The sequence below is a fragment of the Lissotriton helveticus genome, chromosome 2_1 (assembly GCF_964261635.1).
Source record: "Lissotriton helveticus chromosome 2_1, aLisHel1.1, whole genome shotgun sequence".
Classification (NCBI taxonomy): domain Eukaryota; kingdom Metazoa; phylum Chordata; class Amphibia; order Caudata; family Salamandridae; genus Lissotriton; species Lissotriton helveticus.
In genome coordinates this window covers 2,033,894,426-2,033,966,514 of record NC_136059.1, presented here as the reverse complement: position 1 = coordinate 2,033,966,514, position 72,089 = coordinate 2,033,894,426, and positions in this window count along the sequence as shown.

Genomic DNA, 72,089 nt, shown 5'->3' with positions numbered 1-72,089 from the left:
TGCCCCATGTAAAAGGCCACATTGCTGGAGTTGCGTCACTTTTGTGACACACTCCAGCAATGTGTCACTTTTGCGCCATACAGATACGTCAGAAATTCTGACGTATCTGTAACTACTTGCGCCCTGATGCGTCATACTGTAAATATGAAGCATCATTGGTATCGCAAGGAGGGCGCAGTGAAAAGTGACGCATTGCTGTTTTCAGGAAGCGATGCGTCATTTTTCATAAATGACGCCCTATGTTTTATTAATCGACCTAATAATACATAGGCCTGTTTGCAAAAATCTTTTACATTTGCTGAAAGCTGGTGAACAATTTGCACATTTTGTGAATTGAAATTTAGTATATCAGTCCCTTAGAGCTCAGATGGAGGGTGATCCTTAGTAGTTGTGCATTCAAATGTATAATAATTACACAGTGCTTTCATGTAGTGCAGATTTAAAAAAAGATACCAAAGCAAAAAAGTCTCAATAGTTATTAACTGTTAGAGTAACACCACAATATAAACAATTTAAAGGAAAAAGCACTTTTTCACATCCAAAACAAACCTACAGTTCTACAGTTTTTCTTAATTTACTGTTAGAGCATGGGTACTCGCAAACTTTCTCTCGGGGGCCAAATTTACAGTGTGGTTTGTGTCCTAGGGCCGCACCGGTGGGGGCGGGTCAGTGGGGGAGGGGGCGGGGCTAGAGCAACAAAAAAACTGTGACCGTGAGGTTGAACACAGGTCCCTGCAGCGGACGCCTTCGTCCACTGAGCCACCAGACCCAGCATACACATATCTCTCTCTCTCTATCTCTCTCTCTCTCCCTCTCTCTGTCTCCCTCCCTCTATCTCTCTCTCTCTCTCTGCCTCCCTCGCTCCTTCCCTCTATCTCCCTCTCTCTCCCTCTCTCCCTCCCTGTCTCCCTCTGTCTCACTCACTCTGACTGTCTCACTCCCTCTCACTCCCTCTCTCTCCCTATCTCTCCCTCACTCTGACTGTCTCACTCCCTCTCACTCCCTCTCCCTCTCTCTCCCTATCTCTCCCTCACTCTGACTGTCTCACTCCCTCTCCCTATCTCCTTCTCTCTCCATCCCTCTCCTTCCCTCAGCCTCCCTCTCCTACCTTCCCCCTCCCTCTACCTTCCCTCTCCTTTCATCTCCTTCCCTCCCTCACCCTCACTCCCCTTCCCCCTCACTCCCCTTCCCCCTCATCCCCCTCTCCCTTCCTCACTTCCCTTCCCTCACTCCCTCCCTCACTCCCCTTCCCTCACTCCCTCACGCCCCTTCCCTCACTCCTCTTCCCTCACTCCCTGCCTCCCCTTCCCTCACTCCCCTTCCCTCACTCCCCTTCCCTCATTCCCTCCCTCCTTCACTCCCCTTCCCTCACTCCCCTTCCCTCACTCCCTCCCTCACTCCCCTTCCCTCACTCCCATTCCCTCACTCCCCTTCCCTCACTCCCTCCCTCACTCCCCTTCCCTCACTCCCCTTCCCTCACTCCCCTTCCCTCACTCCCTCACTCCCCTTCCATCACTCTCCTTCCCGGCACGGAGCCGGATGCTTTTTCACATCTCCCCACCTTCAGATGCCTTCACTCTCCTGCGAAATGTCTCTTGCTGTCGAGAATCCCTCCCCATCCAGGACATAGTTCTTTCTCACTGTTGCCCTTCCTGTGAGGGTCTTCGGAAGATGAAACCACCCCTCCAAGGAAAAGTTTCTCCCGGGAGCTTTTCTAAGGAGGGGTTCAGCAGACCACCCCCTCTCCCCCCCACTTGTATTCACCATTAAGGTTGTGACGAGAACCCCGCTCCCTCCACGGGGGTGGTCTCTCCGGCTCACCTCGGGTGGCTGTCTTCACCTCAGATCCCTCTCCCTCTTGAAATGTTTTTGGCGCAGTTCATCATGTGAGGGTCTCGGGCTCCTCCAGTGAAAGAGCTCTCTATCATTCAAGTGCCTCACATGATTTTGGGCCTCACGAGGAGACTGCTGCTGCTTTTTCATGTTTATTTAAATCTAGATGTATGTCTTCCTTAGCTGCTCCCGACACATTTCAAACACCCCACTTCACGAGCTACTTATAATTCCTGCTTCTGTGTGACAGTTTTGTGGCCACGCTTCCAGGACGTTGCACAAACACAGACTTCACTGTTACTTAATAGGCTGCTTCCTCCATTCTAACCCTGCCTTCTGGACACAATCAGTAATTAAAAGGCGTAGAAGTGGAGCCCCGAGTTAGAAAAAAACCAGATAGTTTACAGAAATACTGGAGGAAAGCACTCTGTCACTCTCTGTCTCCCTCCCACCTGTCTGCCTCTCTTCCCCCCTTCCCTCTCCCCCCTCTCCCTCCCTCTGCCACCTCGCCTGGCGGGCGTGTGTGTCAGCCGGGGCTGAGACAGCTTCCCACCGCACCCGAGTACTTAACAGGTCTTTAAAAGACCACTCACTTGTTAATGAGGTTTTGTTGTTCTTTAGCCCCTTCTTAGAGCCCCTGCAGCTCCACTCTGACCTTCGCTGGAATCGCCCGGCCCCATAGAGCGCTGCTGCAACCGGCACTGTTTGCGGACACAGAACACTCTTACATTTTTCTTATTAACACTGGTAGGATGTCTGCAATGTCCGCCAGGGAAGGCTTGCCGGGCCGCTGGCGGCCCGCGGGCCGTACTATGAGTACCCCTGTGTTAGAGGAAGACAACCAAATAAACGAAAAACTAACACAATACATTAGTCTAACACAGTCATAATTTTATTAATTCAGTTGTGCCCGGATTCCAATCTTTTAAACCTGTTGATAAAGGTGGTGTTCTTGTATTAGGTGTAACTCGTTCATACCTTCGGAAACCAATGCAGAGGAAAGACAATTAATCAAGTTCATGCAGGAATACATTAGGAAGTTTGATGCAATATTATCAATGGATAAACGTATAAGGATTTAAATGGGGCGATCCTCTATGTAAAGCAATTTTGCATCATCTCTCAAAAATCTATGAGCAGTAAATAAATGTAATGGGGTGGACTCTAGTGACCGGACTAATACTTTACTTCACTACTTTACTTCACCCATTGTCTGTTTATATGAACTTAATTTTACAATCTTCAATTCTATTTTTTATTTGACTTAAAAGATATTACACATATGCAAATCTATTTCATTGGGTGAAGGCCTGTTGGTAACATACCCTTTTATCAAGAAATGAATGCAAATTTAGGATTAGTATATAAGTATGTGTAGAAGTTATAGGATCACTTTAAAAAAAAGCTACAGGACATTGCGCAAAGATGTTGTATTTGGCTTGAGCACACTTTGCAGTTCCACCAGGAGTTAAAGTTAAGTCCACTAGTTCATCACTAAGCATGTGAGATATTCATTAAAAACATATTTCATCAAAACAGGACTCCTCCTCAAGCACCTGGGGCAAGGGTGTTCTGTTTTAGATTCCATTCCCAGTCTGCCTTCTTCTACAGCAGAACCCGAAGGCTCATCATTCATCTTTCAAACTCCATCCCCATTAACCCGAGAGAGTCCAGACATCTCCTAAATCAGCCGCCACATTCCTTCCATGGATGTCGATTCACCAACATGCTAGTGGTAGCAAAAAGGACATCATGTGTAAGCATGGGCGTAAAATCCGTTCCGCTCGCGGATTTTGTGGATTTCCGGCAAATTCGCAATCCGCGAACTCTCGCGAACTTGCCGAAAATTCGTAAATCCGTGCGAAGCGGATTTTTTGCTTGGTCGCACTTGCCAACTAGAATACTATACAATTTCGCGGGAGTAAACACACGGCGGGCAGCGACAATCTCGCAATTGCGAGATTGCAAAATTTGCAATTTCGCACAAGAAATCCACCAGCAGGCAGCATGAACCTTGAAAATTATGATTTTTATCAGAATAACTCCTCAGGTTGACATTTGCCTGCACTTTGTTTTTGCAAGGAGCCATTTTGGGGAGGGGTGGGAGGAAGGCAGTGCCCCACAGTCTCCAACTTGCTGTTCCTGTCCAGCAGGCTCCTCCCAGTGCTTTCTTCATGTGCTGGTCACTTTGATTTGGATCTTGACCTGGAGGGATTACTGTTTGTGGATGCTGCTGGATATTTGGATTTTTGCAAAACTGAAAGCACTCAGCAGGTGCAAAAGTTCGATCTTATCATTAGTAACCATTCCCTGTAGTGCTTCCTGAGGGGCCCTTTCAGAGTTCAGTTGCCTACTTGCAACTATTCTATGACCCTGCTCTGACCCTCACAGCAGGCTCAGAAAATAGGTACAAGTATACAACAAAGGTCCTGTTAAAAAAATTACACTGCAACAGAAAGCAATTACAGATAAAGAAGCAGGTGCCAGCCTGGAAGTTCAAATTCAGTGACACATTAATCAGCCCCTAATTCATTCATGTCAGTTGAGGCAGGGCAGGTGTGCTTTTCCCCCCATAATCTACAGTGATGCACTAGAGGGTGGCATGGGTGAGCCATAGGGTGGCATGGGTGAGCCAGAGGGTGGCAGTGGTGAAACAGAGGGTGGCAGTGGTGAAACAGAGGGTGCTGTGATGAACCAGATGTAGAAACAACATGGTCGCGACCGTTGCTACCCGACAAGTAAGTTCGCGTTTGCGAACTGGTGAAAAACCCTCGCGAAATGGCAGAAACACTTGCGAACACACAAAAAAAAGGAATCCGCAAAATTCGCGCGAGTTCGCGGATTTTGCGGATTGCAAATCCGTAAATACGCAATTTCGCGGATTGTCAATTCGCAAAATCCGCCCATGCTTAATCATGTGCCTTTTATCGTTGAGAAGACTCTACAGGATGTGAGTTCATATGACCTTTGATACTGGTGACATCACAGGAAGGGAGGTCATGTGATCATTGATATTACTGGAGTTGCCTGTATCAGAAACCTACAAAATGTGATAATGAACTAGCTTCCGTCAACCATATGCATCTAATTTTTCTAACATGCAGCTAGCCACATCTCAGGTTTGTGCACTAACCTATTTTCACCAATCTCCTCTCACCTGTATGAACTGATTACTCTCCCACTTACATGCCAACCCCTCCACCTCTTCATAGTTAGACTCCACTCACCTCGAACACTTTGCCACTTCTCATAACTCTGCACATTACCCACATGTTTTCCAACCAAGTTTACACCCACTATTCTTTACACACACAACCAGTCACTCAATCACTCAAGATTTATAAAGTGCAGCAAATTACTTGTGTGGGTCTCAAGGTGCTTATTCCTGCTACAACGCATGTAAAACACCAAGCAAATTCCTAACACAGGCACAGCCAGACATACATTCCTAAATACCTTAAAGAGACAACTAGACACACAGGTCTAGACACACATTTTGAAGACGCACAGCAGCGCACACTTTTCAAACAAGCACACTTTTTTTACATACTCAGAACAGCCAAACATACATTCTTATTACAAAAAGAGGCACATAAAACAGACATGGATCTAAGATGCACACATTCTTAACACACACAGCCATAAACATGTCATTATCAGACATTACTTTGCACAGATACACACACCCATTAAAGGAAAGTCAAAGACATTCTTTATCTTGATTTCTCTTACTCACACACAGCCAAACTCTCACACACACAGTTTCACATTGTCTCGTACACACACACTGTTTTTCAATAAGCGTTCATGCATCCCTGTTAGAAAGGGGGTCTCTAGTAGGCAGAGGTAGGTATCTTTTTCCAAGTAGGGACCCTTGCTTCTAGTCAGGGTATGCAGGATACAAACTCCAGATAATCCCTGCTCACCCCCTTGGTAGCTTGGCATGAGCAGACAGTCTTATCCCAAAGGCAATGTTTGAAATATTTGTACTCAAAACACACAGGAATACGTGATAACACCACAAATAGACGCCACACTATTTTAGAAAAATAAGGTATCTTTATATAAACCAAACAAGTCCAAAAAGACAAAAATCACACATACATGTAATAGGAATATGACTTTTGAAAGGTTTCAAGCAACTTGGTCCATTGGGCACTATGGATGAGTGATTTTGTACAAAGTACCTGTCAATGCATCAAAATTCACAAGACCAAAAAGCCTCAGAGAAGGGAAGTGTCAAGAAACAAAGGGATGCGTCAGTTCTTGGGGAGGCAATGTGACAGTTCTAATGGATGCAGCAGAAGAGATGCTGTTAATCCGGAATGTAGGGGGAAGTGATGCTTCCATTCCAAGATGGTACTGGTCAGTGGTAGATGTGTCGGGAAAAACTTGCTGCACAGGTGTGATGCATTGAAATCTGAGATTCGGTGGCAAAAGATGCGGAGGCTAGCAGAGCTGTATTAGTTTTCTTCAGACGCAATCCCATGATGCGTCGGTTCTTGCAGTTGCAGGCATTGCGTCTTCTCTGCAGCAGTGAGGTAGTGGTGCATGGAGATTCTTCCCACCCGCAGTGCTGCGTTGGAAAAACAACTTCAAGAAGGGCGGTGCGTTAATTTTCTTAGTTTGTTAAGGTTCTTTCAGCTCCCAACAGCAGTAAAAGTCTCTAACAGCCCAAAAACTGGAACAGGCAGTTCCTTGCAGGTCAGAACTCTCTGCAGTAGAGTTCATACAAGCCCTTGGAGATTTGTTTTCATGCAGGTTTCTCAGCAGAGTTCCAGTCTTTGTCCTTTCCTTGACAGAAACAGCAACTGCAGGCCAACCCCACAGAGCAAAGGGGCAGCACTCCTCCTTACAGCTCTCCAGCTCATCTTCTTGGCAAATGTTTCTCTTGAGTCCAGAAGTGATCTAAAGTTCTGGGGTTTAAGATCCCTAGTTGTACCTCATGTTGTCCTTGTTCTTCTTTATGCAAGGGTCTCTGAATTAACTCCAAACCAGTTTGGTCCTCACTGGTGCAGTATGACCACAGGGGGTGGAAAAAGCAATGTACAAAGGAGACAGACCCTATTCAGGTGACAGGAAGACTCCTCTAACTACTCTAAATGCCACCAAATCCCATTCAGCTCAGGTCTGAGTCATCCAGGCAGGGCCAGGCAAACCTCAACCCCACCGGTAGTGGTCTACAGTGAATGTACATACTCCGCCCCTGTCACTCCAAAACCTGACAGTCAATCCACAAAAAGGCACAGACACGGAACGGTTAAACAAGAAATGCCTTCTATCTAAAAGTGGCATTTTCCAAAACATAATTTAAAAACCATCTTTACTAAAATATGTGTTAATAAATTCTGAGATCAGAGAGCCTAAACGTTATTCTTCTATCTGATTCCAATGGGAAGATATACTTGTAAGATGTTACAAAGTATCTCCCATTCCAACCTATGGGACTGATAGCCTTTCAATAGTGAAAAACAAAATTGGCAGTATTTTAGGACATGGCACACGCACCAGTACATGTCCTACCTTTTACATACCCTGCATCCTACCCTTGGGGGCACCTTGGGCCTACCTGAGGGGTGTCTTACATGTACGAAAAGGGAAGGTTAGGGCCTGGCCAGTGGGTGCACTTGCCAAGTCAACATGGCAGTTTAAAATGTGCACAAACACTGCAGTGGCAGGCCTGAGAAACCTTTTTAGGGCTACACATGTAGGTGGCACAATCAGTGCTTCAGGCCGACTAGAAGCATGTGATTTACTGGCCCTGGCACACTCAGTGCACTTTACTAGGGACTAACCTGTAAATCAAATATGCCAATCAAGAAGAACCAATTGCAAAAACAATGTATACAGGTAGCACTTGCACTTTGACACTGATCAGCAGTGGCAAAGTGCCCAAAGCATCTAAGCCAGCAAAAATGAAATCCAACACAGCATCAAAAATGCAGGCAGTAGAAGCAAAACTTCAGGGGAAACCACACCATGAATGCCAAGTCTAACAATCTCCATTCCAAGTTTTTTTCTTTGCAGTCTGTCAACAGTAATCATAGATTACTAACAGGAGAAACAGGATGTGTACCAGAATTCCAAGAATACATCCTGAACGGTATCTGACACACAACACACAGCCATACAGGTAAAACCTATAATAATGTCAGAAACATGTTGGGATCTAAAATTTGATAACACGCATTATTGGCCTAATATATTCAACATAACCTCGTAATTATATAAACCTGTAGTTAGAGTTTACTATGATCACCTATTAACAAATGATTCACTTTTGACTTGTTTGCTCTTATTGGAATAACCAGAACCATTTTGTTTCGTTTCTCTATGTGCAAGTGCTGTTTCCCTGAAATCACGTGATTATGCTTTTTGCTCGAAACCACGACGGCAGCCAAGCTGCCTACTATAGTTGTTAGCTGGTAGCTCAAGGAAACCCAAGGTCACATCTGCTCTTCTTGTGGGATGCGCACATTCTAGCAGAGGCCGTTCCTGTACTCCCTGGGCTACAGATAGACAGGGAGGCACCTTACAGACCCACCCCCGGAATAGCTTAGGCCTAGGCTACTTGCAATCAATTGTGCCTTATATGGGTATTCCTCTTGGCTTACTGACAAGTTGTATTTTTCCTTGTAGGGTGTCATTTTGAACGCATGAAACGTATATATGTTTTGTATTTTGAACCTGTAGTCAGTCTCCTCTGCGCACCTCCGAGGGTCGTGTAGACTGAGGCTCCTCTGCCAGGGCTTGTATTTGATGAATAAACGATTGAACCCTCTCCATTGCCGACTGAATTATTATTACAAATAGAAGCATATGGGCTATTGGTGAGTATAGCCCGTTAGAATAATTTTGAATGCTTCAGTTGGCGACTCCGCCGGGACTCTGCGATAGGGTCGTCCCCTCCTGTAAACAGGGGTGTCGGGACAAGGAGGAGTTCTGGCCGAGTGGGTGAACAGAAAGAGGATCCTGATTTGAGACACCCGTTTGTGGTATGAAAACAAGCTGTTCCACTCTCTAGCCCAGTATCCCTCCCAGCTACTGAAGACCCTACGCCCGAGTCCTACGGGCTTAACCCGAGAGAAGAACAGACTGTGTCGGTCTGTCTAGGTGTCGGCAGTGGAGAATTTGCAATCGACCTGAGTGCACCAGGTGAGTGATATTTATGATTGGATTGGATAAGGTGTTTCTTTTTGAATAACAGTTAACTGTCTTTGTTTGAGGGTGGCCGGAGAAGCCAGACCACAAGGGAATCTGGGGGATCTGCCATTGCGGCAAAGGGGCTGCGCGGGTAGTGACCCCACATACTTGTTTGGTGAATAATTGAGACTACATTTGATGCCTTAGCAGAGAACGGCGTTGCTCGCTCGGCCGAATTCTCTCCAGGAAAGCCCTGGGAGCAACTGGGTAAGCTAGAGTTCTGGAGACGTGTCCAGATGCCCGGCCCAACCAGAACAGGACCATGGGATGGCCTGTGAGAGAGTTTGTGGTTCGCCTATCAGGTGCTCTCAGAACAGTCTGACGACTGTTCCCTTTTGGTGAGACTTTGTTGGTCTGGAATTATTTTGACTCGATTCCCCGAAGAGGAGTCGACGGGCTCTTTTCGTATTTGAAGACGTAATTTGCATAAAATAGGTTCCGAGACGTATTTTCCTTGCACTGTTTTACAGCACTTTATTGTGACGATTGAATGAAGAGTGTATGAGTGACCGGTAAAAAGGGACGCATCTAAATGGGCATGTGTTTTTGTGATTTTGTGTAGATAAAACGTGTAAGAATCATCATAATGTCTTGTTTTAGTATAATATGTTTTTAGTGCTGTTGTCGGCGAGGTACCCGGCTTGAAGAAAGACAGCCGGCCCCTCCCGAGGGCAGTCCCAGTTTCGATATGTATGTCAAACATGGTCTACAACCGATTTTGTTTAATACCCTTTGGAACAAGTATACCAAAGATAATTCGGATTTCCAATGGCCTCTTACTGGGTCTTTTGATGAGAAAAAGATTAATTATATACAGAATAAATTATTTATGAAGAAAAGCCGTCAGTCGATGTTTGATTCCTTGAACTTATGTTTGAAGGAAGCAAAAAGCCGACGAATTAGAGAGGAGAAGCTGGGGAGGGTAAAATCAGGTCAGACAGTCACTCAGAAAGCAGTAGCGTATGATAAGGAGAAGGTGGAAAAAAATATTGAAAGGATGGATAGGCAGTTTCGGTTGGAGACCGATAAAAGCTATGTGGCTAGACCAGAGACAGGAGATGAACTAGAGGAATTGCTGGAAGCCCGACCGCCTCCTCCTTATGCCCCGCAAGGCTTGTATCCAGCCGTACCTGTGTTACGAGTTGATCAGACGGGAGCCGTTTCAGCCGGCAAACCACAGATAGGGGTGGTCGCCACGGCCCCCGTTGGCAGATCGGGACCTGATGTTCCATTTTCACCTCCTCTTCGACCAACTACCTCACCATTAATATCCCTTCAGCCGGACGTGGCTGTCCCTTCTCCCTTGCACCCTGTGTTTCTCTCCCCTCCGACTCAGACTACTTTAGATCTCTGAAACGCAATTAGTCCGGGTGCCACGCCCAAACGACCGTTGTTTGACTTGAGTGATCAGCGAGCTTTCACTCGGTCGTTGTTGGGACAGGAGGAGAGGAGAGCTATTATAATTCAGGCATCCCAGTGGATGCGGAATCCTATTTATACATTAGAGGATATTTGGAGTACCATGAAGGATTTTGAACCCGTGGCACAGCAGCTGGCTCTAGAGAGCATGGCGATCCGATTGATTTCATTATGGGAACAGTGTTTTGAGGAAGGATTGCCTCCTCAAATACTGCGTGACATCAGGGATCATGCTCATAAATTCCATCTCCAAATTGAGGAAGTATATCAGAATGTGACTACGCTTTTGCATTATCGGGAACGGATGCACCGAAAGAGTGCCGAATGGGGAGCACAGCACCCCATGAGAGAGGTGCATCCTCTTTTCTTCCCGGAACTCCCTGAAATAAAGGATAACGGGGGCAATGTCACAAGAGCACGAGTGGACGCTAGACTTCAGGAACAATGGGTCTACACCCCTTGGAAACGAAGTGAGGTCCTTAAGTTAAAAGCCCAGCTCCCTGACCCCCGTAAAAATCCTACAGCTTATTATAAAGAATTGACCGAAGCCGCCAATTCCGCCATCATGACCATAGCTGATATCGAGCTATTTTTTGGTCTCCTGATTCCGGTGGATATTTGGAGACAGATACATGATACGGACCATGTCCCCGAATTAGGAGGAACATGGGATCAATTAAAAAATTGGGATAAGGAACGAAAGCCAGGTGAAAAACCCCAGGATGAAATATTAGCAGTACCAGATAAAATTGTTACATACATGAAGACTCTTCTCCCTCCTAGGAAAGTGGATTGGGATAAATTGACAGCGTGTAAACAGAAAAAGGATGAAAGTGTGTCTGATTTCTTTACTCGGTTTGAGAAAGTCTTCATAGATTTTAGTGGCCAGGACCTCTCTACAGGGAGGAATTCGATTATTCGTAAATAGATTTGTCACCAATTTGCTCCCAGAGGTTATGTCCCGTCTTCAATCAACTGAAAGCACGTGGACTACGGCTGCACCGTCTGTTATCCTGAGCATGGCCCAATATTATGAACATCGCAAAAATGAGAGTAAGGAAAAATCAGAGAAAAAGACTAAGGATCTAAAAACTAGAGTACTACTGCAGCAAGTCAGTAGAGGGCACAATTCAGGGCGGGGAGTGCGAGGCTGATTTCAGAGAGGTCAGATGATAAGATGAGGTTGGGGAGGCCCTCCGAATATTGGGATAAACCAATGTTCCTATTGTAAAGAGGAAGGACATTGGAGGGCGGATTGCCCTCTGTTGTTGGCAAGGAACGGACCTAGTAGAGGACGAGGAAGGGGTCGAGGGAATATTGATCGCAATAGCATGAGAAGGGAGGAGTCACAACATGAAGGTTCTCCTAAAAATCATTTTGATGACCCTCAGAACAGACAATATTACAACAAGACATATCAGGATGACAGGTATGATGAACGAGATCATGCATGAGACAGCCATGGACAGAGCGGGGGCCATATTACAGTACCAGTTAACCAAGAGGGACCTTATGTAAAAGGAGAACTGTTGGGTACATCGGGAAAGTTTTTAGTGGATTCTGGGGAGATGAGTAGTTCAGTCGCCCATACACTGGTCCCAGGGGCACCTCTGTCTGGCCAAAATAATGTATCAGTAGGATTCTCTGGAATACCGGTAGTGAGCCCCGTTTCAAAACCTCTGCATTTTACGATAGGTACCATCTCCATGCATACACCCTTTCTTCTAACTTCTAATTGTGGTGAAAACCTCTTAGGGTTAGATATTTTGAAGAGATTACATGCCCGCATTTATTGCTCCCCTGATGGTGTTTTTCTGACAATGCAGAAACCACCTGTGAAAGAGACTCAATACTTTGCTAAAAATGAGACTTTGCGCCCTGAATTCTCTACCATTCCTCGGACACTATGGGCGATAGGGGACACTGATGTTGGTCTGTTAAGAATAGCCCCTGTGTCAATTACATTGAAACCAAATGCACAGATGCCACGCATTCCCCAGTATAAGATTTCACCAGAAGGTGAACAGGCCTTGTTACATATCATTTGTGACCTCATTGACAAGGGGGTGGTGGAAGAAACAGTTGCTAACGTGTGTAATAGTCCAATTTTGCCGATTTTGAAGAAAATCCCAATTGATGGCGCCCCTGATTATAAAACTGCATATCGTTTTGTGATTGACCTTCGAGCCGTCAATAAAATAGTAGTCCCTCAATATCCAGTGGTACCAGATATTACAGCAATTCTCACCATGATTCCCCCTACGGCGCAGTATTTGTCTGTCATAGATTTGAAAAATGCTTTCTTTAGCATTCCAATTTATCCTGATAGCTGGCATATCTTCGGATTCTCATTAGGAGGCGGCTGAAGCTTTAGATTTACGAGTGCACCCCTAGGCTATACAGAAAGTCCCAGCATATATAGCCAGGCTTTGAAGTCAGTCCTGGATGAATTAATTTTGCCCGCAGGTAATGCGATCATCCAGTATGTGGATGATATTGTGGTGGCCTCCGATACAGAATAAGGCTGCAAAGAAGCGACAATGAAATTGTTACATCATTTGGCTGATAAAAGAAATAAAGTCTCCCTCTCCAAATTTCAATATTGTCAGCAGGAAGTGACCTACCTTGACCACTTACTGTCGAAAGCGGGGAGACGACTAACACCAGAACGAATATCTGTAATTACTAACATGTCTGTACCTCGTACCCAACGTGATGTCCATGCTTTTCTCTGCATAACCTCTTACTGTCGCCAATGGATTCCTCATTATTCACTCCTTTCTAAACCCTTGTTGTATTTGTCTACCAAAGATGTGCATGAACCCCTACCCTGGACGGATGAATGTCAAGAAGCCTTTGACTCTTTGAAATCTGCTTTGTGTTCTGCACCTGTCTCGGGTACCCCGGATTACCGGAAGCCTTTTTCACTTTATGTGCACGAGGTGGACGGTTGTTCCCTTTCAGTATTTACACAGGGTTTTGGTGGAAACAGAGACCCTGTGCTTTCTTTTCATCAGTACTAGACCTGGTCGCACAAGCCCTTCCCAGTTGTCTGAGGGCCACTGCGGTGGTAGCGGTGGCCATCCGGCAATCAGAAGGTATAGTTTTGAATATAGCTCACAGTTATGGTACCGCATGCTGTGGATATTCTGTTAAATAGAACTAAGACCCAGCACCTTACGAGTGCTCGTTTAACGGGATACGAACTGACATTGTTTGCACCCCACATTACAATTAAAATATGTGCTACATTGAATCCAGCAACATTATTGCCTCTCCCTTCCAGTGATAATAAGAACGATATCCATGATTGTATATTTAGAACTGAAGAGGAAACAAAAGGGCGTGTAGATCTTACTGACACCCCTTTACCCGAGCCCCAAGAAGAATTGCATGTTGATGTTTCTTGTTTTAAATTACCAGATGGTACTGCCACAGCTGCGTATGCTATTACGACCCTAAAAACGGTGGTGAAAACCGCTAGGATCTCACATCACTCCGCCCAGGCAGCTGATCTAATAGCTTTGTTATGAGCATGTGAAATCAGTAAAGGCCTGAGAGTAAATATTTACACAGACAGCCAGTACGCCTTCAGCGTTGCCCATAGTTTTGGGAGGCTGTGGAGGGAAAGGGGTTTCTTTACCACGCATGGCCAGAAAATTCAACATGGTCCTTTAATTGACGGATTGTTATTTGCCTTGAAACTACCAGATAAAGTTGCCATCATCAAATGCAGTGCTCATAAGAAAATCATTGATTATACGGGAAAGGGAAATGCTTATGCTGACTCAGTAGCTAAGGAAACAGCACAAACTAAGATGACTCCCATGTTTCCTAGTGCTTCAGCCCGGTGGGTGGCGGAAACATCTGTGTTTGACAATACCATTGAAAGCGTAAAAGAGTTACAGAAAGGAGCTACCATCAACGAGGCACAAAGATGGGAACAGGAAGTGGGACAACTGGATAAAAATGAATGTTGAATAGATCGAACTGAGAAACAGCGTTGGTTACTTCCTAACGCATTGGTATATGCTGTAGTGACCATGGCTCATGGTCCAGCACACATAGGAGCAAAAGGTATTTGCACGCATTTATTGCTCCCCTGATGGTGTTTTTCTGACAATGCAGAAACCACCTGTGAAAGAGACTCAATACTTTGCTAAAAATGAGACTTTGCCCCCTGAATTCTCTACCATTCCTCGGACACTATGGGCGACAGGGGACACTGATGTTGGTCTGTTAAGAATAGCCCCTGTGTCAATTACATTGAAACCAAATGCACAGATGCCACGCATTCCCCAGTATAAGATTTCACCAGAAGGTGAACAGGCCTAGTTACATATCATTCGTGACCTCATTGACAAGGGGGTGGTGGAAGAAACAGTTGCTAACGTGTGTAATAGTCCAATTTTGCCGATTTTGAAGAAAATCCCAATTGATGGCGCCCCTGATTATAAAACTGCATATCGTTTTGTGATTGACCTTCGAGCCGTCAATAAAATAGTAGTCCCTAAATATCCAGTGGTACCAGATATTACAGCAATTCTCACCATGATTCCCCCTACGGCGCAGTATTTGTCTGTCATAGATTTGAAAAATGCTTTCTTTAGCATTCCAATTTATCCTGATAGCTGGCATATCTTCGGATTCTCATTAGGAGGCGGCTGAAGCTTTAGATTTACGAGTGCACCCCTAGGCTATACAGAAAGTCCCAGCATATATAGCCAGGCTTTGAAGTCAGTCCTGGATGAATTAATTTTGCCCGCAGGTAATGCGATCATCCAGTATGTGGATGATATTGTGGTGGCCTCCGATACAGAATAAGGCTGCAAAGAAGCGACAATGAAATTGTTACATCATTTGGCTGATAAAAGAAATAAAGTCTCCCTCTCCAAATTTCAATATTGTCAGCAGGAAGTGACCTACCTTGACCACTTACTGTCGAAAGCGGGGAGACGACTAACACCAGAACGAATATCTGTAATTACTAACATGTCTGTACCTCGTACCCAACGTGATGTCCATGCTTTTCTCTGCATAACCTCTTACTGTCGCCAATGGATTCCTCATTATTCACTCCTTTCTAAACCCTTGTTGTATTTGTCTACCAAAGATGTGCATGAACCCCTACCCTGGACGGATGAATGTCAAGAAGCCTTTGACTCTTTGAAATCTGCTTTGTGTTCTGCACCTGTCTCGGGTACCCCGGATTACCGGAAGCCTTTTTCACTTTATGTGCACGAGGTGGACGGTTGTTCCCTTTCAGTATTTACACAGGGTTTTGGTGGAAACAGAGACCCTGTGCTTTCTTTTCATCAGTACTAGACCTGGTCGCACAAGCCCTTCCCAGTTGTCTGAGGGCCACTGCGGTGGTAGCGGTGGCCATCCGGCAATCAGAAGGTATAGTTTTGAATATAGCTCACAGTTATGGTACCGCATGCTGTGGATATTCTGTTAAATAGAACTAAGACCCAGCACCTTACGAGTGCTCGTTTAACGGGATACGAACTGACATTGTTTGCACCCCACATTACAATTAAAATATGTGCTACATTGAATCCAGCAACATTATTGCCTCTTCCTTCCAGTGATAATAAGAACGATATCCATGATTGTATATTTAGAACTGAAGAGGAAACAAAAGGGCGTGTAGATCTTACTGACACCCCTTTACCCGAGCCCCAAGAAGAATTGCATGTTGATGTTTCTTGTTTTAAATTACCAGATGGTACTGCCACAGCTGCGTATGCTATTACGACCCTAAAAACGGTGGTGAAAACCGCTAGGATCTCACATCACTCCGCCCAGGCAGCTGATCTAATAGCTTTGTTATGAGCATGTGAAATCAGTAAAGGCCTGAGAGTAAATATTTACACAGACAGCCAGTACGCCTTCAGCGTTGCCCATAGTTTTGGGAGGCTGTGGAGGGAAAGGGGTTTCTTTACCACGCATGGCCAGAAAATTCAACATGGTCCTTTAATTGACGGATTGTTATTTGCCTTGAAACTACCAGATAAAGTTGCCATCATCAAATGCAGTGCTCATAAGAAAATCATTGATTATACGGGAAAGGGAAATGCTTATGCTGACTCAGTAGCTAAGGAAACAGCACAAACTAAGATGACTCCCATGTTTCCTAGTGCTTCAGCCCGGTGGGTGGCGGAAACATCTGTGTTTGACAATACCATTGAAAGCGTAAAAGAGTTACAGAAAGGAGCTAGCATCAACGAGGCACAAAGATGGGAACAGGAAGTGGGACAACTGGATAAAAATGAATGTTGAATAGATCGAACTGAGAAACAGCGTTGGTTACTTCCTAAAGCATTGGTATATGCTGTAGTGACCATGGCTCATGGTCCAGCACACATAGGAGCAAAAGGTATTTGCACGCATTTATTGCTCCCCTGATGGTGTTTTTCTGACAATGCAGAAACCACGTGTGAAAGAGACTCAATACTTTGCTAAAAATGAGACTTTGCCCCCTGAATTCTCTACCATTCCTCGGACACTATGGGCGACAGGGGACACTGATGTTGGTCTGTTAAGAATAGCCCCTGTGTCAATTACATTGAAACCAAATGCACAGATGCCACGCATTCCCCAGTATAAGATTTCACCAGAAGGTGAACAGGCCTAGTTACATATCATTCGTGACCTCATTGACAAGGGGGTGGTGGAAGAAACAGTTGCTAACGTGTGTAATAGTCCAATTTTGCCGATTTTGAAGAAAATCCCAATTGATGGCGCCCCTGATTATAAAACTGCATATCGTTTTGTGATTGACCTTCGAGCCGTCAATAAAATAGTAGTCCCTAAATATCCAGTGGTACCAGATATTACAGCAATTCTCACCATGATTCCCCCTACGGCGCAGTATTTGTCTGTCATAGATTTGAAAAATGCTTTCTTTAGCATTCCAATTTATCCTGATAGCTGGCATATCTTTGGATTCTCATTAGGAGGCGGCTGATGCTTTAGATTTACGAGTGCACCCCTAGGCTATACAGAAAGTCCCAGCATATATAGCCAGGCTTTGAAGTCAGTCCTGGATGAATTAATTTTGCCCGCAGGTAATGGGATCATCCAGTATGTGGATGATATTGTGGTGGCCTCCGATACAGAATAAGGCTGCAAAGAAGCGACAATGAAATTGTTACATCATTTGGCTGATAAAAGAAATAAAGTCTCCCTCTCCAAATTTCAATATTGTCAGCAGGAAGTGACCTACCTTGACCACTTACTGTCGAAAGCGGGGAGACGACTAACACCAGAACGAATATCTGTAATTACTAACATGTCTGTACCTCCTACCCAACGTGATGTCCATGCTTTTCTCTGCATAACCTCTTACTGTCGCCAATGGATTCCTCATTATTCACTCCTTTCTAAACCCTTGTTGTATTTGACTACCAAAGATGTGCATGAACCCCTACCCTGGACGGATGAATGTCAAGAAGCCTTTGACTCTTTGAAATCTGCTTTGTGTTCTGCACCTGTCTCGGGTACCCCGGATTACCGGAAGCCTTTTTCACTTTATGTGCACGAGGTGGACGGTTGTTCCCTTTCAGTATTTACACAGGGTTTTGGTGGAAACAGAGACCCTGTGCTTTCTTTTCATCAGTACTAGACCTGGTCGCACAAGCCCTTCCCAGTTGTCTGAGGGCCACTGCGGTGGTAGCGGTGGCCATCCGGCAATCAGAAGGTATAGTTTTGAATATAGCTCACAGTTATGGTACCGCATGCTGTGGATATTCTGTTAAATAGAACTAAGACCCAGCACCTTACGAGTGCTCGTTTAACGGGATACAAACTGACATTGTTTGCACCCCACATTACAATTAAAATATGTGCTACATTGAATCCAGCAACATTATTGCCTCTCCCTTCCAGTGATAGTAAGAACGATATCCATGATTGTATATTTAGAACTGAAGAGGAAACAAAAGGGCGTGTAGATCTTACTGACACCCCTTTACCCGAGCCCCAAGGAGAATTGCATGTTGATGTTTCTTGTTTTAAATTACCAGATGGTACTGCCACAGCTGCGTATGCTATTACGACCCTAAAAACGGTGGTGAAAACCGCTAGGATCTCACATCACTCCGCCCAGGCAGCTGATCTAATAGCTTTGTTATGAGCATGTGAAATCAGTAAAGGCCTGAGAGTAAATATTTACACAGACAGCCAGTACGCCTTCGGCGTTGCCCATAGTTTTGGGAGGCTGTGGAGGGAAAGGGGTTTCTTTACCACGCATGGCCAGAAAATTCAACATGGTCCTTTAATTGACGGATTGTTATTTGCCTTGAAACTACCAGATAAAGTTGCCATCATCAAATGCAGTGCTCATAAGAAAATCATTGATTATACGGGAAAGGGAAATGCTTATGCTGACTCAGTAGCTAAGGAAACAGCACAAACTAAGATGACTCCCATGTTTCCTAGTGCTTCAGCCCGGTGGGTGGCGGAAACATCTGTGTTTGACAATACCATTGAAAGCGTAAAAGAGTTACAGAAAGGAGCTACCATCAACGAGGCACAAAGATGGGAACAGGAAGTGGGACAACTGGATAAAAATGAATGTTGAATAGATCGAACTGAGAAACAGCGTTGGTTACTTCCTAACGCATTGGTATATGCTGTAGTGACCATGGCTCATGGTCCAGCACACATAGGAGCAAAAGGTATTTGCACGCATTTATTGCTCCCCTGATGGTGTTTTTCTGACAATGCAGAAACCACCTGTGAAAGAGACTCAATACTTTGCTAAAAATGAGACTTTGCCCCCTGAATTCTCTACCATTCCTCGGACACTATGGGCGACAGGGGACACTGATGTTGGTCTGTTAAGAATAGCCCCTGTGTCAATTACATTGAAACCAAATGCACAGATGCCACGCATTCCCCAGTATAAGATTTCACCAGAAGGTGAACAGGCCTAGTTACATATCATTCGTGACCTCATTGACAAGGGGGTGGTGGAAGAAACAGTTGCTAACGTGTGTAATAGTCCAATTTTGCCGATTTTGAAGAAAATCCCAATTGATGGCGCCCCTGATTATAAAACTGCATATCGTTTTGTGATTGACCTTCGAGCCGTCAATAAAATAGTAGTCCCTAAATATCCAGTGGTACCAGATATTACAGCAATTCTCACCATGATTCCCCCTACGGCGCAGTATTTGTCTGTCATAGATTTGAAAAATGCTTTCTTTAGCATTCCAATTCATCCTGATAGCTGGCATATCTTCGGATTCTCATTAGGAGGCGGCCAAAGCTTTAGATTTACGCGTGCACCCCAAGGCTATACAGAAAGTCCCAGCATATATAGCCAGGCTTTGAAGTCAGTCCTGGATGAATTAATTTTCCCCGCAGGTAATGCGATCATCCAGTATGTGGATGATATTTTGGTGGCCTCCGATACAGAAGAAGGCTGCAAAGAAGCGACTATGAAATTGTTACATCATTTGGCTGATAAAGGAAATAAAGTCTCCCTCTCCAAATTTCAATATTGTCAGCAGGAAGTGACCTACCTTGACCACTTACTGTCGAAAGCGGGGAGACGACTAACACCAGAACGAATATCTGTAATTACTAACATGTCTGTACCTCGTACCTAACGTGATGTCCATGCTTTTCTCGGTATAACCTCTTACTGTCGCCAATGGATTCCTCATTATTCACTCCTCTCTAAACCCTTGTTGTATTTGACTACCAAAGATGTGCATGAACCCCTACCCTGGACGGATGAATGTCAAGAAGCCTTTGACTCTTTGAAATCTGCTTTGTGTTCTGCACCTGTCTTGGGAACCCCGGATTACTGGAAGCCTTTTTCACTTTATGTGCACGAGGTGGACGGTTGTTCCCTTTCAGTATTTACACAGGGTTTTGGTGGAAACAGAGACCCTGTGCTTTCTTTTCATCAGTACTAGACATGGTCGCACAAGCCTTTCCCAGTTGTCTGAGGGCCACTGCGGTGGTAGCGGTGGCCATCCGGCAATCAGAAGGTATAGTTTTGAATACAGAGCTCACAGTTATGGTACCACATGCTGTGGATATTCTTTTAAATAGAACTAAGACCCAGCACCTTACGAGTGCTCGTTTAACGGGATACGAACTGACATTGTTTGCACCCCACATTACAATTAAAAGATGTGCTACATTGAATCCAGCAACAATATTGCCTCTCCCTTCCAGTGATAATAAGGACGATATCCATGATTGTATATTTAGAACTGAAGAGGAAACAAAAGGGCGTGTAGATCTTACTGACACCCCTTTACCCAAGCCCCAAGGAGAATTGCATGTTGATGTTTCTTGTTTTAAATTACCAGATGGTACTGCCACAGCTGCGTATGCTATTACGACCCTCAAAACGGTGGTGGAAACCGCTAGGATCTCACATCACTCAGCCCAGGCAGCTGATCTAATAGCTTTGTTACGAGCATGTGAAATCAGTAAAGGCCTGAGAGTAAATATTTACACAGACAGCCAGTACGCCTTCGGCGTTGCCCATAGTTTTGGGAGGCTGTGGAGGGAAAGGGGTTTCTTTACCACGCAATGCCAGAAAATTCAACATGGTCCTTTAATTGACCAATTGTTATTTGCCTTGACACTACCAGATAAAGTTGCCATCATTAAATGCAGTGCTCATAAGAAAATCATTGATTCTACGGGAAAGGGAAATGCTTATGCTGACTCAGTAGCTAAGGAAACAGCACAAACTAAGATGACTCCCATGTTTCCTAGAGCTTCAACCCAGTGGGTGGCGGAAACATCTGTGTTTGACAATACCATTGAAAGCGTAAAAGAGTTACAGAAAGAAGCTACCATCGATGAGGCACAAAGATGGGAACAGGAAGTGGGACAACTGGATAAAAATGAATGTTGGATAGATCGAACTGAGAAACAGCGTTGGTTACTTCCTAACGCATTGGTATATGCTGTAGTGACCATGGCTCATGGTCCAGCACACATAGGAGCAAAAGGTATTTGTGCAGTATTAGACCCAGTCTGGAATAACCCAAATATTCACAAAACTGCAGTACATTTGGTTAAGTATTGCCCTGTGTGTTTGCGTTACAACTCAGGAGGCAGAGAATATGTCCTGAGTGGAAATTTTGCACCGACATTTGGAGAAAGTGAACAATTTGAAATATGTATTGGTGGTGGTTTGCGCTTTCAGTAAATGGGTTGAAGCCTACCCCACCAAGGAAGCCACTGCAGTTGCAACTGCCAAAGCTTTGGTCAAAGAATATTTCCCCCGATACTGTTTGCCCCGGATTATCTGGTCTGATAACGGGACACATTTTAACTCCTTAATGGTTCAGAGTGTTTGTGATGGTTTACAAATTAGGCAGAAATTGCATGCAGCCAGGCATCCCCAGTCAGCTGGTCTAGTCAAAAAATATAATGGTACATTGGAACTGAAGATGGCCAAAATTTGTGCGAGTACTGGATTAAGACGGCCCGATGCCCTCCCTTTAGCATTATTGTCTCTGAGAACAACACCACACACAAGAACGGGGTTATCACCCTACGAGGTAATTTTTGGCCGTCCTGCCAATGTGTGGGGAGTCCCTAGGCCCAGGTCCTTTAGAGATATTGATTATCCTTTGATGACAGACTATTTGTATGCCTTGACTAAAGATCTGCGTTCTATTCATCAACAGGTATCCGAGACATTGCGGCCGCTACCAGAGGGTCATGGACATCGGTTGGAACCAGGCCAGTGGGTTCTGGTGAAGAACTATCAACGGAAATCGAGTTTGGAACCGAAATGGTCCGAACCCTACCAAATCATACTTGCGACAAGGTCGGCCGTGAAGGTGCATGGACGCAAGCATTGGATCCATTTCAGCCACCTGAAGCGCCTCCCGCTCCCTTTGCCCTTTGATTTGCAAAATCGCGAAGGAATCCCAAGCCAAGAAGGAGAGTCATTTCAGTGCCTTGTACCTTTTTCAGAAACCCGAGAAGAGGGGCAGACAAGCGAAGTGTTGCCTTCAGGTGACAGGGTGGCGGCTCAATCAGCGGAGGCCGTTGTTTCTGGTGCATCACAGGGTTCGAATGCATCTGATGCCCTTGCAACCGAGTTGTTTTCTGACCAGGAGCAACCTGGTCGCTGTAAATACGACCTGTGGCCCCAAAAACAGCACAGTACCCCAGATTCTTATTAGGGAAAGACTTGAGTTGAGAAACATCTGATAGACACACTGGGGTACTGAGCGAGACACTGGACTGAACCCGTTGAGAGCTTGGAACACTGTGCTAAGTAGCTCTGTTCAGAAAGAAAGACTGAGTTGAGGGCTGCGGTTGTTCTACAGGACGAAGGAAGTTGTTTACTGTCTTGTTCTTTTGATAGGATAATACAAGAGTCTGCCTGTGAGGCTCTAAACGGACACAGGGAAGAAGAACCCCTCTGGTGGCGTGCGTGCTTTGCGGATACAAAGATAGTTTTTGGACTTCTAGAGAGGGACTGAGTTAGATTTGGACTTATAGAGAGCATGTTTCCTTTTGCTCGATTTGCAATGGAGGATGAAAGGCCACTAGCCCCTCGGCGAAATGTGGATAATATGCATTTGTTTTCCGGATGGTCCACCAGAGTGAAGGTGGCATTTGTTGTTTTTATTGTCATCATTACAGTAATTATGATGTGTGTATTTGTATACTTAGAGTTTCAGCATCCTGTACAGAAGCTGTTAGGTACTACTGTTGCCCCGGAAGAACATATTTTCTATTCTTTGCCCCCTCATAAGGCAAGACATAGAGAAACCTATATGAAGAACGCTTTTATTGAAATGTTGGACCAGACTCACAGCACCACAAATAAAATGAATTGTTGGGTATGTCGGTTACTTCCCTCAGTGATGCATCAACATGAACTATTCATCTCCCTTCCAATGTCTTATTTAGCTAGCTGTGAAGCCTGGTTCCAATTACTGTCTTTGATGTATTTGCATTATATAGCCGAACCAAATATATATACTGAAAAAAATTTTGAAGCCATTTTAAAGTATATAGAACAGGATCAAGGATTTGACGCAGAAGGAAATGGCGGAGAGGGCTCTTTGGACCCCAATGCTTGCATGAATGTATATACAGATTATAAGAATATTACGTGGTTAATGGAGGAAATGCAGGATTTTGAACTTTTTAATGACACTATGTATTTCCCGCATTTTAAAGAACGAAATGTTAGGAATGACAAAGCATTGCCGATCCCCATTATCAATACTACCTCTCCCTTCTGCATACAGGGACGAGGCCATATTAAGGTCGGAAAGAGCAGATGTAATTATACCTACACTCTACAAGTATATAGTACCCCACCTATGATAACTCCACCAGATGTATATTTCGTATGTGGTGAGAATGCCTACACGTGGCTCCCACGGGGATGGGCAGGAAGTTGCTATCGCTCGTTCCTCTACCCTCCTGTGTATATTGCTCCGCCCGATTATCACAGAACTCATCAGTTAGTTCAAAAGGGGGTAGTGGTTAGCCGAAATATTAGGAGCTTTGACACCGACAGTACTGATCAAACAGACACCTCCCTGCAGCAATTCGAGGATTTTGCCAAGGGTCTCACCCCCTTTTGGGGACCTATATTCAATAGCCGCAGTATAAGAAGCTTGTCCCGAATAGTTGAGAACGTGGTCCAGACCACCACTGGGATCTTAACTAACATTACTGTGGAGCTTCAGGCGACGAGGCTTGTTTCGCTTCAGAACCGGATGGTTCTTGACGTCATCCTCGCAGATAGGGGAGGAGCCTGTCGTGTGATCGGCAGCTCTTGCTGTGTGTTTATTCCTGACTCAGCCCTACCATTCATCTTGCTATACAAAAATTACATCGACTAGCCAGCGAAGCACATGTGGATAACGGCACCTGGTCCCTTAGCAGTTGGTTTTGGGGTCTTTTAGCTACTTGAGGTTGGAAGAAATTTATGGTGCTTGCTGGAGCTTTTGGGGTAATATTTACGTGTTGCCTGTGTCTCCAATGTGGCCCGGCCTGCTGTTCATTCTGTGCAGCAAGGATAACATCTGCTTTGAATTTTTCTCGTCATGCAAAGGCCGAAAAGCAGATGATCCAAAAGGAGGTGTCAGACCTCATGCAGATCGATGAAGGAGTTTTCGTGGAATAAATCTAGTTATATTGGCTATAGTAGGCCAAAAGGGCCGTCTGTTGGGATCTAAAATTTGATAACACGCATTATTGGCCTAATATATTCAACATAACCTCGTAAATATATAAACCTGTAGTTAGAGTTTACTATGATCACCTATTAACCAATGATTCACTTTTGACTTGTTTGCTCTTATTGGTATAACCGGAACCATTTTGTTTCGTTTCTCTATGTGCAAGTGCTGTTTCCCTGAAATCACGTGATTACGCTTTTTGCTTGAAACCACGACGGCAGCCAAGCTGCCTACTATAGTTGTTAGCTGGTAGCTCAAGGAAACCCAAGGTCACATCTGCTCTTCTTGTGGGATGCGCACATTCTAGCAGAGTCCGTTCCTGTACTCCCTGGGCTACAGATAGACAGGGAGGCACCTTACTGACCCACCCCTGGAATAGCTTAGGCCTAGGCTACTTGCAATCAATTGTGCCTTATATGGGTATTCCTCTTGGCTTACTGACAAGTTGTATTTTTCCTTGTAGGGTGTCATTTTGAACGCATGAAATGTATATATGTTTTGTATTTTGAACCTGTAGTCAGTCTCCTCTGCGCATCTCCGAGGGTCGTGTAGACTGAGGCTCCCCTGCCAGGGCTTATATTTGATGAATAAACGATTGAACCTTCTCCATTGCCGACTGAATTCTTTTTACAAATAGAAGCATATGGGCTATTGGTGAGTATAGCCCGTTAGAATAATTTTGAATCCTTCACGCACACATACAAGAACATCTACTACACTAACAGATTATGTACAAAGACAAGCAAACATGTTACCTACACTCAATGTCAGATGCATATTACAGGCACACACACTTAGACATGCACACAGAAAGGGATTACTTCTATACCTATATCGCCGGTCTGGTGGCTTAATGGAATAATGCATCGACTGTAGGGGCCTGTGTTCGACCTCATAGTCACAAGTTCAAATTCTGGCAAATAAGCTCAGCCTTTCATACTTCTGAGGTCGATAAAACTAGTACCATTGAGTTGGGTAGCAATAAACATCTGTTATTCAGCACCAAGATACACTTGAGTGAACATGCACTTGACAAAATACATGTTATGTTATAAAAACACATTATGTTACATCAGTGCCATAGCCACCAGTTTAGATTTTGTGGGATACTGTCCCTAGTAATGATAGCAGAATGAAAGTAGAGTCTAGAGATTGATCTGTATTCAGAAAAACCAGGGACCATTGTGCAATAAAGTAACATTTCCAAGCACAGCAATCATATTTATGATGAGTGTATTCTTTCTTAAGGAATAATTGGACATTAGTGTGACAAACGGTGAATTTAAAATCACATTGGGTCAATATCATTGACTAAGCTGGCAATAATGTAATTGTAACTTTATAGAGAGGTATTGCAGAAGAAGATGTGAAATCTAGTGAATTAGTTTACAGATATTAATGTGAGGCACACTGAAACAGTTTCATTGGTCAAAACAAGGCAAAGTTTAAAAACTTTACAGAGAGCTTGTTGAGGGGGGAAGACAGCATGGTCCGTCCAAAATAATTAGCAGACGTTGTTGAAAATTGTGCCTTTTTAGGTACACCAGATGAATTACATTTGCAAAACTCTGCCTGAGTTTTTATTCATTCATTCATTCAGTAATCTTTATTCAGATATACAATATTCATAAAAGCACAGATCACTTACACATTTACATAAAAATATCATCTGGGTTTAAGACATACATCAAAGCTTTAGCCATATTAAAACAGTTTGATAAATCATCATAAGACTGCCATGGCTGTGTCAGGTTATATGTATAGCAGCATCATATAATAAAGTGCCAAAGTGCAAAGTGCAGAGGGTTTTGGGAGGAATAGCAGCAGGGGGAAATAAGCAATTGAATAAAAACTCCATACATTTGAGTATCAATCAAAAAAAAGAGACCATATTTCTATGTCCACATGGGGACAAAAAGTGCTTATAATACGATCTGGTCCGCTTATCAGGGGTTCATAGAAGCGCGTGAGCGAATGGCCATTTTAAATAAAGTACAGACAGGGAGTGTCACGTTTTCCCCATTAAGCTGAAGGATAGTCCCATAAGCAACCTTAAAATCCATTATTCCATTAGCCCTAAAAATCGGAATCAAGAGATGCTTACTGTACTTTTGATAAAAATTACAAAAGAACAGAAAATGCAACATGGATTGCTTACCAAAATTGCCACAGGGGCAGGGTGATTCCTCAATATTAAGCTGAAAGCCTAAGGGGAAACACAACAGATATTTTAATGTGCCAGATCTAAGGCGAAAGAGCAAACTTCGATCCCAGCGGGTAATATCCCTTAAAAGGTAACTAACTGGTGAGTAAGAGAGAGGGCCTCCGTCATTTACCATTGATCTATAACGTGCAACGGAAGCTTTGGAGAGTTCTTGTGTGTATCTTATGACCCCATAATATTTATATATAGCTTCTCGCATTGTCTTTTTGTTAATTCATTCTAACTGGTCTGGTTTATGAAAAATATGTCAAAGATTTACTCTAGATAGACTTGCCTTTACTTCTACAAGCCACGGTATATCTCCGCCCTTGTCACATTTTTAAAACAATCGACTATTATTTCCCTGGGTAACGAGGCTGCCGGGTTTTGCCAAACATTTAACCAAAACAGGGCAGAGCGGGACCTGATGTAATCCTCTAGATATAATAATATAATAATTTTAACTCATTATGGCAGACAAAGGATGAAGAAGAAATAGATATCCCCAATATTCTTCTACAAAATCTATTTACTTCGACCTGGCTGCTTTTAGGGTTTGTGGCCCAGATTTCAGCCCCATATGTTATAGTGGGTACACACCGTGTTCCATAGATTTCGAGTAGGGACAGCACTACCCCAATCCTTTTTTTGTTGGGGGAGATTTAAGATTGAATTAACTGCCTTTAAAAATTTTCTCCGGCCATATGCCAAATTGGGTGCCCAGGATCCATTGTCTGAAAATTGTAGACCCAAATATGGGAAAGTGCGTGTGCATAGCAAGGTTTCAGAACCAGAAGTAATAACATTAATAAGACATTTTTTAGGACCACAACACATTAAAAAGTTTTTTTTTAAATTCGTACAAAGGTTCAGTCCAATCATAAAATCGACAAAACCCCTAACTAATATACGCAGAGCATTGGGTGTACGGCCCATTGAGACAGCATCGTCCACGTACAAAAGAGCAGGCAGGCAGTTTATTACCATTAATCATTGGGTTGTGTATCATGAAATTGTAACAAAAAACATTAAAATAATGACTCCACACAATGAAGTGGGCTTTTTACCTGCACGTGGCAAGGAATATGCCGTGGTGTCGGTAATTCGCAAAGGAATAGTGGTTTCTGGAAAGACATATACAACATTCCGCAATGGACCAGTGTGCTAAGCACCTGTTGTATATGTCTTTCCAGAAACCACTATTCCTTTGCGAATTACCGACACCACGGCATATTCCTTGCCACGTGCAGGTAAAAAGCCCACTTCATTGTGTGGAGTCATTATTTTAATGTTTTTTGTTACAATTTCATGATACACAACCCTGACACCTATTCTGTACATTGTTTCAGAACCATTGTTCCCAGTCCCCGTCCTGAAGAGAACCTCTAATAGCCCGGTTCGAAACGCGTCGACACTTCCACCCTGTGGTTACTTCAAAGGGTGCATCTAGGAAAAGAAATTGTCCACCATTTGGGATCCTAGGTGTGCAACCCAATACAAATATTGAACCACAGCTCCGTCAGGCAGGCAGGCGTTCCATTCCATCTGCTTCCGCCTGTCCCTTGGTTTCACATTTACAAGGACTGGCTTTGCCCTAGCTTTTCGCACGAACTTCTTCATTGGATATAACATGCAATTGATTTGTGAATATTGAATTATTTCACTGTTTTTGGTGTGTCAGTTTCATTTGTTCTTATTCGTTGTGCTTTATTCATTTTGTAAATATTGTATATTTGTATTTTTGTATATGTGTAGATATTGTACTCATGAATTCACTGTCGTGACAGTCTTTGGTTTGCCCTTGTGTTCTTGAAATTTTGAAAAACCAGATAAAAAGAAAATAAATTTGTTTTAGTACATAAGACTGTGGCTACGTAGTACATATTGACTGCGTTGCTGTTACTAATGATATGAATTTTCCCTATCCAGCCATCTTGTTCTGTTTATTTTATTTTGAACTCTTGCACTCTCTGCTTTTTGATTTTTAGTTCCATGTAGAGAATGTATTTATTTTCACCTCGGGCATATTGTTGGGTCGTAGACCGTAGAAGGTTCATCTTCTTACAGAGTTGGAGAGGAGCCACTAGTGCCTCACTACACCCTCATGTGTCCACAAATTTTAGGTGTTCCTTGGCTCTCAAATAAATTCACCTTCACATCTTTAAAAGCCATTTAAATGCATTGCGATACATGCAAGTTACCTTTGCTTTCTCTTTGCCTTCCTCTGCCATGAGAGGACACAAGGGTGGCACCAGGGGTAGCAAGGGGGAAGCCAGGGGACACTTAAAGCATGAACAAGCATGGAAACATAATGCGAATCTGGACGTGTGCAATAGATGATACTTTTCTCTTTACGATTGTGCAATATTCAAAAGACAGCATCCTCAAAAGAATCCACGAGGTTACTGACAGTAATATTCTATGTACATTAAAGATTGTGGTATCACAAATTCCTCTTTGCCATCCAACCTTTGGATGACAATATCTGGTCACTCATAGGTGATTGCATGGTGCAGAATCTGATGGAGTTTAGAGAGCTGAATAGAGATGCCACTGGACAGAAGCCGAAATAACCCACAGAAGCCTACAGCTTGGGCCAGGATCTTTAAATGACCCTGGAAACTAAGCCCCGGAGCTGCAATTTAGCTGCACATCTCAGGAGAGTGATCCTGGCTCTCTTAAGGGATGTGAAAGTTCCTCAATGATGGATCTTTATATGACGTACCTGTTTTCACTCCTGTAAGGTACGCATAGGTGTGTCTATGTATCTTTCATGATTTCTTGCCTTGTTTCGGACCCTGCCATTGAGCAGCAAGGGCAGCAAGGGCTAATGGGATTCAGTTGTGGGGGTTAGTGGTATGTGCCTCTAGTGACCCTGGGTCCATTTGCTATGACTGTGAGCATTTAGTCAAGTATAACCATTTCAGCACTTGACTCTTCTAAAGATGTTTTTTTAACAAATTCAAAAAATAATAGAGTTTAAAACAAATGTACAGGATTAACGTGTAGGTTTAATGAAAATAAATATGTTTAAATGCAAAAATTACAGTGGTCAAACATATTTACTTGTACTACAACGGAACAGCTAAATTGGCATTGCTTGACCATAAAGCTGACATGACAAAAGAATGCTGATCTAACCTAAAATGTTTGCTTTATGACCTTTCCGTGAGCACATCTTTCATAATGAATAATAGATATATAATTGTTTTCATATAATTCCGATTTTTTTTCCTATTTATAAAAAGATCACTGTTAACAAAAATCATAGGAAACTAGTCTTTAATTGATTGATGAAAAGTTCATAAATGAGGATGCAGTATTTTTTAGATAAGAATGGGTGCTGAGCTAAATGGTTACTTTTTGTTTTATTGATATTTTAACTTCTACATAAACCCATGTTAAGAAACTCAATATATTAGAAGGTTATACATGTAGTTTATACATGGGAAAGTAGACCTGGATGGGAGAATAAATCATACAAATTTAAAACGGATACAACTAAGTTGAAAACTTAACATTGTTCTCTGTGGACTATTGTATTTGTGTGAGAAGACGAGGAGTGATCCTGTTGATATGGAAAGAATCAAAAGCTGATTGACTGACTGGAGATGAAAGGAGCAACATGTTTCAGAAGCTTCAGAATGTGTACTCTAAAAAAGTGCGTATTCCCAAAGTAGGTTAACACACTTCTTTTGTGAATTCCATACCATTTCCTTCTTCACGCTTAGAATTATCTATTTCGTTTGGCGATGCAGCGCATTGCAACAGAATTCATTTTATTGATTTAATTGTCAAATTACCGGCATTCATCCATATTCTGGTGTTTACTACCCCCCACCCTGCCCCTCACCGCCCCACGTCACCACCCGGTAGCACTCCCACCAGGAGCCGCTACTGATGGTAGGGATGGCAAGAAATCACAGGCTCCTTATGGAGTGTCAGGAATACACTTACTCTGTCTGGGCACATGACAAGGCCAGGGCCTGCCGAAAGAGAATCCACGGCCTCAGTTACTCTGGATCACCCATGCACATAATGTACGTACTAAATAGGCCTCATACACAAACATGCACAACATACAATTAGGATGTTAATGCTATGATCTGGAAAAGCATATAGAAGCAGATGTTTACATGAGTGAGCCAGCAGACAACCACTCCAGTTAAATATTAAAGTGGCTGATCACAACTATGGATTTACAAAAAACTGTATACACTGCCACCATTGTTCTACATGAAAAACTCACAACAGGGCCAGTAGTCCACACCCAGGAAATGAAGACAATGTGCTGGGCCTCTCCAGGTCACAGGACAGGTCCAGGACATCGTTCATATTAAGGTACAAGCCTAGGCCTCTCTGCACACAGTAGATTAACATGATAGTATTAGTATATTGAAACAAAAGTCACAAAACAGCACTAGGCCTTCCACTATTCGAAGGGGTGGTGGGAGAGTTAAAAGCTACAAAGCCATCATGATCTGTAGTATATACTTACCATGTATCTTGTAAGCACACAGTGTGAGCAGTTACCATGTAGGTTTCCCAATCCTCTGACTCCATTTTGCTGACGACACCAGCAGGGTTCCATGTAGTGACTATTGTCCCCCTGGCTCTTAAAAAGCTATTGTTGGGCTGGGAGTTAAAATGGTGTGGCTATCATTGTTTGGCGATGATTGACAGGGGAGGGGAGCGCTGTGTGAGACTCAATTTGGAGAGTTCAGGTACAAGAGGGTGGAGAAACTATTATATTTTGCCACCTGCTGGTAAAACGTGACAGGGTCAATAGACACTATTCTCTGTGGCCAATAAAAGTAACTCCGAGGTAGGGCCTCAATCAGCATGTGGGGTCAGATTGAGAAATGGATCTTTGGCAATATATCCTTGGTGACTAATCTTAACTCAAATTGATAATGATACAATCCTTATTGTCAGATTTTGGGGGAGAGTCCACCCAATCAACCCTCTGGGAGAGGTCAGTCATATAACAGGTTGGTCAAATTTGTCTCATCTCTTTGCAAGCCTCAGCAGATGCCTCCAACATAAAACTAAGAGAACGTAACAGAAGTTAAGGTAGTTATTGGTGCCCAAAATAATTTTTTTGGGATAAAAGGTTGAATACAATGCGGCAACATCAAGTGTAAAACAGTACTGGTGATATATATGGGATAACGTACCCCCCTGTGCATTATAAAGATATTGCAAGTTAAAGAGGAATTCCATTACCATATGGAAGAATGAGGCGAAAGGCCAAGTTCCTTAATAAGGTTGACTTGCAATATCCTTATCATGTATGCTGGGGGAACTTTATCCCACATAATACAAGGTCAAACCATCACCTTTCCCACAAATCACTTAAAACTGTATATGAAGGGGTAAGCATGTTTGCAAACATAAAGAATAAAAATAAAACCTCTAGTGCAAAACTAAACACATCAAAAATCAGTTAGATATTTGCGACAAACAGACATTAGAAACTGTTTACTACAAGTCAGTTAAAAAAAAAGCTGCAATAGGTCAGAATGTGTAGAAACATGCAGAAAGATTCTACCTTTTTCTCTAGCTAAGGAGTGCAAAAAAACTAAACAAATCCTCCCTCAGTATCATGGTAAGCTATTAAAATTGAGCAGAAGAAGGAAAAGCAACTGTTCTCTTTTGGTTGCTTTAGCAGCTGCTTCAATTATGCTTTTTGACATGGCCTGTCTTTCACCAAAGCAGCTTGCTCTGGCAGCAGGCATTTTGAGGTCAGAACTCAACAGTCAAATCTGTGATTGGGTGCATCACAAGTCGCAGGTTATAAAGAAATCAGAGACTGTCCCTCATACAGGGCATACAGAATACCATGTATTACATATTTATTCCATCACTAACCTCTATGTGAAAGTGCTCCTGTTTGTTCAAATATATTGGAACAACACTGGAAGTTTTCAGTTAGTGTTAGACCTGGTATCATCAGCGTGAGTCTCCCTTTCATTTTTTAATGATTGCCTCCTCTGTTTTTGATCTGTGTTGCTGGTTAGATGCTTTGGGCACTGTGCCACTGCTATTCAGTGCCACAGTGCAACATCTTATAATCCTAACTGACCCAGGGAACATGGTAGAAATTAGAATTTAGTATGCCTGAACTCAGAATGTTAAAATACATCTTTTAGTGAAGTTGGTTTTAACATTCTGGGTGTACAAATACCACTTTTAGAAAGTAGGTATTTTCTTGCCTAACCATCCAGCCTGCCTCTGCTAGCTTGTGTATTGTGTGTCTGGTTTTGTGAGTGACAGGGGCTAGGGGATTCCAGGAGACAGGGTGAGTCAGCACAAGGTTGAATTGACCTATCTGCATGCAGATGGGTTGAAGGAGTAGCACCAGGATGTGAATAGGGCTCTGCCTGCCTTGCACAATGCTGGCTCCACCTCCTGTGGTGCGTCTGATATCCCTGGCCCACACTGTCAAAGGAAAGAAGGAGTCCTGTAAACAAAGTGCTCCAACACTGCACAGAACTGGTTTGGACTAGGTACAGGCCCCTTTGCCTTCAGAGGACAAAGGATTTTCATTATAAATATGGGGACACAGACCCCAAGACTTTAGATCACTTCTGGAACAACAAGACAAACCTTTGCCAAGGAGAAGAACCAAGGAAGCTGCAGGAGTTTGGAATGCCCCCCTGCCAGTGTGTTGTGCTGCTGGGTTGGCCTGCAGTGGTTTCTTTATTGCCAAGGAAAGGAGAAGGAACTTTTAAAGAACTTTCATCATTTGCACCATCACCACCAGCTCCCCTCTGAATTTCCTTGCTGGGAATTCTGTCTGCAGAAGTCTGCGTGTTGCTGGGAGCTGTAAGCGCGACTCATCGAGAAGAAGCGTGTCGCAGTCGCAGCTGTTGCCGTCGCATCACCGGAGAAACCTGTCACCGCCGCATCACCAGAGAAGCGTACCTTCATCAAAGCTGTTACACGATGCATCACTGGACAAGCGTATCGCCATCGTAAGGGTTGCCGTTGCATCACCAGAGAAGCATGTCGCAGGGCCTGACGCGGTTCCAAAGTTACAGGGTTTGCCGCACGGCCACCGTGCATGCATCATCTTCATGTTGTTGCATCAAGGGCACCATCTTATCGCATCGCAACGGATTGACGCATCACTGCGCCATCTTGCCACATCGCAACCGGGCCGCAGTATGATAATCTACGCATCACCTCCTCTCCAATAATGACCTAGACGCATCCCCTACTCTGCATAAGCATTGAGGCTTGATTCATCATCTCCCCGGAAGCAAGGAACCAATGCATCCCCAATTATGCAAGCCTTTTGTTTGTTTTGCGTTACGCAGGTAGTTTTGTGAGAACTTTGTCGCATTTATCATCAACTTGAACTAAGGGACTTCTACCATCTTTAAGTCTATTTTAAGCACAGTATTGTGGTTTTTGTCGTTTGTGGTCTTGCATTAAGTTCATATAAAGAATACCTATTTTTTTATTAAACCTGTGTCCATCTGTAGAATTTTTACTGTATTACAATGTGTGTTCACAAATGCTTATTGCACTGCCTTTGAGATAAGCCTGTCTGCTCCTCCCAAGCAACCAAGGGGGTGAGCAGGGGTTCTCCAGAAGTGTAATCCCCTTTACCTGACTTAGAAGCAAGGGTCCCTATTTGGTCAAAGGTGTATACCATTGCGAACCAGAGACCCCCAGTTCTAACACTGGTGGTCAGCGGTGAGGATATGGACTTGCATTTGTGACTCATATACAGTAATTGGTGTACACTACTAGTGAGTGCAGACCAAACGCGAACACATACTTTTTTTGGTAGAATGTATTTTTCCCTGGACTGTTTTTTTTCCTGAGAACTGCCAATTCTTACTGCCATGAGTAAACCAGCATCAGTTGCATCTATGGATCTAGAGTTTGAGGAAGAGAGGTTGAAAACATACACTTTAAAACAGCTCAAGCATCTCTGCAAGAAAGTAAAAGTTGCTACACCAGGCATTTTCAAAAAGGATGACTACCTACAGGCGCTGACGGCCTGGGTAGAAGCAAGAAATGCCCCTGAGTTGGCGGTGGAGCCAGCTGGGGATGCAGATGGGCAACTGGATAGGCCAGTGTTTACAGATTTTGGAAAAGGGGGGTGGTGATGGACAGAGTTTCTGAATGATGCAGAATACTCTCACCAAGTCAATAGATCATGGTTTTAATCCATCACCGTTTTTTAGCTCACTGCACCATCCCAGCTCAGAACCTGGCTATATGCAAATTAGTCTGTTCCTGTCCCAGTGCATGATGGGAACAGGGCAAACCAAACTACCAAGCCAATTCTTATACTGGGAAGGAAACAAGCTTCCGGGGACCATCAGGATTCAAGCAAGCCGGGCCGACGAAGGCTGTGATGCCAGAAACCGGTCCCCGGAAGCTTGTCTCCTTCCCAGTATAAGAATTGGCTTGGTAGTTTGGTTTGCCCTGTTCCCATCATGCACTGGGACAGGAACAGACTAATTTGCATATAGCCAGGTTCTGAGCTGGGATGGTGCAATGAGCTAAAAAACAGGTGATGGATTAAAACCATGATCTCTTGACTTGGTAAGAGTATTCTGCATCATTCAGAAACTCTGTCCATCACCACCCCCTTTTCCAAAATCGATTTTATCCACACTATATGTGGGAGGGTATACTCAGACGTGAGTCCCTTGCTCATTGCACCATCAGGACTCAAGCAAGCCGGGCCGACGAAGGCTGTGATGCCAGAAAGTTCAAGTTCAAGTTCAAGCATTTGTATAGCGCACTACTCACCCAGAGGGTCTCAAGGCGCTAGGGGAAGGGGTAAATTATTTGTCGAATAGCCAGGTTTTCAAATCTTTTCTGAAGGAGATGTGGTTCTGAGTGAGGCGGAGGTGGGTGGGGAGTGAGTTCCAGGTCTTTGCAGCCAGGAAGGAGAAGGATCTGCCACCCATGGTGGATTTCCGGATGCGCGGGACTGCGGCGAGGGCTTGATTGGACGATCTTAATTGGCGGGTGGGTTTGTAGAAGGACAGTCGAGTGTTGAGGCATTCGGGTCCTAGATTGTAGAGGGACTTGTGAGCATGGGTGAGAAGGCGGAAAGTAATTCTTTTGTTGACGGGAAGCCAGTGGAGGTCTTTTAGGTGTCTGGTGATGTGATCTTGGCGCGGGATGTCTAATATGAGTCTCGCTGACGCGTTTTGGATGCGCTGGAGTTTTTTCTATAGTTTTGTTGTGATTCCGGCGTAAAGTGTGTTACCATAGTCCAGCCGACTCGTGACCAGTGCGTGGGTAACAGTTTTTCTTGTCTCGAGGGGGATCCAGCGGAAGATATTTTTGAGAATGCGAAGTACGTTGAAGCAGGAGGACGAAACGGCGTTGACTTGTCTGGACATCGAGAGAGAGGAGTCTAGGATGAAGCCTAGGTTACGTGCATGGTCTGTGGGTGTGGGTGCTGTGCCCAGGGTGGAAGGCCACCAAGAGTCGTCCCAGGCTGAGGGGGAAGATCCTAGGATGAGCACCTCCGTTTTGTCTGAGTTGAGTTTTAGACTGCTTTGTTTCATCCATTCGGCAACTTCTTTCATGCCTTCGTGAAGATTGGTTTTAGCGGTGTTGGGGTCTTTGGTGAGGGAAAGGATTAGCTGGGTGTCGTCGGCGTAAGAGATGATGTTAAGGTTGTGTTGTCGTGCGATGGATGCGAGAGGACTCATGTAGACGTTGAAGAGGGTGGGGCTGAGTGAGGATCCTTGAGGTACGCCGCAAAGGACTTCGGTGGCCTCTGAGTAGAATGGGGGAAGACGGACTTTTTGAGTTCTCCCGGCGAGGAATGAGATGATCCAGTCCAAGGCTTTTCCTTGTATGCCGATGTTGCTGAGGCGTTGTATAAGGGTGCTATGGCAGACTGTGTCGAAAGCGGCGGAGAGGTCGAGTAGGATAAGGGCCACTGTTTCTCCGTTGTCAAGTAGTGTTCGGATGTCGTCGGTCGCTGCAATGAGGGCGATTTCGGTGCTGTGTTTGGCTCGAAATCCAGATTGAGATGGATCAAGGGAGTTGTTAGATTCAAGGAAGATGGCGATCTGGCTGTTGACGGCTTTCTCTATGACTTTGGCAGGAAAAGGGAGGAGGGATATGGGTCGGTAGTTTTTCAGTTCTGAGGGGTCTGCTGTGGGTTTCTTCAGGAGGGCGCTGAGTTCGGCGTGTTTCCAGCTTTCTGGGAAGGTAGCAGAGTTGAACGAGCAGTTGATGACATCGTGGAGTTGGGGTGCGATGATGGAGTCAGCTTTGTTGAAGATGTGGTGGGGGCAGGGGTCAGAAGGCAAACCAGAGTGTATTTATTTCATGAGGCGAATGGTGTCTTCAGAGGAGATTGGGTTCCAGGCGCTGAGGTTGTTAGTTGGAGGAGTGGGATCAGAAGGGGGTGGGGCGTGTTGATCGCTGGGAGAATTCTCGAAGCTGTTGTGGATGTCGGCAATTTTGTTGTAGAAGAAGGAGGATAGTGCATTGCAGAGGTCTTGGGAGGGAGTGATGTCGTTGGATGCTGCGGTGGGGTTGGTGAATTCTTTGACGATATTGAAGAGTTCCTTGCTGTTGTGAGTGTTGTTGTCGAGACGATCCTTGAAAGCGGATTTCTTGGCGGATCGGATCATTTGGTGATGTTTGCGGGTGGCTGTCTTGAGGGAGGCCATGTTGTCTGAGGTTGGGTTTTTTCTCCAATTCTTCTCCATGGTGCGGCATAGCTTCTTGGATTTTTTAAGTTCATCATTGAACCAGGGAGCCTTTTTGCTGGTTGATTTCATCTGGTGCTTTTTCAGGGGTGCTAATTCGTCTGCGCTGTGGGTAATCCATTGCCTGAGGTTGGTGGCCGCTTGGTCTGGGTCCATTGAGAGTGTGGGAGGGTTTTGTTTGAGTGAGGTGAGGAGTTGGTCGGTGGTGATTTTGTTCCAGTTTCTCCGAGGAAAAGGTTGTGGATGTTTGTGGGTCAGGGTGGTTTTGTAGCTGAAGTAAATACAGCTGTGATCCGTCCAATGGAGAGCTGTAGTGCGATCGAAGGAGATGTGCTTGCTGGAGGTGAAGATAGGGCCGAGCGTGTGTCCGGCTGAGTAGGTGGGGGTGTCAACAAGTTGTTTGAGTCCGAGATTGGTTAGGTTGTCCAGAAGGGTGGTGGTGTTATTGTCATGTTTGTTTTCAAGGTGGTAGTTGAGGTCTCCTAGAAGAATGTAGTTCTCGGAGGCGAGGGTGTGTGGGCTGACGAAGTCCGTGATGTCGTCGCTGAATTGAGTGCGGGTGCCTGGAGGCCTGTAAATGAGGGTGCCTCTAAGTGTGGTCCTAGGGTCGGTGTGGATCTGGAAGTGGAGATGTTCGGCGGTTGCGAGATTGTCGTCGGAGCTGGTTGTGATTTTGATGGTGTTTCTGTGGACGATGGCGAGGCCTCCTCCTGTTTGATTGGTGCGGTCTTTTCGGATAATCTTGTAGGCATCCGGTAAGGCTATGGCGATGTCGGGAGCGGATGATGTGTTCATCCATGTTTCCGTGAGGAAGGCGATGTCAGGTGAAGCAGTGTCGAGTAGGTCCCAGAGTTCTGTTGCGTGTCTGTGGATCGAGCGGGTGTTGAGCAGGATGCACTTTAGGCGGTTTGAGTCGGTGTTGTGTTTGGAGGATGTGGATTTGGTGAGGGTTCTGAAGCAGTTGAACTTGCAGGAGAGGCAGGCGAAAGGACCGTGAGTGCGTCCTGGAGTGGCTTCGCAGCATTGTGATGAGCGTCCGGGGTTGAGGGCGAGGAGCGTTGCGGCATCATATGTGCATTCAGTGGTTTGGGGGCGGCGGGGGCCAGGGGGTATGGCGCTGGGCGCGGTACAGGCGCGGACGGGCGTAGACGCGCTTACCTTTGGCGCACCTTCGGCGCGCAAGGGGCGCGACTGCTGCGTGTAAACGCTGCGCGTGAAAACATCTGTCATAAATGGATAGTGGGGGGGAGGGGCGAGGGAGGGGCCGCAGGGAGGTGTGATCGGGGTGGGGGCGGGCTGGCAGGCACAACAACAAACAAAATGGCCGCAAAAACACAGCGCAAAGCACCACGAGATCGGCACAAGTGGGGAATGATTTTAGAAGAGTGGGCAGAGACACCTCTAAATGTACAATCAGCAGGCAGATACAATTATAATCAATTAATAGCGCAGCAGGCAAATTAGTCTGTCACTCGTGCGATGTGGGCGAAGCTTACAGCTAAATAGCGCTACCGGAGTGCAGAGCACAACACAAACACAGCTGGTGGCAATGACAAACAAAGCGCTACGATACCCAGAGTTCAGGGAGCCTGGGGGAGCGACCGATGCTGCACGAGGTCAGGTTGGTCACAGCGGACGTTCAGGCGGGTCCGCTCTATGCTATCCGTGGGAGGGAGGGGCCGCAGGGAGGTGTGATCGGGGTGGGGGGCGGGCTGGCAGGCACAACAACAAACAAAATGGCCGCAAAAACACAGCGCAAAGCACCACGAGATCGGCACAAGTGGGGAATGATTTTAGAAGAGTGGGCAGAGGCACCTCTAAATGTACAAGCAGCAGGCAGATACAATTATAATCAATTAATAGCGCAGCATGCAAATTAGTCTGTCACTCGTGCGATGTGGGCGAAGCTTACAGCTAAATAGCGCTACCAGAGTGCAGAGCACAACACAAACACAGCTGGTGGCAATGACAAACAAAGCGCTACGATACCCACAGTTCAGGGAGCCTGGGGGAGCGACCGATGCTGCACGAGGTCAGGTTGGTCACAGCGGACGTTCAGGCGGGTCCGCTCTATGCTATCCATGGGAGGGAGGGGCCACAGGGAGGTGTGATCGGGGTGGGGGGCGGGCTGGCAGGCACAACAACAAACAAAATGGCCGCAAAAACACAGCGCAAAGCACCACGAGATCGGCACAAGTGGGGAATGATTTTAGAAGAGTGGGCAGAGGCACCTCTAAATGTACAAGCAGCAGGCAGATACAATTATAATCAATTAATAGCGCAGCAGGCAAATTAGTCTGTCACTTGTGCGATGTGGGCGAAGCTTACAGCTAAATAGCGCTACCGGAGTGCAGAGCACAACACAAACACAGCTGGTGGCAATGACAAACAAAGCGCTACGATACCCAGAGTTCAGGGAGCCTGGGGGAGCGACCGATGCTGCACGAGGTCAGGTTGGTCACAGCGGACGTTCAGGTGGGTCCGCTCTATGCTATCCGTGGGAGGGAGGGGCCGCAGGGAGGTGTGATCGGGGTGGGGGGCGGGCTGGCAGGCACAACAACAAACAAAATGGCCGCAAAAACACAGCGCAAAGCACCACGAGATCGGCACAAGTGGGGAATGATTTTAGAAGAGTGGGCAGAGGCACCTCTAAATGTACAAGCAGCAGGCAGATACAATTATAATCAATTAATAGCGCAGCAGGCAAATTAGTCTGTCACTCGTGCGATGTGGGCGAAGCTTACAGCTAAATAGCGCTACCGGAGTGCAGAGCACAACACAAACACAGCTGGTGGCAATGACAAACAAAGCGCTACGATACCCAGAGTTCAGGGAGCCTGGGGGAGCGACCGATGCTGCACGGGGTCAGGTTGGTCACCTGACCTCGTCCCCGGTCCCCGGAAGCTTGTCTCCTTCCCAGTATAAGAATTGGCTTGGTAGTTTGGTTTGCCCTATTACCATCATGCACTGGGACAGGAACAGACTAATTTGCATATAGCCAGGTTCTGAGCTGGGATGGTGCAATGAGCTAAAAAACAGGTGATGGATTAAAACCATGATCTCTTGACTTGGTAAGAGTATTCTGCATCATTCAGAAACTCTGTCCATCACCACCCCCTTTTCCAAAATCGATTTTATCCACACTATGTGTGGGAGGGTATACTCAGACGTGAGTCCCTTGCTCATTGCACCATCAGGATTCAAGCAAGCCGGGCCGACGAAGGCTGTGATGCCAGAAACCGGTCCCCGGAAGCTTGTCTCCTTCCCAGTATAAGAATTGGCTTGGTAGTTTGGTTTGCCCTGTTCCCATCATGCACTGGGTCAGGAACAGACTAATTTGCATATAGCCAGGTTCTGAGCTGGGATGGTGCAATGAGCTAAAAAACAGGTGATGGATTAAAACCATGATCTCTTGACTTGGTAAGAGTATTCTGCATCATTCAGAAACTCTGTCCATCACCACCCCCTTTTCCAAAATCGATTTTATCCACACTATGTGTGGGAGGGTATACTCAGACGTGAGTCCCTTGCTCATTGCACCATCAGGATTCAAGCAAGCCGGGCCGACGAAGGCTGTGATGCCAGAAACCGGTCCCCGGAAGCTTCTCTTCTTCCCAGTATAAGAATTGGCTTGGTAGTTTGGTTTGCCCTGTTCCCATCATGCACTGGGACAGGAACAGACTAATTTGCATATAGCCAGGTTCTTAGCTGGGATGGTGCAATGAGCTAAAAAACAGGTTATGGATTAAAACCATGATCTCTTGACTTGGTAAGAGTATTCTGCATCATTCAGAAACTCTGTCCATCACCACCCCTTTTCCAAAATCGATTTTATCCACACTATGTGTGGGAGGGTATACTCAGACGTGAGTCCCTTGCTCATTGCACCATCAGGATTCAAGCAAGCCGGGCCGACGAAGGCTGTGATGCCAGAAACCGGTCCCCGGAAGCTTGTCTCCTTCCCAGTATAAGAATTGGCTTGGTAGTTTGGTTTGCCCTGTTCCCATCATGCACTGGGACAGGAACAGACTAATTTGCATATAGCCAGGTTCTTAGCTGGGATGGTGCAATGAGCTAAAAACCAGGTGATGGATTAAAACCATGATCTCTTGACTTGGTAAGAGTATTCTGCATCATTCAGAAACTCTGTCCATCACCACCCCCTTTTCCAAAATAGGCCAGTGTTTACAGCCAGGGGAAGGGTACCGTCTCCACCTGCCAGAAGTATCTCTTCCAAAGACCTGTTCCCCAGAGAGCTGGAAGACAGGGAGATAAATAGGGCACACAAGCTGGAGATGGCTAAGCTTAAGATGGAGGGTCAGAGGGAAATAGAGAATAACAAGTTGTCCTTGGAGGGAGAGAGAATGAGAATGGAGCATGAGAGAATTTTGAGGGCGTTAGAACTCAAGGCAAAGGGCTTAGAGATGACTCCCTCTGGTGGCAGTGCACCATCTGTCCCTTCAGAAGGCAGGGTATATATACCCAAAGATGTCATCAAAGATTTTCATAAGCATGAAGATATTGGGCTGTGGTTTGCAGCCTATGAGATAGCAATGTTGGGCCACCGGGTCACTGAGAAGGATTGGGGAGCTGGGTTGTGGGGCTGCTTTGTGAGTGAAGGGAGGGATACTTTGTTAGACCTACCCAGTGAACATAGGATGTCTTATGCCCACATGAAGGAATCCCTGATGACAAGTTATGATTTGACCCCAGAACACGATAGCCGAAAATTCTGGAATTGTAAGAAGATGGAGGGAACCACTTGGGTAGAATATGTATCTTTCTTTTGCAGAGGAATGGATGGTTGGGTGAAGGGTAGCAAAGTGGATACTTTTGAAGCACTCTATAATTTGTTTGCATGGGAGCGCTTATCCGCTAATTGTTTTCCAGAGCTACAGCAGCACCTTATTGATAGCAAGTTAACTAACCCTAGGAAGCTTACTGAGGAGGCAGACCACTGGTTCAGTACCTGGGTCCACAAGGTTCATGTGGGAGACTCAGCCAAAGGTGGGCAGAATCCCCAGCAGACGAGTGGGGGGGATAAGGGTAAACAGAGGGAGTTCCAGAAAGGGCCCCAAAGTAATTCCCAAGGGAACCAAGGGAAAGGTTCCCAGCTTCCCCCTGAGAAAAAAACACAGCCCGAGAGGTAAACCTGGTCAGAGGGGGCCTGCTACCTGCTTTCAGTGTAAGCAAATGGGACACATTGGTATGATCCACAGTGTCCCTAAAAGGGTCAGCATGTGCCACCCCGTGCACCCCCGTCAGATAGTGATTGTAGCCTTGGGAGGGGAGGAGATGGGTGCCCAAGGTGGGTGGGGTCCCTCAGAAATGTCCCTTGTCTCCTTAGGAGACTTTGAGATGGTCCCTACGACTCAGCTGCCTGATAACACTAAGAAATATAGGCAGTGGGTGACCATCAATGGCCATAGAGTGGATGCTCTTAGAGACACCGGAGGTAGTTTGACAGCTGTCAGGTGTCACTTGGTGTCTGAAGAGCAGATAGTCCCCAATGCATTTTACCCGGTTGTTGCTGCTGACAACACAGAGAGCCACTGCAAAGTGGCTCAGGTTCCCTTTGAGTGGGGGGGGGGAGTCTCAGGTTCTCTCCGAGTAGCTGTGAGGCCAGCCATGCCTGTTGATTGTCTGTTGGGCAATGATTTAGAGAGCTCCCCTTGAGATAAGGTGGAGAAGAAGGCTCATTTGGAGATGTTGGGTCTGCCTGAGTGGGCGTGTGTGACCACTCGGTCTATAGCAGCCAGAAAGGGTGTGAAAGAGAGCCTGGAGCCTGAAAGTACGGCCCAGGTACCTGCTTTAAAGAGAAGAGGTAGGGGGCGCAGGAAACCAGCGACCATTGTTCCCACGGTCCAGGAGGTGGCAGACCTTGAGGGGGATGCCCTGGAACCTACAGGGGAGCAAGTTGCTGAACTTGGGGACCAGCCAGCGCTGACCCATTGCCAGCAAGAAGGAGGACCCTCCAGGGAGGAATTTTGTGCAGAGCAGATGAAGTGCCCTTCTCTTGTCGGTTTGCAGCAACAGGCCACAAACCAGGCAGCAGGTGATCAGTCTGGATCACATTGGATCAACTGGGAGAACGACCTCCTGTATACAGAGCCTAAGGTTGCTGAGCCTGACTCAGCCCGTGTGCTGGTGGTACCCCAGTGCTTCAGAGCCTTCCTACTGGAGTTGGCTCATGATGTGCCTTTAGCTGGACATCTGGGTCAGGACAAGACCTTTGAAAAGCTTGTCACACACTTTTATTCATCCAGATGCTGAAGAGTTCAGACACTCATTGTAGGACTTGCCAACCTTGACAGCCAAGTGGGAAAAGTAGAAGGAAGCAAAAGGCTCCTCTCCTACCTTTCTCTGTAGTCAGTTCCCCCTTTAAATGGGTGGGCATTGACATTGTGGGAACACTGGACCCCAAGACAGCCATGGGCAACAGGTTTATCCTGGTCTTGGTTACCGGAAGCCATCCCGCTCAGGACAGTGACAGCCCCCGTGGTGGGACGTGCACTGATGGGGATTTTCTCCCATGTAGGGTTCCCCAGAGAGGTGGTGTTCGACCATGGTACCAACTTCTTATCTAATTATATGAAGTTCCTGTGGCAGGAGTGCGGTGTTACATACAACTTCATCACTCCTTACCACCTCCGAGGTAATGGCTGGTTGAGGGGGACATAGACTTGACCAACCTACAAGCCATGAGGGCAACGGCTCCTTACCTTACCGCAAACGCCGTGAGGGGAACGGCTGGACCTGCTACGCCGTGAGGGCAACGGCTGTAGTTTCAAACATCGAACTACATATCCTGGCAGCCCTGGGGGCGGCGCACATTCCTCACGCCAGCAGCGCGCACAGAGGCGCTTGAAGAAGTCAGAGCGCCGAGAGGTCCTGGGGGACATAGACTTGACCAACCTGCAAGCCGTGAGGGCAACGGCTCCTTACCTTACCGCAAACGCCGTGAGGGGAACGGCTGGACCCGCTACGCCGTGAGGGCAACAGCTGTAGTTCCGAACATCGAACTACGTATCCCGGCAGCCCTGGGGGCGGCGCACATTCCTCACGCCAGCAGCGCCCCCAGAGACGCTTGAAGAAGCCGGAGCGCCGGGAGCTCCTGGGGGACATAGACTTGACCAACCTGCAAGCCGTGAGGTCAACGGCTCCTTACCTTACCGCAAACGCCATGAGGGGAACGGGTGGATCCGCTACGCCGTGAGGGCAACGGCTGTAGTTCCGAACATCGAACTACATATCCCGGCAGCCCTGGGGGCGGCGCACATTCCTCATGCCAGCAGCGCGCCCAGAGGCGCTTGAAGAAGCCGGAGCGCCGAGAGCTCCTGGGGGACATAGACTTGACCAACCTGCAAGCCGTGAGGGCAACGACTCCTTACCTTACCGCAAACGCCGTGAGGGGAACGGCTGGACCCGCTACGCCGTGATGGCAACGGCTGTAGTTCCGAACATCGAACTACATATCCTGGCAGCCCTGGGTGCGGTGCACATTCCTCACGCCAGCAGCGTGCCCAGAGGCGCTTGAAGAAGACGGAACGCCTCTCGCACCGCGAGTCGCGCGCGGGAGTATCGCGGGAGAAGCCCGGGACAAGGGCGGGACCATCTGTGGCCATCAGGGGCCAGAAGAGGCCGGGCAACCCCCCTGATATTCTATATTAGGTAAGAGAAAGCAGCTATGTCGTGGGGAGGATGAAGGGAAAAAAGCGAAGTACCCAAGGAAGTCAGATTCGATAATTTCGTATTTAACATCAGCGGTTGGGGTCTTGACTAAAGAAATTGCAATTGTGGAGAAAGAGCTGGATTTGGGTGATGTTGAAATTGATCGGCATTAACTGTAGACCAAAGTCGGGTCATAACCTTGGAGCCAAATATTGTGATCACAAAACCAACCATTGTAGCTGAATCGCAGCAGACTGTAATATCAACCAAATTGGAAGCTCCGAGTTACCATAAGGACATCACACATTGTCTTCATCCATAGAAGGTGCTCAGAAAGAGAAAGAGCTAATCACTCAAAAAATTGGCCAGGAGGAAAATAGCCAGGGTTCAGGTCACTCCAATGGACCAAGGCCTTAGGGACCAAATTGGAAAAATTGTAGAGGATTTGTTTACCTCACGATTGGAACCTGTGCTTGTGAATATGGCCAAAGACATTGTGGATACATTTAACTCTTGTGTAGCCGGGTTACTGTCTAAATGTGAGAAAATTGACTTGCTCCTTAACCAGCATATAGGGGATAAGGGGTGTTCCAGCCATTCTCAAGCTCCGACTATAATTAGGCCTGTGGTTGATAATATGATCTTGGGCCAGAAAGCCAGTATGGCTAGAAATGTGACTAGGGATGAGGGCAATGTTGGGCAGGCACCTAAGAGGGTTGGGCCGGTAAGTCCCATCCCCGGAGCAAGTATCATGTGTAAACAGGCTCAAGAGAGTACCAGGCAGAGCCCACAACATGGCAGATTTCTAGAGCTGCCCCCGGAGGCTGCCCCTTTTGTGGCTGTTTTCACTGGGGTTCCTCCGTTAAGAGGGGGTACTAATGAATCAACTCATGATCTCATGGATCTAGCTAGGCAGTGGTGCCTACAGTTTAGTACTGGAGGAAATGATAATACACGCTCTGTCATCATGGCAAGGAAGGTCAGCTGGGTGGGGCGTTGTCCCAAAAATATCCCGGGGGGCTGTGTGGTGGTGAATTTTAACAACCGGGCTAGTGCCGAGAGTTTATTATCGGATGCCTCAGACTTGGATAATCAGGGCATTAGACCATTACCCCTCGGGTTTTTATATCCCCCATTTAGGCCATATAGTTATCCCCCAGTTAGGCCACATAGTTACTACCAGCGAGCAAAGTGGGAACAATCTTACTCTACTAACAAGTACACGCTACCACAACGGGATATGGAAAACTCACAGTTAAGACTTGCACAGGGGTTGGCAGGGAGGGTGGTAAATGCATCCACAACCATAACACCTGCTTCCCCGTCCGGCTGCCAATCTAGGGGGGAGATAAGTCTATCTAACCGTTTTTCCCCGTTGTCCCAGATGGAGTCCAATGACTGACTACCTGTGGGTTCCTTAAGATCAGGGATGGTGGTAGGAGCTACGAGCGAGAGAACTTCTTGTAAACTCTTAAGTTGGAATGTGGCAGGCATTAGATCAAAAAGCACAGACCCCATTTGGCTGAAGTTTGTAAGGCAGTTTGACATTCTTGCCTTTCAGGAAACTTGGGAGGTTGCGTCCAGTTTTATACTGGATGGTTACCTTAGTTTTGCTATTTCAGCTGTCCCAGGAACGGCAGGGAGACCAAAAGGGGGTTTGCTTTTTCTTATCTCGTTAAACCTTGCTGGCACTTTTAAAAAACATGATGCGGTCTCGGCTCATTTTTTATAATCGAATGGACTGCCCCCGATCAGCAGAAATATCTGTTAATTAACCTATATAATTCCAAGGAAGGCTCACACCAGATGGAGCACTTTAGCACCTTGGACCAATTTTTGTCAGTCTTTAAGTTAAATCAGATTTGTGTACCAGAAGTGTTACTTCTTGGAGATTTTAACATACATCCATGTCCTTGGGACTGTTACGGAGAGGATCAGGAGTGGATACTGAATGGGGGGGGGCTCCTCATTTTGAGCATAGCAAACAGGGTGAAGCTGTTGAGGAAGCCCTTTCCAATATGAATTTATTTGAACCAGGTAGGGAGGAGGGACTGGAAAGGGCCCCTACTTTTAGAGGTCGTGGAGCAAATTCAGTGATTGATTATATTTTTGTATCCCCGTTAGTTCTGGCTAAGACTTTGGGTTATAGAGTGGTGATGTCAACTTTTAGTGACCATAACCCAGACTTGTTGGAAATTGAGTCGTAGGGTTTGTTTGTCATTAATGAAGGGGGGTGGGCGACGAGGGTTTTATCAACAAAAGATCAAGGTGACGTATTAAATGGGATATTGTGGTGCCGGAAGCCTTCTTTGAAGATCTTGCTTTTAAAGCTGAGGCTAACCTTGCTATCTGTCTGGATGGATCTGCTTCAGCCACTGAAACTATAATTGCTTATGAAGCAGTATGTAAGCAGATAGCTAAGAAACTGCAGGTAGATAGTAGAGTACGCATAAGGAAGACCCATAAATGGTTTGATAACTCTTGTTCTAAGGCCCATGGGGCTCTTTTAAAAGCTCTTAAGAAAATACCAAGGGACAGGGGTCTAGTCGCCTCCCTCCGCAAGGAGTATAAAGTGGCCATTAGCACGCGCAATCGCAAAATCAAAGAGGAGGCGTGGGATACCCTTCAATCTATTGACGTACTAAGGGATAGTAGGAAGTTCTGGTCCACAATAAATCCGTCATTTTTTACCGACAATGATAACTTAGATACGGACTGCGTAATCCCCGATGACACTTGGCACCAACATTTTAAGAACATCTATGACGATAAGGAGCATTTGGAATCATTGTCCCGGAGTTTTGTTACCACTAGGCTCACTGATCCTGTTATATTTGAAGTAGCCGATGTAGAAAGGGCAATTAGAGACACATCCAAACATAAGGCGCCAGACCCCGATGGGGTACCTGCGGACCTTTATACTATGTATCCTAATTTCTGGGCAAAAATTTTGACGAACGGTCATAGCCCCCATTTTTAAAAAGGGGAATAGAGGGGACCCCGCCTGCTATAGGCCAATCTCCCTGTTAGATTCTGCTGTAAAAATCATGGGCAGAGTGATTCTACAGAAACTGGGAGATTGGCTTTCGGGCAGGGGGGTGCTCTCTAACCTCCAATATGGTTTTAGAGAACACAGAAGTACCATGGACCAATGTCTAAATTTCTACCTCCTTATAGGTAAATACACAATAGCAAAGGATGGTCTTTTATACTTGGGTTTTATGGACTTATCATCGGCATTCGATTTGGTCAATCGTTCGAAACTGTGGAGAATCCTGCGTGAAATGGGGATAGAGGCCCCTTTGATTAATTTTCTTAGTGACCTCCATCAGGACCTCTCTGCCTCTGTGAGGGTCACGCAGGAAGGCTGGTGCATGGGTCAATTTAGATCTAGGAGGGGGGTCAGACAAGGTTGCATACTGGCCCCTCTCCTTTTTACGATCTACATTAATGCCCTTGAAGATTCCCTTGCCAAGGCTACATTAGACACTCCGCGTATAGGGGGATCGGGAATCCCGGTTCTCCTGTACGTGGATGATGCTGTCTTACTTGCACGTACAGGAACGGGCCTGAAGAGGCTGCTGGATCATTGCGGCAGCTTCATGCAGTCCCTTGACCTTAAAGTTAACAGTAAAAAATCTCATGTTATGGTGGCTGGGGCGAGAAGGAAGAATAGTCAGGTTAAAAGTTTTACTCGCATGGGTGCGGAAGTAACGAGGGTCCCGGTTTTTACATACTTGGGAGTCCTCTTTGACGAGAAGGGCAACTGGGGTCCCCAGTTGAGACAGAAGTGCAATGTTGCTACTAGATCCACATCAGCCCTTTTTAGTTTTTCTAAGAGGTTGGGAGCTAGGCCCGTGAAGGCTATGCTTAAGATATACAAATCCAAGTGCTTAGTGATTGCCTCTTGTGGGGCCGCTATATGGGGATACGCTCCTGTGAGTAAACTACAAGTGGTAGAAAACAGGTTTCTTAGATCCCTGTTGTGGATTCCCCAGTCATCTCCGACACTCTCCTTACATGCTGAATTAGGCCTGGGCTATATTTCAGATCATTTAAATATGGCCCCGTTAATTTGTTGGGCGAAGACGTGGCTTAATGAGGAGATCACTCTTAATCATCGAATCCTAAAAGATTGCTTAGCCTTCGATAAGGTAGATAAGATCCCATGGCTGGCATACGTTAGAGCGACGTGTGCCAGACTGGGTCGACCTGAATTGTACACAGCCCTGGAGGTAATACAGAAAAAGGATTTAGGATGGATTAAAAAGAGTTTTCTGAATTTGTTGGAGCAGGAAAGGAAGGAGCAGGAGCTTAGAAAACCAGGAGTAAGAACAATTTATGTACTACAGACTTCTCTATCTATTGAACCCTATTTGAAGATTGTTACTAATCAGTTTCATCATTTTTTGCGGGTTAGATTTAGGTTCAATTTAATTCATCTCACTCTGGGCGTATTCCCCCAATGGGGGAACCGGAAGACACTGCACCATGCTCATGTGACAGGTTCTTGACACAAGACACTCTCCATCTTGTAATCTTTTGTGAGAAATTTTCAAAAGCGCGTAAAAATGTTTTAAATCCTATTCTTCGCAAAGCTGGTTTCGTGCAAGTGAGGCCTGCTCTTTTGCACTTGCAAATGTTGAGTAGTGTGCATGTCATCTTTAGCGTAGCTAGTTTCCTGGTGGCTGCGTCTCGGGTAAATAATAAAAGACTTATTTATATGTAATTGTACAATAGGATTTATAAGGGGATTGTGTTCTTTTGAATATAAGAAATGTATTGATGCACTTTAAACTTAGGACACCCTGTGACGCACTTTAAATATTAAATGCTGTACCTCAACTTTTTTTGGGGTATGGGAGGAAGGGTATTTTAAAAGAAAGGTAGATTTAATGTTTGATCCTAGTGCTTTAAATAGTGTATATATATATATATATCAATTTTACCTAATTGAATGCTTATTTATTTATTGTTTTTAACTATTTTATGTACAGAGGATGTATGTACTGTTTTTTCTTTTGTGATTTTAATTAATCAAAATAAAGATTGTTTGACTGACTGACTGACCGAGAGATTCAACCGGACCCTTAATTGCATGATTATGGATCTTGAGGAACCTATGAGGCATAAGTGGGACGTCCTCTTGTCATGCTTTCTTTTTGCTTCCCATGAGGTGCCATAGAAGTCCCTACGGTTCAGCCCCTTTGAACTGCTGTATGGACACCCGGTAAGAGGACCTTTGAGTCTGGTCAAGGAAGGCTGAGAGCAATCTCCAGGAAACCTCCCCATGATGTATACAGTTACATGCTGGCCTTCAGGAACCAGACTCGGCGATTCAGACAACTCGCCTAGGTGAATCTGGAAGCCAGCCAGGAGGAAATGAAGCATGGGTACGATCAGAATGCCACTCTGATTGAGCTTCAACCTGGACAGAAAGTTTGAGTCATGGCCCCTGTACAGCCTTGTGCGCTCCAGGATAGGTGGACCGGACCATTGAGGTGTTGGAGCGCAAGAGTGATGTCACCTATTTGGTGAACTTGCGTTCTCCTAGTGACCCCTTCCTGGTCCTGTATGTTAACTGCCTGAAGCCCAATTTAGAAAGGTCCGAAGTGGGCATGCTCCTAGCGATAGATGATGGAATGAAGGAGGAGACCGAGCCTCTTCCTGACCTCCTGTCTGCAACAGAGCAAGATAGGTAGGTGGTTGGTGTCAGCCTCTCTGCCACACTGACCCCTGAACAGCAGCAAGATTGTCGCCAACAATTGTGGCAATTCCCTGGTTCCTGGTGTCACTGAGTGGTGCGTCCATGATGTGGACACTGGGGATAGTCCTCATGTGAAGCACAAGGCTTACAGAGTGACTGACAGGGTCAGAACTTACATCAAGGAGGAGGTCTCCAAGGTGTTTGCCTTAGCGATGATTGAGTCCATGAGCCAGCCCAGTGATCTTGGTCCCAAAGGCTGCAGCACCTGGTGTCACACCTGTACTCCGGTTCTGTGTGGACTACCGAGGACTCAATTCAGACCCCAGGACTGACACGCACCCCATCCCCAGAGCTGATGAGCTCATTGATCGGTTAGAGGCTGCACGGTACCTCAGCACGTTTGATTTGATGTCTGGGTACTGGCAGATCACCTTGACTGATGGGGCCAAAGAGAGGTCAGCATTCTCCACACCGGATGGGCAGTACCAATTCCGGGTTATGTCCTTTGGGATGAGGAATGCCCCTGCCACCTTTCAGAGGTTGGTAACCAGGTGTTGGCTGGACTGGAAGATTTCAGTGCCGCCTACCTGGATGACATTGCAGTGTTCAGTGCCAGTTAGGAAGAACATCTGCACCACCTCTGGGAAGTGTGGAAGGCACTGCGCAAGGCAGACTTCTTGCTCAAGGCGAGAAAGTTCCAGATCGGGCATGGTTCTGTGGTGTACTTGGGGCACCAGGTAGGGAGCGAACAAGTGGCGCCCCTGAAACCCAAGATTGAAACAATCCTGGAATGGGAACCCCCAAAGACTCAGACACTGGTGAGAGCCTTTTTAGGACTCACTGGGTACTACAGGAGGTTTGTCAAGGGGTAAGGCAAAATTGTTGCACCCTTGACTAAGCTGACTTCCAGGAAGCATCCCAAGAAAGTGAACTGGACATACACCTGTCAGAAGGTTTTTGATGCCCTGAAGACTTCCATGTGCACAGCACTTGTGCTTCAGGCGTCTAACTTCTCAAATGAATTCATTGTTCAAATAGATGCTTTAGAGCATGGTGTGGGGGCTGTTCTTTCACAGATTAATGAGGATGGCCTAGACCAAACTGTAGCCTTCGACAGTAGGAGGTTACTTCATTGGGAACAGAGGTGTAGTGCAATTGAGCATGAGGCATTTGCTGTGGTCTAGGCACTGAAGAAGTTGAGACCATACCTGTTTGGGACTCACTTCCGGGTTCAGACAGACCACAGGCCCCTCAGATGGTTGATGCAGATGAGGGGTGAGAACCCAAAGTTGTTGTGGTGGTCCATTTCCCTATAGGGGATGGACTCTACTGTGGAACACCGCCCTGGTACAGGACACGCCAATGCTGATGGTGGGTCCAGATTTTTCCACCTAAGTGAAGAGAACTCCCAAGGGGAAGGGTAGGTCTCCCCACATTTCAGCTGGAGGGGACAGGTGTTAGAACTGATATCATTGGCGTGAGTCTCCCTTCCATTTTTTACTGATTGCCTCCTTTGTTTTTGATCTGTTTTGCTGGTTAGATGCTTTGGGCACTGTGCCACTGCTATTCAGTGTCGCATTGCAAGTGCTCCCTATGTTAAATTGATGTATTGATTAGTGACTCCATGATTGGGTTATTTGATTTACTTGTCAGACCCTAGTACAGTGCACCATGTGTGCCCATGGCTTGTAAATCAAATGCTGCTGGTGGGCTTGCAGCGCTGGTTGTGCCACCCACAGAAGCTGCTAGTAAAGTGTGTCTCAGGTCTGCCATTGCAGAACCTGTCTGCATTCAAGTACTGCCATGTCGACTTGGTAAGTGCACCCACTTGCCAGTCCCTAAACCTTCCCTTTTCTTCATATCAGATACCCCTAAGTTAGGCCCAAAGGCAGGGTGCATTATAAGTATAAGGTAGGACATGCCCTGGTGTGTGTGGCATGTCCTAATAGTGAATTACAGCCATTTTCGTTTTTCACTATTGCAAGGCCACCAGTCCCCATGGGGCAGAATGGGCAGTTTGATTATCACATCTTATAATCCTAACTGACCCAGGGAACACGGTGGAAATTCGAATTTAGCATGCCCGAACTCAGAATGTTAAAATACATCTTTTAGTGAAGTTGGTTTTATCATTCTTTGTGTAAAAACACCACCTTTACAAAGTAGGTATGTTCTTGCCTAACCATCCAGCCTGCCTCTGCTAGCGTGTGTATTGTGTGTCTGGTTTTGTGAGTGAAATAGGCTGGGGGAGTCCAGGAGACAGGGTGAGTCAGCACAAGGCTGAATAGACCTATCTGCATGCAGATGAGTGGGAGGAGTAGCACCTGGATATGAATAGGGCAGTGCCTGCCTTCCACAATGCTGGTTCCACCTCCTGTGGTGCGTCTGATGTCCCTGGCCAACACTGTCAAAGGAAAGAAGGAGTCCTGTAAACAAAGTGCTCCAAGACTGCACAGCACTGGTTTGGACTAGGTACAGACCCTTCTGCCTTCAGAGGACAAAGGATTTTGCAGTATAACTATGGAGACCCAGACCCCAAGAGTTTAGATCACTTCTGGAACAAGACAAACCTTTGCCAAGGAGAGGAACCAAAGAAGCTACAGGAGGTTGGACTGCCCCCCTGCCAGTGTGCTGTGTTGCTGGTTTGGCCGGCAGTGGTTACTTTATTCCCAAGGAAAGGAGAAGGAACTTTTAAAGAACTTTCATCATCTTGCAGAATATTACTCCAAGGGCTTGAACTTGTGCCTGCCTCCTGCTGAAGTCTCAGGGACAAAAGACTTCACCATCAGCTCCCCTTTAAATTTCCTTTCTGGGAATTATGTCTGCAGAAGCCAGCATGTTGCTGGGAGCTGGAAGCGCGACGCATCGAGAAGAAGGGTGTCGCAGTTGCAGCTGTTGCCGTCGCATCGCCGGAGAAGTGTGTTGTCGCTGCTGCATCACAAGTGAAGCGTACCTTCGTCAAATCTGTTACCCGACCCATCACTGGAGAAGCGTGTCGCCACAGCAAGGGTCGCCTTTGCATCACCGGAGAAGCGTGTTGCAGGGCCTGTCGCGGCTCCAAAATTACAGAGTTCACAACATGGCCACCAGATCTGCATGCATCGTCTTCACGTTGTCGCATCAAGGACGCCATCTTATCGCACCAGATTGATGCATCGCATCGAGGCAACTTCTTGCCGCATCGTAACCGGGCCACAGTGCGAGAATCTACGCACCACCTCCTCTCCGGTAAGGACCAAGACGGATCCCCTACTCTGCGCAAGCATTGAGACGTGACGCATCATCTCCCCGGAAGCAAGGAACCGACGTATCCCCAACTCTGCGAGCGTTTAGATTGTTTTGCGTTACGTATCCAGGTACTTTTGTGAGAACTGTGTAGCATTTATCATCAACTTGAACTAAGTGACATCTACAGTATTGTGGATTTTTGTCATTTGTGGTCTTGTGTTAAGTCTATATAAATAATACTTATTTTGTATAAAACCTGTGTGTGCCCATCTGTAGTGTTTTCACTGTAATACTATGTGTGATCACAAATGCTTAACACACTGCCTCTGAGATAAGCCTGTCTGCTCGTGCCAAGTTACCAAGGGGGTGAGCAGGGGTTATGCAGTAGTGTAATCCCCTTTCCCTGACTTAGAAGCAAGGGTCCCTATTTGGTCAAAGGTGTATACCATTGCCAACTAGAGACCTCCAGTTCTAACAGTGAGGCAACAGTGAATATGGAATTTGCTTGTAAGATTTGTCTTAACCTTTCAGTCCCATAGTTTATTGTCAATAATTCACGTACACCAGCAAAACATAGACAGTGTGCAAGAAGAATGCTTTTGACAACACAAATGGCACACATCAAGACCCTCTTTAGGATTCACTTCATCATCATCATGAGTGTGCCACCTGAAAGTCAACATTTAGCAAAGGGATACCACAAACACAGGTATGCCGACCTCCAACCTTCCTGTGCTTTGAGTAGGAACTTCAAGTTCTCCGATTTCTTCTTCCAGTGCTGTTTTATTTTCGCATTTGGCAACATCAATTAGCAGTTGGTATTGTCAGCTTAAATTCTTGCAGGTCGTCTTAGGACTGCTTGAACATTGTTCAATGATTGAAAGAGAACTGGCCATAATGAATGACAATGTACATAGGCATCCAACCAAGCATTTCTTTTTATCGCAACAGAGATTGAAAATATTGTGGTAATCTAAATTAAAACAGCTGGAAGCACAAAACAGTTTTTAACATATTCATAACATTCCCTAGTTTACAAATGAACAAGAAAAACTGTGATTTCCAATTGAAGTTTTTTAGCTCAAGATAATCAGTTATGAACTATTCGTACGGTTAGAAAAGAAAAACATGAAAAAAGTTAGCAACTACATTAACACAGCAAATTTCTTATCAGATACACAGACAAACCAAAGGAATTTTCATCTATTCAGAAAATAGCTGATTTTCGTGAGGGCATTTGGCATTAACTGTCAACCATGAACCTTCTGCATGTACTGATAGACGCATCTTTGGAACTCTGTGCAAAATAAGGTTTCTTAATTTCCCCTTTGTGCAGAAAAAAGATGACATAACTGAACAAAAATACATTTAGTTAACTGAGTTCCTCAAATACAAACAAAGGCAAGAAAAACACCCTTTATAAATATGCATTTCTTTTTAAAAAAAACATTTTTTTAGACAAAAGTGCATTTATGTATGTGAGAAGCTTAAAAGAAATCCTTTTTTTACAGAATAGTATTTTTAACAGATTTAAAACATTTTGCTTAGGCAATCGGAGTGTCAGAAAAAAACATTCTACTAACAACCTCTACAATAGGACTACAAGAAGCATTGGTTTTTACATATTTACTGTAAACGTTAAGGTGAATATCGAATAAAAACAATTACAATTAAAATGCACTATATCACATGCAGTCCTAATCCCACATACACCATAATTTTGTAAATATGCAACTAAAACAAGACCCCTTCCAAGCAGGATTAATCCATACTCACTTCCTTAATAATTCCACTACTAGGGCCAGATGCACTATGAAAGTGGTCACAAAAAAGTTCTCAAATTGCAGACTGATTCTTTAACTTCTATATTATCATGCAAATCAACCTATGTTCTAATAGGTTAGTTCTCAAAATAACAAACTACTGGGGGTTACAGAACACTCTGCCTAATTAATATTCCTTAGGCAGGTCACAATTTGCATCCACCTGTTATTGGCTACAATCACACAGACAGTGGCCTTCAAGGGACAGCAGACACTATCCCTGTGATCGCATTCTAAAATGGAAAAAAAAATTTGAGTGGGGGGACTCCAGTCAAATCATTTTTCCAGGACCTCTGCCTACTTTCCATGAACCTGCATCCGTGATTCCTGAGGGAAAATGATTCAATAGGGACCTCTTTTCCTTTGTAAATCAGTTACCATCCCAACTTAAAAGGCGGTAGCCAATCAATTGTTTTGACCTAAAATGGGGTTGCACACCATTGATACATAGGTTACCGTATCAGAATTTGCAAGGAACACCCCTAACATGCCCCTTCCAAATTGTGATTCGGTGAGGATTCCTGATCCCGTTTTGAAATTTGGAGAACTTTTATGTATTGTCAAATATTTTCAATACGTATGTGATAGGGATTTTTGAAGTTGCAAACCCTGTATTTTACAGAATCAGAGGGTTTGAAACTGCAAAAACTCTTTCAACATCTGGCCTCTAGCCCTCTATTTGGATGATTGTCAATATACAGAAAACCTTATGGAGATTCTGAATTGGCATTGAGAGGAAACTCTGTTTAAGTTCGACGTGGCTCTAAACAGAAGGAGACCAAATAAGAAGAGCCATGAAGTCCAGCCTCCGAACCTTATGGAGGAGAACATAGAGCAAATCTCCACCCATTGTAGACAGGAGTATCCATCTGCGAAGAGGGAGATCCCCCGATAGTGAATAGGACTGTATGTAGTCACAATATGGCCTGTGTTCCATTTGGAATGTTGATACTTTTCAAATCACATTGAGGGGCTTTTCCCCTGAAATTGAAGATTTAAGAAAGACTTGGGATAGCCAGTCAGGGCTCCTAGGAGTAGACTTTAAACAGCAATCCCCAACGTTCTGTGTCACATTTTGTGGGAAATTTGTTGTGTTTGTCCTGAGGAAGGTGGAAACATACAAGTCCAGCCCACTGAAACAAGCTGGCACAATACACAATAATAAGTCTGTGAAAAGAGGGGACTTGATAGATGGTGATGTAAACATCACATGAAGTATTTGATACTCTAGGCTAAACGCATCAGTTTGAATATTGCAAATGTGTTTGTTTTATCTTTCCCCCCAATTGTCATTTGTTATGTGATAGGATTTTTTTTTAATTTTGTTGCGCCATAATGTAAAGATTACATGGAGATTTTTAAATTATTGTGATGAAATTCTCATTTTTTAACTTGTATTTTAAATTCTGTGAGGCAATGCAACGATTCATTCGTAGTAGGGTGTGTATACATTGTTATGTACTTTTATGAATGATTACATTAAAGCGTTTGTAATTCCGCTACAGTATTGTGGTTCTAACGGAGAAGGGCGGTGAGCTTAACCCACAGCGGACCAAGAGGGGCATGGGCGACTGGGAGCGGAGAAAGTTTAGCTGCGCTCGCGCCAAAGTTGCTGTAAGCGGAGGCAGAGGGGACCGCGAGGTGGCAGCGGGAGTCCTGGGTGCCCTCTGCCGGTCACACTGGTGCGGAGACACGGGAGGAGGGCCCTGGACGAGTGCTGCGGACCTGTGGAGCTGCCTCTCTCCGAGATTGTCTGGTAAGCAAGGCCCACGAGAAGAGGGTGGCGGTGCTCGTGACCGGAGAAGAGAATAGATTCTCTCTGCCCTGAGAAATCTCCGGAGAAGAACATGAGCACAATTGAGGATCGGTGAGCGGGCCCACCCCCCTGACTTCACCATATTGGAGGGGAAAGTTGCCGAGGTGAGCACGCAGGGTGCCTGAATGGTTGCATGAGCGCCCGAACGGAACCGGAGCAGACCAGCGGTGATCCGGGGTCTGAGCTCTGGGCTTATGTGGTTTTATAAACCAGATTCTGTAGCAGTGGACTCCCAAACAGTTTATTGCAGGGCCTGGAATAACCTTGAGAAACCGTTTTCTTGCCGATGATGAGACTGGCCTGGACATCTCCGTCAGCACATTATTGGTTAATGGGGGGGGCGAGCCATGACTCTGACTCCGGCCTACTTTTAACCTCCAAGAGACGCTGTGAAAATTGCAGAACACAGCTAATTCCTGGGACGGGGGCAATACCTGACGGGCCTGACAGTCTGGGGATGCTGGGCCACTATCGAGGTCAATGCCTGACCACACCACAGGACTACTGTTTGTGCGACCACAGTCATAAGGTCTTAAGCTACTGTGGAAACTCTAACACGGGAAACGGACAAGAACTAGGGCATAAATAGCCAAAGGAGAATATGGGGATGACCCGCGATGATCTCCTGCCACACTCAGGGACTTTGAAAGAGAGCTGCGCGACAACATTAAAGCCAACATCAGCGCTTCTCTTGATACCTTCAAATCTGCCACTTACCCTTCCTTGCTCCATCCACCTTGTCCCCTATGTTCCCCTTACCCTTCCTTGCTCCATCCACCTTGTCCTCTATTATCTTTAAATGCTTTTCCTGATAATTATGTAACGTTTAACTGATGTAAATTGCAGCATTATTGTTCCTCATGTAAAGCGCCCTGATTCCTTTGGGTCTAGCCAGCGCTATATATAACTCATTCATTGAATATGTTCCCATTTAGTACCCTTTCTCTCTTTGTCTACTTTACTAGCTCCTATCCCCTCTCCCCTTGCCTGCTACTCTGCCTAGCCCCCTGTCCTTTGTGCCCTTTGACTAAGCACTACTTCTCCCCTTGTTGGGGAAAGATCCAATATTTATACTCTGGAGTCTCAGCGAACCCGCTGAGAGAGTCCACTGTGCCAAGGGAGCCACTCACAGCTGAGGTATGGGATGGCACCCTTTGCCAAAGCACTCCCTCTCCCCTATTTGGGGAAGGATCCAGTATGTAGGCCTTGGAGTCTCAGAGACCCCTCTGAGAGAGTCCACTGCGTAAAGGGAGCCTCTTGCAACAGTGATAGGGAAGTGATACTACTTCCCCTGGGATCACAGATTACTGGACAGTGGACTTTGCTTTGACTCGTCTACCAGTTTGTGTCCCCGTTGCCCTTCCCCCCCTCTTTCCATGCTTTGTCTCTCACCCTCCCTTCCTCTTTCCTGCCTTCATTATCTGTCTACTTCCCCTGCTCCTACCCCCCTCCCCTGAATCTCTCCCCTTGCCTGCTTTTCCCCTTACTTATTTGTGCTTAATGTTTATCTCGACCTTACAAGTAACTATGTTGCCATGCTCTAATAACTGTGTAACCTTTGTAACGATGTAACCTGTAACTATGATCTGATACTCATGTAAAGTGCTCTAATACCTCCAGGTCTAGCCAGCGCTATATAAAATCTTTAAAATAAAATAAAAAAAATAAACGTGGACTGTAAGAAGATTGACTAGAGACTGTGATCCCGATGTGTGCTTATATTAATCATGTAAGGGGAAACTAATTTTAAGTTTTGGTTTTGAGAAACACCACCATTTTACCTGTGTACATTTTCTCCCTCTCTAACATATCTAATTTGATAACCTGCATAACAGATCTCATACTTTAGTTGATACTTATTTACCATGTCCATTCTTTAGGGTAATAGTGGAGAATCCAGTATTAGTTGAGTGGGCAGCAGAACTTTTAGTTGTTTTGCACTCTCCAATCTTAAAATTGCGAAATCATACAGCAAACAACGCATCCTTGGCATCCCACTAGTGATGTAAAAATCTGAGCAAATAAGTATGTGCAGGACTTTCTATTAACCTTAGCTCTCTCTTCAACGCTTGGTCACTGGTATTCCTATGAACTTAAAGGATTGAGCCAATCAATTCTATTGTCTAAAGTAAAGCTCATAGAAATACCCAGCGAAGGAATATTCTGAGCCCCAGAGGGATTGTATTTAGATAAATATCACAAATCTGCTATTGCACTTTTCTAAGTTATGTTTACCTTCTCTCATCCTACACCTGACAAAGTCCAAGAATCTCTAATTAAGAGACACGACTAAAACTTTAATCTTTTTGCCCCAATTTTCAAACTATTTAAACATCAATTGTTCATTAATTCATTGAGCGTCCTTTGCAGATCCACCTGGGTAAAAGAGGAATAACCAGGTCATCTGCACTGGAGAAGGTGAGCATGTTTCTGGAGAGTATGAAAGTGTATTAGATAAAAAGGTTGGCATATCGACAAAAAAATGAAGCAGATCTGGAGTTAGCTGATAGCCTTGTTTAATACCATTTATAATCTTAAGTCTCTCTTGCCTATCCAGTGCAACTTGGACCACAATGAAAATTCAGTAGCTTGATGTCAGGGCTAAGATAAAGCATCAGGCACACAGGGACTGAAAATGCTGGAAAACGGGACAGCGGAAAGTTGCAAGAACAGGAAAGTTATAGTGCTGTCTACAGGTTAGACATTCTTTTACGGGGTTTGGAGTCATTGGTAAAGCCATATTTAAGATTTCACTTGGCATTTAGCATTGCCTGGCAACAAGTTCTAGGGTGCATTGGTGCTTCAATTTTTACATCATAGTTGCTGATTAGTGTGTTTGTAGCCACATTCTGGGGCATATTACCAACGATTAGCGATATTTATCACTAACGAGGCTTAGCAACAAATTTTTTAACGCTAAGCATCGCCGGAAATTATCGCAGAGATAACTTGCTATTAGCAAGGTTTTCTCAGAAGTGATAAAAATCCTCACGCTAACTGCCAAATGAGAGATTATCGCTGGAAAACCAACGATAATCTCTCGAAGTTTGGAGTTAGCTTGTCTACTAAGCAGCCTGACATATGTTTCTTCACCGAAACATGGCTGAAGCCCCACACGGTAACAGCAATCACGTTAGGGGTCCCGTCAGGCTACAAGATTATACATGCTGATCGGCCGATTAAAACTGGTGGAGGATTAGCCATAATATTCAAAGATAGATACAAGGTCACAATCTTAGAACAAAAATGCTGCCCCCTTCTGGAATTCCTGGCCTTTAAAATTAGCCTTCTTGGAAATACTTTCTGGAGAGGCGCCTTGGTGTACCGCCCACCAGCCCCCAACCCTGCCTTCTCCCTGTCCCTCCTGGAGCTGGTAGCCCCACACATTAAAGCCAAGGAGGACTTTTTCCTCCTTGGGGACTTTAACATACACATGGACAACCCCCTACTCTCCGAAACAGCTCAGCTCATGGCAGACCTGTCCACTCTTGGGCTAGTGGCAATAAATAGAGGAGCAACGCACTTAGGAGGCCATACTTTGGACTCCATATTTACTAACTCCACCAATATCGGATGCTCCCCTGCGAAAGAAGTCTGCTGGACAGACCATTACTTAGTTGAATTCCAGGTCACAAGACAGATTAAACAACCATATAGAACACCGCTCCCGCCAATTCTCCGCCGCCAATGGCACAAAATATCAGTGGAAAACTGGCGCGAAAACTGGTTACAACCTACTTTTACCGAGGCTGATTCCGCAGAGACAGCTCTGGAGAAATTAAATAACTCACTTAAACATGCAATAGACACTCTGGCCCCCCTGAAATCACACAAACAGTATCCCCCCTCCAAGCAGGAAAAATGGTACACTCCTGAACTTAGGTTGGAAAAACAAAAATGCAGGCGTTTAGAAAAAGCCTGGAGATCATCAAAAAACGTAGAGCAAAAGGAAATTTTTCTAGAAGCCCAATCATGCTATTACAAAAACATCAAGAAAGCAAGGAAAGATAACATCTCTCTACAACTGGCACAGGCAGGTAATTGCTCACGTGAACTGTTTAGAATCCTACAGAGCTTTGTGAAACCCATAGCAAGCGAGAGCCCCGAAGACGCCTCACAAGAACTGTGTGATAAGATATCCACGTACTTTGAGGAAAAAATCAACCTCATATACAACAAAATAGTGACGTCTAGGGGTGTTGGTACCACCACTCTCCACTATAAAAAATTTCCCTCACAAATTGAGAACTCTTTATTGACCATTCCACCAGTCAGAGACCAAGACCTTCCATTGCTTATTAACCATATTAAATCAGGCTCCCCCAATGACTACCTCCCCGCCAAAATGGTGGCCCCTCTGATCACCCTCCTTGGTCCCTCTATTCAAGCTGTCATGAACATCTCATTAGCCGAAGGACAGGTCCCAAGGGAATGGAAGATTGCGGTGGTGAACCCAATCAGGAAGAAGACAGCCTCCCCCTGGACAGATCTTTCTAACCTCCGGCCCATCTCCCTCCTACCCTACATCGGTAAGATGGCAGAGAAGCACGTGAACACCCATGTATCCAATTTCATCGAGGCAACGGAAGGCCTGGACTCCTCACAATCTGGGTTCAGGCCAAACCACAGCACCGAATCAGCCCTACTAGCAGTGACCAACAACATCAGGATGTCACTGGACGGCGGGGGGTCTATGATTCTGGTGCTGTTGGACCTATCCGCTGCCTTCGATACGGTGTCTCACGAAGTGCTTCTCGGCCGTCTGGGGGACGTGGGACTGGGAGGAACAGCTCTGTCCTGGATGGAGAGTTTTCTCACTGGTCGCTCTCAGGAAGTCAGGATGGGCCCCCATAAATCCACCTCTAGGGAGCTCACCAGGGGAGTGCCACAGGGCTCATGCCTAAGCCCCACACTGTTTAATGTGTATGTGGCCCCCCTGGCTGACATAGTGAGGTCCTTTGGGTTCACCCCGGTGTCCTACGCCGACGACACCCAACTTCTATTCCCCTTCAAAACCTTAACACCTGCCCTGAAAAAATCCTTCGCTGATGGCATGAGGGCGGTCTCAAGGTGGATGACTGAGAACTGCCTTCAATGCAACGTGGCTAAAACTGAGGTACTATTGTTTGGGGCAGCAGCGTCAGAATGGTCTAATGAGTGGTGGCCTTCAGAACTGGGTCCAGTCCCCATCCCAAAACAGACCGTGAAAAACCTGGGAGTATTATTTGATCAAACTCTGACATTTAAAGACCATGTCAACCAGGTTGCCGGCACGTGCTTTAGGGCCATTGGCCTGCTGCGAAGAGTGTTTCCCTACCTTACTGACAACCACAGGAAAACTCTAGTTCAGGCGCTAGTCATTAGTAGATTGGACTACTGCAATGGCCTTCTCTTATCCACCAATGAAGGCCAGCTAAAGAAATTGCAAGTAGTCCAAAACACGGCAGCGAGGCTAGTCCTCAATATGCCATCTAGGACCCCTTCCCGCCCACTTCTGGCGGAACTCCACTGGCTGCCCGTGCGGCAATGCACCCAGTTCAAAACGCTTTGCATAATTCACAAATGTCTGTCAGGAAATGGCCCAAAATACCTTACAAAAGCCTTCCTACCCTATGCCCCAGGCCGCTCATTGCGATCTAGTAACTTGCAACTACTACAGGTTCCCAAAATAAAGAAATGCCGACAAGGAGGACGTGCTCTGGAGTATGCTGGGCCAGCTCTGTGGAACTCCCTCCCCCTCACATTAAAACAAATAACTAATCACCTGTCCTTCCGTAAATCCCTCAAAACATACCTCTTTAACAGTACTTAAATCTCCCTCCATCTTGCAGCAATTTTTTTTCGTAACTGATTTGGCACATTACTAGCTTCCCTCTGTAAGGCAAAGCGCGGAGATACCCCTTTGGGGGTTTATTCATGCGCTATAGAAGCATATAAAATAAATAAATAAAATAAATGATAGGGGCTCACAAACTTAGCCATGATATCCACCTTCCATAGGATATCATGGCTAAGTCAGGAAAATACCAGGTGTAAAAAAAACAATGCTAACCGCGGAAATCCTTGATAATAGGAGAAATGTCGCTTAACAACATTTCTCCTATTATTTTTCTCTGGAACACCCCCTTTGCATCTCATTAGAGATGCAAGGGGAAGCGTAGAGAAAAAGGGTGCTAACATGCGAATTTGCATGTTAGCACCCTGTTGCTGATAGGGAGATAATTTTATCCCCGCTTTCTTGGCTTTTAAAGCCAAAAAAGCGGAGATAAATCCCTTGATAATATGCCCCGCTGGGTCCTTCCTTGGGATTCCTTGTTGGCTCAAGATCCATCAAATCCAGTTATTGGGATTGGATAGAGTACGATTTGGAAAACGGGATGGGGCAACAAAATTACTCGGGAAATACCACTCTGGGACCCTGAGATAAGGACAGACCCGTTAGAATTGAGAGGGTTTTCCTGGGTATATCTAAAATTGGTGATATTTGGGGAACCCAGGACAAAGTGACATTAAGGAACTTAGGAAACATATGGACTAGCAACCTCCCAATACTCCAAATAATTGCAGGTTGGGCAACCCTAGCCAAATACAATACCCTATTGCAAAATGTGGCAGACGAATCACGCTTAGAATATAGACAGCTCGCTACAACCTTCCAGAAACATGCGATTTCACAAATCTACAATACATTACTCAATTGCCAGCCCCATGTAGACCAAATTAAAAGTAAATGGGAGCAAGAATTGGGCATCCTGAAAGACACTGACTTGGGGAAGCATGTAAATACCCAGCAGAGGTTGCGGTGAGACTGGGTTTCCAATTAATACAGCTAAAAATAATGCACCGTAGCTACTAAACCCACACACTGCTCTGTAAGATGGGTAATATTGATTCGGATCAATGCTTGAGAGAATGGAACCAAACTTGCAAGCTGGTACGCACAATATGTGACTGCCCTAAGTTGTAGCACTTTTGAATTGGGATCTGTCAAATGGTAACTAGATCGATTGGTATGGAATGGAAATGAACAAGCAGGTTGTTTGCTTAGGGATATATGAGGGATATATGAGGAGACCAAAGAATTCTGAGTCTTTCTCTAATATTTTGTAATGTAGCCCTCATAGTGGCTTAAAGGGGTGTGATTTAATTCTGGGAGAGTGCTGACATACCAAAAGTGTCACACTACGTCTGGGAGATGGATTTGTGTATGAGGCTGAAGAAGTGATGTATAAGGAAAGAGGCTGCCCAAAGAAACTTGAAAAGATTTGGGGTCCATGGCAAGAAATTCATGGTTATGTTTAAATAAATGCTAAAAAATAACATAGACGGGAGGGGTTTGCAGAAATGGATGACTGCGCATTCCACCTATCCCAGGCAATATAGACACATTGTGTTTGACTTCTCAAATGAGAGGGAAAGAGTTGAGCCATCTGACATGATGGAAATGTATTGTCAAGGCCGGATTAAGGGCTGTGCGACTGGTGCTGCCTAGATGGGTGCTGAACTGGGGAGGGGGTGCTGACCTCAGGGGGGCACTGTGTTGAAAAATAACTTATGATTTAAAAACACCTGAGGCAGAATTCCCTGTGCATCCAGTCTTCATGCATCATTAAAAATGTCAAGATAACTCTTGTGATTATTGTTCCTGCTAGAGAGAGAGAGATCAGAGTTTTGTCTAGTGGCAGTTTTCACTTGCCATAAAGTAGTGCAGGGGGTAATTATGCCTGCTGCATAGAACGTATACAGTGCAGAACACAGATCTGTATTGTATGTGGATAGCTGAGCGGATTACTGCTTTTGTCACTGATATCATTTTGACACCGCAGTTCATAAGATACAACCCTAATATAGAACTGTGACTGTTACAAACTGTCATCAAAGAGCTGCATGCAAACTGCATAAAATAGTTTTGGACTTTATGCATTTTTCCCCATTCTTTCATTATCTATTCCTAATGTTGCTGAAAAGGGTTTGTTTGGGTAAATATACATTCTTATTAGTAAAGTCAGATTTTACCAGTGCTTTGAAACAAATTGAATGTATTTGAGAGTGTCTCTATAGATAGATGAGGGGCACTTTTGCCCTGTGCTCATGAGGGAATCCGAAGAGGAGGTCATGAGGCAGCGGGGGGAGCCAAGAACCATTATCACACAAGGCACCAACAGCACTAAAGCCAGTCATGTGTTTTGTTGACACCCTCTGCGTTCTTGAGTGTTGACTCGAGAAACGTCCTTTACATTGCGGTCATTACAACGTGATGTCATTACAATGTGGTTGTTACAACGACTGCGTTGTTACCATGCAATGCCATTTCTACGCAAGTCATTACATCGACTTGCAGTAGATGGAGCGCAAACATAAGGAATAGTATAGTGTACTATTCCAACACTTTCCCTACTGTTGCGTAGGCTGAAGTTGGAATAGTAAATTATACATTCCTAATAGTAGCGCGCCATCTACTGCAAGTCGATGTAATGACTTGCGTAGTAATGGCATTACATGGTAACAATGCAGTCGTTGTAACAACCGCGATGTGAAGGCCTGCGATGTAATGTCCTGCGTAGTAACGAGTCATATTCGTTGACTCCATTGCACATAGAATTGTCTCTATGTCGTATAGGGCCTACATCCTTAGAATTTCTTTCAGAATTCACAGAGATTAGTATCCTCAAGAGCTTCTGGTGAACCATAAAGATAAAGATTGTTGCAACGATTCCTGTTTTCCAAATCCTTTGACTGAAGTTCGAGTTTCAGTATCTCAAGTGGTGGGATTTTGGTAGACCTATCCATTTCAACCATTTTGCCCTCAATAATAATCAATCTATCCTTAATCTGTTCCAGTTTCTCATTAGTGGCACACATAGACTCAATGTGTTTTTAATCGACCTAATAATACATAGGTTTTTTTGCAAAAATGGATGGAATGGAAATTTTGTATATCAGGCCCTTAGAGCTCAGATGGAGGGTGATCCTTAGTAATTGTTATTCAAACCTTTAATAATTACAGTGCTTTCATGTGGTGCAGAAGAAACAAAAGCAAAAAGTCTCAATAGTTAAAACATACAGACTCTTAACTGTTAGAGTAACACCACAATATAAACAATTTAAAGAAAAAGCACGTTTTTCACATCAAAAACAAATGTACAGATGTATAGTTTTTCTTAATGGACTGTTAGAGGAAGACAACCAACTAAATGAAAAACTAACGCAATGCATTAGTCTAACTCAGCAGTAATTTTATTAATTCAGTTGTGAACGGATCACAAGTTTTTAAACCTTGAGTTAAAGGTGGTATTCTTTATTAGGTTATACAAATGAAACTCGTTCATACCTTCAGAAACCAATGCATAGGAAAGACCATTAATCAACTTTATGGAGGAATACATTAGGGAGTTTGATGCAATTTGATCAATGGATAAACAATTAAGGATTTAAATGGGGTGATCCTGTATGTAAAGCAGTTTTGCATCAGTTCTCAAAAATCCATAAACAGTTAATAAATCTAACTGGGTAGACTCTAGTGACTGAACTAATACTTTACTTCACTTCTTTTCTTCACCCATTGCCTGTTTATATGAACTTAATTTTACAACTTTTAATTCTATTTTTTGTATTTGACTTAAAAGATATTACACACATGCAAATCTATTTCACTGGGTGAAGGTCTGTTGGTAATACACCATTTTATCAAGAAATAAATGCAAATTTAGATTTAGTATATAGGATTACTTTTTAAAAAAGCTAAAGGACATTGCTTAAGTCTATTTTATCATGTTAGTGCCTATAGTGTGACAATGAGGTGCAATTTTCACCGTTCACAGGAAATGATTGAAAATGGGAAATTGATTGTCAGAAATATTATGAGACAATTTAGTATTATGGAAAGGCAGATGTCTGGCTTACAGTAGTTATACAATCCATGGAATAAGAAGAGTAAACATGTTTACAAAAGAAAAATATACATCAGTCAATTTTCTCACAACAAATAAAGCTAGAAGAAGGAAAACATTTTAAATGGAAATAAAATGAATACCATGTCCAAAGATGTTGTATTTGGCTTGAGCAAACTTTGCAGTTCCACCAGGAGTTAAAGTTAAGTCCACTAATTCATCACTAAGCATGTGAGATATTGATTGAAAACACCTTTCATCAAAACAGGACTTCTCATCCAGCACTTGGGACACAATGTGATAATGAACTAGCTTCCGTCAACCATATGCATATGGTTTTTTTTAACGTGCAGCTAGCCACATCTCAGCTTTGTGCACGTAGTGTAGTGCCCTTTTATATGTGGGCATTAACCTATTTGCACCAATCTACTCTCACCTGTTTGAACTGATTACTCTCCCATTAAAATGCCAACCCCTCCATCTCTTTATAGTTAGACTCCACTCACCTTTAACACTTTGTCACTTCTCATAACTCTACATTTTACCCACATGTTTACCAACCAAGGTTACACCTACTATTCTTTACACACAATCAGTCAATCAATCAATCAATCAAGATTTATAGAGTGCAGCAAATCACCTGTAAGGGTCTCTAGGTGCTTATTCCTGCCACAACACATGTAACACACCAAAGCAAATTCTTAACACAGGCACAGCCAGACATACATTCCTAAAACGCAGTCAGATGTATAGACCTTAAACCGACAACTAGACATGCAGGTCTAGACGTACTTTTTGAAGATTCACAGCAGTGCACACTTTCCAAACAAGCACACATTTCTTACACACTCAGAACAGTCAAACATACATTAAAAGTACAAGAAGAGGCACATAAAACAGAGAAGGATCTAGTATACACACATTCTTAACACACACAGTCGTAAACATGTTCCTAACCCAAAACCATTTCCTACACTGTCAATATGAGACATTCACTCATACAGATCCACCCAGCCATTCAAAGGAAAGTCAAAGATATTCTTTATCTTGCTTTGTCTAATTCACACACAGCCACACTCACACACACAACCACACACACACTATTTCACGCCGTCTCCTACACACACACTGTTTCTCAATGAGCGTTCATGTATTTCTGTTAGAAATGGGGGTCTCTAGTAGGCAGAGGAAGGTACCTTTGTCCAAGTAGGGACCCTTGCTTCTGGTCAGGGTAAGCCGGATACACACTTTTGATAACACCTGCTCACCCTCTTGGTAGATTGGCATTAGCAGACAGGCTTATCACAAAGGAAAGGTGTAAAGTATTTGTACTCAAAACACACAGGAATACATGATAACACCACAAATGGACACCACACCAGTTTAGAAAACTAAGGTATCTTTATTTAAACCAAACAAGAACAAAACGACAAAAATGTAACATACATGTAAAAGCAATATGACTTTTGAAAGGTTTCAAACAACTTGGTTCATAGGAAACTATGGATGCGTGATTTTATGCGAAGTACCTATGGAATCAAAATGCAGAAGGCCAAACAGCCACAGAGAAGGGAAGTGTCAAGAAACAAATGTTAAATGTTAAATGTTAAATGTCGTATACTTGTAAAGCACACAGCTGCCCCAGCAAAGGGGCGTCCCGGCGCTGTATACCGCTGGGGAACCCGTCCTGGCTTTCCCTGTGAGATGGTCCCTACTGGGAATCCCCAAGGTGGAGCCAGGCATCCCCAGCGTTGGTGGGGCCGTTGTGGAGATTAGGCAAGCTAATGCCCAGAGTTGCCGAGTTGGACCCCAGGTTAGAGTAGGCACAGAGGCGAGAATTGTTGAGTCCGCTGACCCTGGTCCATGACCCTGCCGCGTCGGGAAAGGGATGTGTCAGTTCCTGAATCCTTGGGGAGGTGATGTGACAGTTTTGCTGCATGCAGGAGAAGTGATGTGGTCAATCTGGACTATAGGGGGAAGTGATGTGTCAATTCCAAGATGGTTCTGGTCTGCAGGTTATGCGTCTGGAAAACTTGCTGCACAGGTGTGATACATTGAATTCGAGATACGCTGGTGATCGATGTGGCTAGCAGCACTGCGCCAGTTTTCTTCAGACGCCATCCCATGATGCGTCGGTTCTTGCAGTTGCAGGTGCTGCGTTATCTCTGCAGCAATGAGGCAGCGGTGCATGGAGATTCCTCCTTCGGTTCTGCGTTGGAAAACAACCGCTAGAAGGGCAATGCATCAATTTTCTCAGTTTCTTAAGGTTCTTCCAGCTCCCAACAGCACTAAAAATCTCCAGCGGCCCAAAAACTGGAACAGGCACTGTCCTGGCAGGTCAAAACGCTCAGCAGTAGAGTTCAGGGGAGCTGAGGGTGAAGTCTTTCTGTCCCTGAGACTGCAGAACTGGAGGCCAGCACTTACAAGCCGTGGGACATTTTTCTTCAAGCAGGTTTCTCAGCAAAGTTCCAGTCTTTGTCCTTTCCTTAACAGAAACAGCAACGGCAGGCCAAACCCAAACAACACACAGCAAAGGGGCAGCACTCTTCCTCACAGCTCTCCAGCTCTTCTTCTTGGTAAACGTTCCTCTTGAGTCCAAAAGTGATCTAAAGTTCTGGGGTTTAAGGTCCACTACCTCATTTTGGGCCATATGTAGGAAGCCTAATTGCGCTCGCAAATGCTCAAATTCGCTGAATTTCAGCATTTGCGATCGCAATTAGGACAGTGTGATATGTAGCACACAAAAACCCACATGCAAATAAGGAATCGCAAAATTTGCAATACCTTATTTTGCTATTGCATTTAAGGAATATTGCGATTCCTTAAATGCGATGTAGGAAGCACCCAAGTTGTGCGAATTTTGGCTTAAGGAATCGCAAAATACCACCAACTTCAGGTTGGTGGTATTTTGCGATTTCTATGAAAAATGCACTTTCCCACTCCTCCCACTACTCTAAATGCAGCCAAGTCCCATTCAGCTCACCTCTGAGTAATCCATGAAGGCCCAGGTCCATCTCCAACCCCCCATTAGCTGTCTACAGTGAATGCACATACTCAGCCCCTCTCACTCCAAAACCAGACAGTCTATCCACAAAGGCAGACAGAATGGCTAAACAAGAAAATGCCTACTTTCTAAAAGTGGCATGTTCCAAAACATAACTTGAAAACCATCTTTACTAAAAGATGTGTTATTAAATTCTGAGTTCAGAAAGCCTAAACTTTATTTTTCTATCTTGTCCCAATGAGAAGTTATACTTGTAAGATGTCACAAAGTATCTCCTATTCTCTCCTATGGGACAGTAGCCTTTAAATGGTGAAAAAAAGAAAAACTAAATTGCAGTATTTAAGTATCAGGACATGTCACATACACCAGTACATGTCTGAGATACCTTTTCAGGGCTACGCATGTGGGTGGCACAATCAGTGCTGCAGCCCCACTAGTAGCATGTGATTTACAGGTCCTGGCACACATGGTGCACTTTACTAGGGACTAGGGACTAACCAGTAAATCAAATATGCCAATCAAGGAGAACCAATTGCAAAAACAATGTATACAGTGAACACTTGCACTTTGACACTGATCAGCAGTGACAAAGTGCCCAAAGCATCTAAGCCAGCAAAAATGAAATCCACCACAGAATCAAAAATACGGGCAGTAGAAGCAAAATGTCAGGGAAGACACGCCATGGATGCCAAGTCTAACAATCTCCATTCCAAGTTTTTCTCTTTTCAGTCTGTCAACTCTGATCATCGATTTCTAACAGGAGAAACAGGATGTGTACCAGAATTTCAAGAATAAATCCTGGACAGTATCTGACACACACACACAGCCATACATGTTAAACCTATAAGAATGTCAGACACACACATAAAGGAACATCTACTACACTAACACATTATGTACAAATACAACCAAAAAAGTTAGCTACACTCAATGTCAGATGCATATTACAGGCACACACTCAGACATGCAAACAGAAAAGGATCACTTCTATACTTATATCGCCGGACTGGTGGCTTAATGGACTAATTCATTGACCTAAGGGTCCTATGTTCGACCTCATGGTCATAGGTACAAATCCTGGCAAGTAAGCTCAGCCTGTCATCAATCCTTTGATAAAACATGTACCATTGAATTGGATAAGAATAAACATCTGTTATTCAGCACAAAGATACACATCAGTGCTTTAGAAAATACATGTTATGTTATAAAAACACATTATGTTATATCAGGGCCATAGCCAGCAGAGTCTAGAGATCGATCTATCTTCATAAAATCCAGGGACCATTGTGCAATATAGTGGCATTTTCAAGCACACTAATCATATTTCATGATGAGTGTATTCTTTTTTAACCTGTTGTGTGCGTTCGTCAGCCAACGGCCATCGCGAGCAC